The sequence below is a fragment of the Eleutherodactylus coqui genome, chromosome 6 (genome assembly GCF_035609145.1).
Source record: "Eleutherodactylus coqui strain aEleCoq1 chromosome 6, aEleCoq1.hap1, whole genome shotgun sequence".
Lineage (NCBI taxonomy): Eukaryota > Metazoa > Chordata > Amphibia > Anura > Eleutherodactylidae > Eleutherodactylus > Eleutherodactylus coqui.
In genome coordinates, this window is record NC_089842.1 from 144,687,192 (window position 1) to 144,759,280 (window position 72,089).

At 43.0% G+C, this 72,089-nt stretch overlaps 2 protein-coding genes across 6 annotated transcripts; one reads left to right on the forward strand and one right to left on the reverse strand.

Moving 5' to 3' along the window:
* Positions 1 to 4,462: 4,462 nt before the first annotated feature.
* Positions 4,463 to 16,492, reverse strand: PTH2 (parathyroid hormone 2). Of its 5 annotated transcripts, XM_066607815.1 has the most exons (4): positions 16,389 to 16,451; positions 15,594 to 15,698; positions 5,832 to 5,944; positions 4,463 to 4,987 (listed from the first exon to the last, which is right to left on the reverse strand). In XM_066607815.1, exons 2-4 carry the CDS (start codon positions 15,621 to 15,623, stop codon positions 4,540 to 4,542), a joined length of 591 nt encoding a protein of 196 aa, XP_066463912.1. In that variant the 5' UTR covers positions 15,624 to 15,698; positions 16,389 to 16,451; the 3' UTR covers positions 4,463 to 4,539. The 5 variants fall into 5 exon arrangements, with proteins under 5 accessions (XP_066463912.1, XP_066463910.1, XP_066463911.1 ...); XM_066607813.1 differs by lacking the exon at positions 15,594 to 15,698 and having other exon boundaries at positions 16,389 to 16,492; XM_066607814.1 differs by lacking the exons at positions 15,594 to 15,698; positions 16,389 to 16,451 and adding an exon at positions 15,454 to 15,584.
* Positions 16,493 to 26,700: 10,208 nt separating this feature from the next.
* Positions 26,701 to 43,431, forward strand: LOC136632728 (uroplakin-2-like). The gene is made up of 5 exons (XM_066607816.1): positions 26,701 to 26,805; positions 28,209 to 28,367; positions 30,832 to 31,000; positions 40,538 to 40,614; positions 43,191 to 43,431. Exons 1-5 carry the CDS (start codon positions 26,718 to 26,720, stop codon positions 43,328 to 43,330), a joined length of 633 nt encoding a protein of 210 aa, XP_066463913.1. The 5' UTR covers positions 26,701 to 26,717; the 3' UTR covers positions 43,331 to 43,431.
* The last annotated feature ends 28,658 nt before the right edge of the window (positions 43,432 to 72,089 follow it).

The window sequence follows — 72,089 nt, forward strand, 5'->3', positions numbered from 1 at the left end:
TTGAAAATAGCAAAACATGTTAAAAAGTCTATAAATTTGCTATCACCGTAACCGTACTGACCCATAATGCAAAATGCATATGTCACTTTTACTATATTGTGAACGAAACCACCTTAATGAAAACTAAAGAATATATACAAAAAAAATGTTTAAAAGTTTTTCCGTATATTATACGGTAATTAAATGGTACCATTAAAAATGCAACTCATTCCCCAAAAATCAAGCCGTGTTAATGGAAAAATCAAAAAGTTACGGCTCTTGGGAGACGGGAATGAAAAGAAATACAAAGGTAATAAATCACTGGTCCTAAAGAGGTTAAAGGGGTTGTCCCGCGAAAGCAAGTGGGGGTATACACTTCTGTATGGCCATATTAATGCACTTTGTAATGTACATCGTGCATTAATTATGAGCCATACAGAAGTTATTCACTTACCTGTTCCGTTGCTAGCGTCCTCGTCTCCATGGTGCCGTCTAATTTCAGCGTCTAATCGCCTGATTAGACGCGCTTGCGCAGTCCGGTCTTCTCCCTGGTGAATGGGGCCGCTCGTGCCGGAGAGCTGGTCCTCGTAGCTCCGCCCCGTCACGTGTGCCGATTCCAGCCAATCAGGAGGCTGGAATCGGCAATGGACCGCACAGAGCCCACAGTGCACCATGGGAGAAGACCCGCGGTGCATTGTGGGTGAAGATCCCGGCGGCCATCTTGCTAAGGTAAGGAAGCAGTCGCCGCAGCGCGGGGATTCGGGTAAGTACTAAACCTTTTTTTTTTTTAACACATGCATTGGGTTTGTCTCGCGGCTATTGAAAAAAAAAAAAAACCCGTTTCGGCGCGGGACAACCCCTTTAAGTAATGTGCATGCATTGTCGCTATGAGTTCAGCACTGTATACCACTCAATTATTTCCATTATACCTCCTTCTAAATGGATATTGTTTGTAGATTTGAATTGCATTAGTCTAGTATTCTATAAACCTCCATGCACTTTAAAATATCCATATATTTTTGTCAGCTTTATGTAAATTTTGTCACATGCAACTTTACCTCCAGCACTTTAGTACTTTATTATATAGCCTTTGTTTAGGTCTGAAGAAATATTTGGCTATTAAAAAACTTTTATAGAGTTATCCACCGATAATGCTGTCAGTATTTAACCTTTTTTTTTTACTGCACCTGTGCAATGCCTCATAAACATGGAGACAGAAAGAGATAAACAGTTAAAAATGATGTCAGTTATGTATACTACAGTACATTGTATACTAGTTAGAGCAGCCAACATGTGAAAGATATTTCAGCTTGGGAACTATTGTTTCTATCTATTGATAAATAGTGCCTTCTAGTGGCCTGATCAGCATTGCACATGCATTTAGGTACCAGTTGTCTGTCCTGCAGGTATATAAAAACGAACTGTGTGGAAATACGGCAATATAGTGCGCCTCTAGGACACAACACGACGCCTTTATTTGATAGAATAAAATATGTAAATACTCTTAGAACAAATTCAACAGCACACAAGTCCATTCTTATGATTTGTTCTGCAGCACAATTTATAGGAAACCGTATGTTTTACTAAACAAAATCATAAATTTATCTGGAGTAAAATATATGAATACAGTTGCCTTCCATTCAAAGACTTCAGGAAGCTCCTAGCTAAAGTAAATCAAAGAACAATAGAAACCTTACACCTAAAGATTTATGTCGGTCAAAGACTCGTTCAGTGGACAGCTATTCCTGCTTTTCCCCGCATGCACACTCTGTTTGGCTGAGTGGTCATGTGTTCTATATGTGGAGAGGGGAGTAAGCTGCTGCCAGGCTCCTCTGGTGACAACTTATCTTCCTTAAAAACAAAATAACACAATGATCAGGCAGGTTGAAATCCATCAGCCCAATTCCTCTTTCCCCTACATCAGCTATCTATGGATAGTTGGGAAGTGTATCATCTCTCCTTAAGGAGACCTCCTAGAAGGTGTGTGAGGAGACACCCAGCAGGTGAGTGTGGAGACTTATATGGCCATGCATGCTCCTCTGGGAAATATGCAAATAAGGAAGATGGGACAATACCTCTGCAGCTCCACCTATTGAAAGGCAGCATTCCTGCAAGCCAATGTCTGACTCTTTATACAAGTTTTTATAACAATGACTGGGAATTGAAAGCCATGGAAAGTTGAGACACCCTCATACATATTAGCTGGATGGCTGGTTTTGCATGTAGGTTTGACCTACGTTATGTATATAGCCACCTAAGACTCAACACAATATAAGGTAAATTCAAGAACTCAGGATCTAAAGGCCCTTTTACACATGATGATTATTGCTCAACCGTACGACTGAATGAACTGCTGACATTTTTGAATAATATTACATGTACAGATAGGCCCCCTGTCCACGGCCAAGGCAGAATATCGCTAGGGAGGAGAGCTGACAGGTCTCAGTGGTGAGCCTATCTACACAGAGGTGTAACTTGAAGCTCCTGGGCCCCAATGCAAATCCTGTAACAGGGCCCCCATCTATAATGCTTTATTCATAGTACTGGGCTCCCTATGTGGAGAAGAGAGGCCTTATGGGCCCCCTAAGGCTCCTTGGCCCGGGTGCAACCGCATCCCCTGCACCCACTATAGTTACGCCAGTGACACTAATACCTGAGAACAATACATTTCTTGTATCTGGAATTTGAGATCAATGGAGCGACATGACTGGCGTTAAGCTATTTTCTTGTTGTTTATAGTGGCACACATTAGAAGATATCTGGAACTAAAAATTGTACTGACTCTTGTAAATATTTGGTCATTTACTATCCAAAATACAACAGTTTTCTGGCATAAATGGAACTAGAAAACTAGCGTACATGCTTTGCGCCTCGTTTACTATGTGCTTTTATCGCTTTTCGACATTTTTTTTCCTGACCTGTCTGAAAAAGGACAATGGTCCCAAATATCCGGTGTAAACTAATCTATCTATTAGGTGGTCTAAACACAGACTTAAATTTTGACAAATTTACCATCCAGCTGTGATCAATCTGGCATATTTTAAGACGATGGGGAACATTTACAAATGGGTTTACGACAGGTTTCTGGCATAGAAGAGTCACAAATTTTGGTCAAAGTCTCAGTTTTGCCAAAATTTGTGACTTTTTGCCTTTCTGCTTTGCTCTGGCCACTTTTGCAAAAGTCGGTGGGGCTTATTGAGGAGAGATGTGGCCACCAAGACAACACACATTTATGTATAATTTGTGCCAGAACCTGGCGTAAATTAGAACAGAAATCTATGCTAGTTCCTAGGCTCTGTGTTGGCTTCATATATTAATCGCATGATGCGCCTGTGAAAATTAGGATGGGTTCACACAGGGCGGATTCCCGTCGGAAATCTCGTGGTTTGGCCGCAGCAAAAAACGCGAGATTTCCGCCGGGAGAACTGCCGCGGTTTAAGCCACGGCTTCGTCGCGGCCGCGCTCTCCTCTATGGGAGCGCCGGCCGCTTGCTTTTCTGTTGTGGCCGGCGCTCACATAGAGGAGAGCGCGGCCGCGATGAAAATAAACAAAAAAAAAAGTAAATAGACATGCTGCATCTTTTGAAATCCGGATTTACCGCAACGGATTAACCGTCCCGTGTGGACGAGATTTCTGAGAAATCTCATCCACATGGCTGGCTAATCCCGTGATTAGCGGTCGCGGGCGGATTTGCCGCGGGCGGATCTGCTGCGGCAAATCCGCCCTGTGTGAACCCAGCCTAATATTAACGCTGCCATTTAAAACACAAGACTTAGTAAATGTACCCCATTTTTATGTGTATTGCTGCAAGTGTATTTCTTATACTCTTATACTCTACGGATGTAAGATATAGGCCTCTGGCACACTAGCATATTTGATTCTGTGTTCTGCCCATGTAAATTCACAGACAGCACACAGACCCGTTATAGACTCATCGCATGTCTTATTCTTTTCCAACCTCTCAGATGCAACTTGCACACACAGTGAGTGTACCTCCAGCCTTACAGTAATGATTAGGAGTGGCCATATCTATCTATCTATCTCATATCTATCTATCTCATATCTATCTATCTCATATCTATCTATCTATCTCATATCTATCTATCTCATATCTATCTCATATCTATCTCATATCTATCTATCTATCTCATATCTATCTATCTCATATCTATCTATCTATCTATCTCATATCTATCTATCTATCTATCTATCTATCTATCTATCTATCTCTCTCATATCTATCTATCTATCTATCTATCTATCTATCTATGTATCTATCTATCTATCTATCTATCTATCCCTTCTTATCAGAAGGCCACCTCCACTTATGTTTAATTGTATCCATACTGCAGTGGCAAGAAACAGATTTTATAAACCGAAAACCTTCTAGAAGGGTCAGAGACATTCTTACAGTCTGAATTCAGAAGAAGAGTTTCTTTTTGACCAGAGAGACAGAGTAAGAGGAAAAGGCATATTGTGCACATTTGACCAAGAACTCATTTTAATTTTTATCGACTGAATTTAGAGGACACATAATACATAGCTTATCACTGATAACAGTTAAGTGGAATTAACCACTAAAAGTTTCTGCATGTAAGAATTTAGCCACTTCTGTCTTTCCATTGCAGTCAGCATTTTGCTCTTCTCACGGAAAGCGGCATCATCTGCAACCACAATGCTTCGTTTTTCCATCTCTTCATTAGTAGGCCACATAGACAGCCATCTTTGGTCGGTAATTCCTCTGTTAAGCCTGGCATCGTCTGGTATAAGCTTTTTCGGAACATCATTGGATCCAAACAGAAGCTGTCTGGTGAAGGGCTGCAGGAGCAGCTTCCTGGATCTCTCATCTGCAGACTCATTCGGGAGCACATCTGAAGATAGCATTTTAAGGCTCCAGTCATGAAAAGTTATAGAGGGGACTTGTTGGTTCCAGGAGTATGCTCTAGTTAGGAAGGGATTTAACTCTTTGTCACTAAGAGATTGCTCAGAGAGGTCTCTTTTCCACAATCTTAAACAGAAGGAAATTGAACAGTAAATATGTAGACTACCACACATTAAAGCACATTTAATGTTTAAAAAAAACAAAAAACTCCATAATAATCCCTTCTAAGGTATAAAGAGGGCTGTAGCTATGGGAGGGTCAGAGACAGTTTCATCCAGGACCCGATGCTTAAAGAGATTATCCAGGGACATCATTTTTTGTAAAACCTAGCTCAGCCTGCAGTATTAAAATAACAGAGTACATATTCACCCTTCCGTGCTCCCCCACCGCTGCTCGCTCGCCATCTCTCCGATCCCCACTGGTCTTCAATAAAAGGTGCAGGAAGCCGGTGATAACATCCGCAACAAAATGGCCATGTGACCACTGCAGCCAATCACCAGCTCCCTTTAGCCGATGAATAGCTGCAGCACTCACATGACGCAGTGTCGGGTCGCCATCACTCCCCTCCCGGAAGTGAAGTTCAACTGGGACTAGAGAGCCAACAAGACGGCAGCAGCGGGGGAGTACAGAAGGGGGAGTATGTACTGTATTTTAGTACTGCAGGTTGAGCAAAATTTAATTTTGCCACAAATTATAAAATTAAGAAATGTAATCTTTATATTCCTCCCTTCTAAGCTCTCAGGTTGCCAGGTCTTGTGATAAGTACCCTCAATGGGACTTGTTCTATTTCCTATGAAGATATAGACAATTGTGCTTCCAGGTGTTCAAATGCCTTAACTGACCTTGTAAAATACTACAATATAATAAAGTTCTTAAGAAGTAACTAATATTCTGTCCATTGCATTTGCTTGTCCAGTGCTATAATTTGGCAAGTAAATGTTTAAGAGCATATTACAGAAGAGAACATCACCTGCTTGGGTTCCGGATGGTGGGAATTATGGCTGGAGATGACAACACAATGCAGTATCCCAGAAGGACTGTGATCGGAAGAAAGCCTTGCCCAACAACAATTCTTTCCATGCCCTATTTAAATGTAGAAAAATGTTAATACTCGACTACGTATGTATACATATTGTATTAATATCTGTACATCTTGCATTATTTAAAGAGTTTCTTCGGTTTTGTACTATTCCAATACTACAGATCACACAGACATGTCAGAAAGTATCAGTTGGGACACAGGAAATGGAATCCTAAAAGGAACAAAGGGGTACATTGTCCACTGCCAGACCCTTCAGTCCTTGGGAGGCCAATTAGAGCTTAAAAGTATGATTATATTAACATTTGGGGTCCCAACCACTGGACACTTAGTAAATGACATGCCAGACAATGCAAACTGGAGAACTCATTTACGTATTTTATTTCACCAGTATTTCTATACATAGGGAAATATAAAACATTTCAAGCAAAGAGCTAATACAACAGTGCTAAGTTCTACAGTTGAAAAATATCTATAAATATACTGACTTCAAAGTGACATGTAATATACAGGCGAACAACAGTAACTATATGCCAACCCTACCCGAATTAGTGGTGGAGGCTGCTGAGTAAAATGTGGTAAGGGTCCCCTTCTCAGTAGCAGTGTCATATAATCCATGGCTAACTTTAAAAAGCCATTGAGCTATCCTTCTGAACATCCCCATACAGATGAACGTTCTGACCAGCCAAGCATGAATGTTTATTTAAATATGGAGAGGAGTATATAGACGACATGTCTGTGAGTGACCCATCTCCTGGAAACAAAGAACCAGGTATGTCAATATTCAACATGTCTGATCCTTCCATCCGGTGACAAAAGACTTTAGAGGACTATCGGAGCTCCCCACATACACATTCCAGTGTCTTATCCAGGACATGGCCATTAGATAGTTGGTGACAAAGAATCCCCTGATGTCAGCAGTATCTGATGACATTGTCATGAGGGTAGCCACACTGTCCCCCAGTGTCTACTCATTGGAAAACAAACTTTGCTATGTTGTAATTAATCATGGCCAAAAATTTGCTCTACCAGATTAGATGCATTTGGCAGCTGCTTATCCCACTTAAGCCCATATACACGCAATGATTATCGTTCAAAATTTATTCAAACAATGGCTTTTGAGTGATAATCGTTGCGTGTAAACGCTTCCATCTTTCACTCTTGGCTGAATGATAATTTTTAGGTGAGCATAAAATCCATCATTCAGATGGAGAGAAATAGCAGGGACTGCACGCTGTGTTCTCCACAGGAGCAGCTGATTACATTGTATTCAGCTGACAGCCCGCGGCACCCATGTGAGGACAAAGCAGCTAAGTGCAAAGTCCAGACCACATACTGGAATTTACAAACAGCTGCTAGAGACTCATTTACATGCCAATGAAGCTGATAAAATGCTAATGGGTATTAGTGCCTATTAGTACTTTATGTAAAATGATTCTAGAATTATTAATCTTTGAAAGATTGTCTTTGAGTGTAAATGAGCCTTTACTTGACGACTGTAGTTCAGTAGAATGAAGCTCTAACTCTTAGTATGTTCAGCTTGCAAATATACCAGAGCACACACAAATATATCAAGTAGAGAGTATAAAACCCCAATCCTATACAACCTGCAAATAAATGAACGCCAACACAAGAGTAAAAATATACATACTTCATTATGAAATACATAAAAGATAGCACAGAAACTTATATGAAGCCACATCACAGGTATAATTAATCATAAAACATGATTAAAAAGGTTACTATATCAGTAACTGAAAAGAGAAGTGCAAGAGCAAGAAAGATCCAGCAAGCTGATATAGGAACACATGTAATGACATAAAGGAGAATAGACTCAGATGACAGCTGCCTCCTTTTTGATCATGTTTTGTGATTATTCATACCTGTGATGTGGCTTCATGTGAGTTTCAGTGCCATCTTTCATGTATTTTAGGAGTTTCCATAATAAAGTATGTATATTTTTATTTTTGTGTTAGAATGTGTTTATTTTATTTTTAGGTGTACAATCCAACCCTTTATAGTAATATCAATAACATCTGCATAATCACCTCTTCTTCTACTGGCTTCTGCCACATGGAGTATTTTTTTGCCTTCTTCTGGATCAACATTACAGGATAATAGGCTAAACTGGATGGACATATACCTTTTTTCAGCCTTACCCATTATATTACTTCATATGAAAACTTTTATTTTGTTGTAGATACACTTTACATCTGCCTGGAAAGGACTGGACAGAGCTAAAGGATGGCTCCTGAGCAATTACCCCCTTTTCCTGTTCCAATAATCCAACCCAGGGGTGTAACAGAATTTCAGAGCAGAGTAGAAGTATAAGCCTACACATACAAAGTGATACCTACACATACAAAGTGATATAACTATCATTCTCTCAACCCACTTGAGTCAAGTGCCCCATTTTCCCCAATTATATAATAAGTATTTTTGGTACCAGCTATAGTTGATCTAAACATTTGCTAAGCACATTAGATGAATGAAACATTATTACTACTAAGCTGCTATCTATTGCATGTTTTCTAGCTATTCATCAGTGCTTTACTTATGGTTATAATAATTGGCTGATGATATTCATATTAGTATTACGATCATGAATTACCATGTTCAAGTATTAATTTTGAACTTCTCTGGGCTGAATCTAGTTAAAGCAACCTCCCTGCATATTGCAATTTGGTTGTTTTACATCTGAGAAGCCTCCAACTCCCAATCAGCAGTTTGTGGAAGGGCAGCCTGAATATTTGAGAAATCCATTTTGTCCAATGTTTTTGATGGGTGCTGCTTGGGTCACCCATGGCAAGAGCTGCATTATACTCTATTAGCTAGACATTTTCTCACAGGTTATATTAATTAATTTGTTTATCTAGTTTTCATCTAGAATTACAATTCTAAAAGCAGCAGCAAACTACAAAAATCTAACTCTAGAACTAAAGTAAAGTTGCTACCAAATAACTTGAAGTTAATAAACCTATAAAAACTATTAACATTATTTAAGAAACACAATAATGACTAATAACTTACAACAACATCTATATCCTAGTCCCTGCGTCTTCATTTTAAGCTATCGTAGCTTTTAACCTCAGTGTATGAGAACACTTTCATGACATAGGACAACAAAGAATGGTCATGTTGTCCTTAATGGTGGTAGCATGAAGATGAAGATTACCTGGATATCTCTTGCTCCTTGTTTCTCGTGACTAGTTGTCCTTTCTTGATAGCAAAGTGCAACGATGTTTTGTGTAGCCCCCAAGCTTTCCTTTCCTTTTATAGGTACATTAGGTACAGTTATGAGATGACGTATTTAGCCAATTTTTTGTTTCTATCTACACACAAAATTGACTGTCACCTCTGCTCATGGGTCTTTTCAATATCTCTTTAACATCTATCAAGATGTATTCTGGTCTTGAGACATGGGGGAGGAAGACGTAGGAAAACAATAGAAGTAGTGACTTATTCTTAGCATTTATTTCTCATGAGATTACGTTCATACTAGAAAGGGGTAAGTTGGACACTTTAATGAATTGAATAATGACATGCAAAAATTAGTTGAGTGTTCTTTGCAGAGGCAAAGGAGAGACACCGGTGTCATGACTGCAAGGAAAAAATCCAATATTGCTCATTTTAATTCAAAGTCAGCAGAAATATCAGACCTCTTGCTTAACCTGCTTCAATCTTCTTTCTTCCTGTTGCTTGTATTTAATTTTTCAATATCAAAATGTCCAGAAAGCCTCTGACCTCCAGCATTGGGGTTAAGGGTGACCTTGTTAAAAATGTAACGGTGAAGGGCTAATTGTTTACAGAATGAGAAACCTCGTTTGCTTGTTAAGTTTGAGCTCCTCGCAGACCAGGCGTGAGTCACCAGCCTCTTACAGTACAAGAGATGGATGATGGATGGTAACATAGTAAATAAAATATACCTCTTGTAGCACTTGAACGTTCTCATCATTAGTGAATCAAACCTTGGAGACTAATGACGTTTATTTTGCATTTTAATCATCTTATTTTATTAGTATTTGGCATTTATATCAAACCCTGAAAAATGTCTAGACTCCTATAGGCTCATGTACAACTAACGCCATCGGGAAGCCATGTAGCTTTGGAGGAGTAGCATTCAGAATAAGCTCATATGTATTAAAACCTGTAGTCCACAATAAAAATATTTTTTAATATTAAAAGGGATTTTTTTTTGCAAAACCATATTCAAGGAGACATAACTTTTTAATTTGACTGCCAATGGATGTTATCAAGGACTTAATTTTTGAGAGACAAGCTGTTGTTTCCATTGCTACCATCTAGCAGTGATCTAGATTTTTCTATCCTTTTTTATGTCATCTTTTTAGATTCATGGTGAGCAGAATACAGCCATTCCACTGATTTTTCTTTACTTTATACTTGATTCAAGCGTCACTGTCACTTAAGGTAAGTAATCAATAGTTTAGCGCCAGGAAACCACTTTAAATAGTTTATAAAACTTTTTAATGCTTTTTTTCCCATAAGGGAACTTCACCATGTACTTGCTTGCTCATTGTAAAGTACACTGCAATACTTCCATATTGTAGGTACAGTTATGGCCATTGTTAGGCCTTCAGCTTCCAAAGCACTCAACGGAGTAAAACAAGGTAGAAAGAGAACCTACGCTTCTTTGCAATTTGGATAATTCACCCAACAGTACCCTGGAGTTGCAATTGTAGAGTGCTGATGAGAGAGGGAGCTCCTGCACTCTGTCAACCACTTAAATGCTATGGCCAGCATTGACTTTGGCATCCAAGGGGTTTAACCGCTTTACATCAGTTGCAGCAGGAGCCTGGCTATGTGCAAAGGGTGGTTTCACACACAGTTTTGTTTGTGACTTGGTTTCTGATGCAGTGTTTCTGCAAAGCCAGAAGTAGATGCAGCAGGAAGAATGAAGGAAAAGTATAAGCTTCCTTTATATTGCCCATATATTTTTAATTCACTTCTGTCTCTATCTGAAAAAACGGCATAAAAAACTCAGGGATATCACTGTTACATCCATGCTGAGCATTCAAGCACTACGCCCAGCACGAACGCAAGTCAGTTTCTTCTTTTTTGGACAGTGTGCCCAATTGCATCGGTTTCTCTGAATCAGAAGTCACCATAGAAGTGACCTCTAAACGCTCACTAATTATCTCTCTCACATGACAACCAATATAAATGGCCAAAGTCATAGCTTGATCAAGAGTCTAAGAAATGGGATACTGAATCATTAAATCCTTAATTTTGTCAGATAACTCAAAACAAAAGTCACTTTTTAGCGCTGGCTCATTCTATTGGTTCTCTGTAGCCAACTGGCGGAGGGCTACACAAAAATCTTCTATAGTTGATCTCTCTTGCCTCAATTTTCTAATTTTACGTTCAGCAAGGGTGGCCCTATCAGGATCATCATAAAGTAAACATAATGCAGAAATAAAATTGTCCACAGATGGGAGCGCCTGAGAGGAGGGTGGTAAAGAAAAAGCTCAAGCCTGAGGCTCCCCCTGTAACCGAGATATTATGATCTCCACCCTCTGCAAGTCATCACCAGGGAATATTTACAACAGGTTGTAAAACTAATGAAGTAGGTGCAAAGGCAAAACCAACATTAAAATATAAATCAGTGCATAAACCCCTTAATTTGATGGCAACACCAAGAGAAGAATGACTAGACTAACTTCACCCATAAGAGATTAATAATAATCAGCAACTTCCGAGAGCAGGGGTAGAAATATATAAACCCCTCCCCAGCTAGATTGGCCAGCCAAGGAAAAAACAAGACACCTGGGGAATTTCAACATCCAACTCCAATGATCCCTTATCAAGGATTGGGGAACCCAAAGGGATAACTAACATACAACCAAAAAATTGTTATAACGTGGCTCAGACTGACTTTGTACCACTAGTCAGTTCCTGCCTTGAAACCGGTATACTACAGACCTGGCGCGGACATCAAGTACTGGACATATGGAGAGATAATTACAGAGCAAGTGTGGCCTCTATATTGGACTCCATCATAATACAAGATCATTAAACAGCAGGGAGATAGAGATATGATAGTATTAAAACATAAGCTTTAATAGATATGCATTAAAATAAAAGATTCATATGCTAAAGAAATTAGCAATAGAGATGAGCGAGCATACTCGGTAAGGACAGATACTCGAGCGAGTATCGTCCTTACCGAGTACCTGCCTGCTCGCCCGCAAAGATTTGGGTGCCGGCGGGGGTGAGCTCTGGGGGAGTGAGCAGGAGGGAGCGGGGAGGAGAGAGAGAAAGATATCTCCCCCCCTACCTCTTCCCCCTCGCTCTCCCCCGCCGCCCCCCACCGGCACCCGAATCTTTGCGGGCAAGCAGGCAAGTACTCGGTAAGGACGATACAACGATAGGACTATGGAAGCTGTCTAAAAGAAAGTTTGTCTTTGTTGCTCACAGCAACCCATCACAGCGCTGCTTTCATTTTACCTCAGCAGTATAAGAAATGAAAGCTGCGCTGTGATTGGTTGCTATGGGCAACAAAGACAGATTTTCTTTCAGACAGCTTTTGTAAGAGTGTGGTGCTGGGCTACTTCTCCATGGCCCATCCTGTACATATGTCAATACGTAAGTAGACCCCGGTAAAATGGATACTGCGTATGGCAGCGCCACTGGTGGCGTGGCGCTCATGCTGTCCCATACGGATGCACACTTCACCCCCATCAGACATCACATCTGGAATCCCAGCAAGATCACATGTACTTCCTCCTATGTGCTAATACCAGGAGACGGAGGGCAGAGATTTAACAGTTGCCAGGGCAACTAGTAAACATACCACTATTTCCCGTGAGCGCTGCAAAGCAATATACCAAACTGCAAAGACATATAGGGTATCTTTGCAGGCTTCTCATATTCGTGGTCAGAACACTAGAACAAGAGAAAGAATGCGCTATTACACAAGCAATAACAGCCACTACTAACTCTTGCAGCTCCAGCAATTAACGGTAAATCCCAAGCATTTGCGAAAGCCGTTAGTGCTTGTCTAATAGCATCCTTAATGATCCAAGTTGCCTTAATGTGGTATTTCAGGACTTTATCTACTGATGATCCATCCTCAGGATAGGTTATCAATAGTTGATAAGTTGAATAGTAATAAGAGACAGACCACAGTGAGGAGCCGGAAGTGTAATAGGAGACATCTGCACCCATTGATTTCGATGGGAGTGAAGCCGGCTATTATAATTCTGGAGCTGACCAGCGATGACAATGTCCGTCCGCTGATCAACTATTGATAGGTAGTCAATACCTAAAGTCCCAGAATACCCCTTTAATTAACCCTCAGTCTGGGTTGAGTTGAGTGGCTGCTCATTAGTCTGCACATGAACATTTAGCTCTCCCATATTGCAATTTGGCTTTCCGCATGCTACTAGGGTACAAGGTGATTGAGCCTGCCCTGCAGTTTATCAGGGGGTGGGTATTTGGCTTCTGTGAGTTATGTCTGATAGGAATCTACAAGCATATTTGACATTACACAAATGCTCTCTTTTTCTAGCAATGTTAATGAAAGTTGAAACTACACTTTGAAGTATTGTTTTTTTCTGGGCAAGATTCATAATAAAGCGCAATCCAAATCTGAGGCAATTATGCATCAGGGATTTTAGCAGGCCAGCTAATTGCAGAGAGGTAGTGCTTTTCTGTATATCCTGTATGTTATTGCTTGTTGGTTGCTATGCCCTATTGCTTTCTTTATTAGGAAATCTAGCATTTCACACTGTCCTCAGCTTATTTATGGCGCAGTATTTATAGCCGTGTAGATCAACTGAGCCTGAAATAGACATACGGGATATACTTTCACCATCTCTACTCTTGACTGTAATTGATCAGCTGAGAGTCTACTGCACAACATGCGTATAATACTGAGGTCATTAGTGTGACATTTCTGGCGCATGGAAGGTACAGCTCAAATAACCCTGTCTAGTAAAGCTTCACTAATCACTGTCCTTTTGCCCTGTAATGGGCATTCAGGTGTTCCCTATCAGCTTTATTGGGACTACATATGCCTACCGCTCTGATACTGGCATGTGTTATTGCCCAAGATATTGAGCTCTCAGACAGACAACTGTAGAGCTAACACTTGCTGTAATCTCAATGGGATGTGAATTCTCACATGAGCGATGATCCATGTGCCAAATTTATAGGCTTCTTTACCTATAGTTGGAGAGTTAGTCAACAGATAAGAAGTGACATTAAAGGGGTTGTCTGCTTTAGAAAATATATTGTCAACCATTCTATTAGTGGATTTAGAGTTAAAACTGTTAAACAACATTTAAAGCGACCTTCCAGGGCAGGAGAGACAAAGATGGCTGAACCACTACTCTGACTACTCGATGCATGTTGTGTATTAGTATGCATTAGTAGTCTAAGACACCACATGTTGATTTGACTCGCTGCACTGCTCATTTGGGCAACCCTGGTTAATTAAAGCTGCATGTAGTGCCTTAGACTGATTATGCATACTAATACACAGTGTGCACCAAGTAGTCAGAGAAGCTGGTGTTGCCATCTTTGTTTCTTCAGGCCCGGAGGATCACTTTAAAGTGCTTTACCACTCTCTGGAAAGTTTTGTCTACATCCCATTGTAGCCTGAGATGCTCTTCAGTAAAGACTCTTATTCAAGTTAGACTGTGTCTGTGACTGGTTATTCGGTGTGTGCCCTACCTTCCCATACCACACAAATCTATGGCCAGGTGAAGATAAAAATAATGAGTGGAGCAAACTCAAAAGGTGCCTGAAAGTATTTGTGGAGCTCGATATGGTCCCTTGTTGCACACATTAAGAGACTGGTGGTGCTCTCTTACCTGGATGGATGGGTCTTGGGATAAAAGTACCAGGAAACTGGGAGAAAAAGCCTGGTGCATGGTGCAACCTGCCGTTCATGATTGCATCTCAGAAACTCATGTGTGTAGAGTTGATGCTTTTATTCCTGGTTGTAAAAGGCATAAGGCCTCTTCCCCACTACTTCCTCTGCTTATAACACAGCTTTAACTGATGAAGGGGCCTTGTACTTTGTAACGCTTTTTATTGCTGGTATTTTACAACCAATAATAAAGGTATCATCTCCACACACGAGTTTGTTAGATACATTCATGTTCGGCAGGTTGTGTCATGTACCACGCCTTTTATCCCAGTTTCTTGTTAATCTTATCCCAACTCTCTGAGTTCCCATCCCTTCTGGTTGAGTTCCTTGCCCAGTTAAACACTCTTGTTTTCGCAAATGCCTGGGTTGGGTCCACTGTTGCCATCAACCTTGAAAAGACTGACATTGTGGCCCTATAACATAATTAAACCAGATGTTCTCTGCGTTGGGTTTTCCCTGTATAGTGTAGCAAGCGGGGTGCACTTGCCTGCGGATCGCCAACTCTCAGACCGGAATGGGCACCGACCACGTAGAAGTACTCTCTGGAGACACGGGTTTCCTTTAAACCTGGCTCCTGCCAGTCTTTATTCGCAGTACAATCAACATAAACAGAGTCCATATAACGTTCAACAAAACATAAAAGTCCACATGCACACCCACCTGGGTGTTAAGGTCAGGGTGGTCACCCATGTCAGGCTCTAGCCTTTTCTTGGCCACCGGCCTGCCACAGCTTAGCTCTGCTGCACAGGTCCTCCCTGGCTCTCTCAGCCAACATCTCCCTGGGTGTAGCAGGAATGTACCCTTATATCCAACTTCCTGACCACACCCATGGGCGTTTTCCCTTTTCTCAGGCACCAGAATGCTTATCTGTTGCCCCCTACAGGCCATTCTCTGTAGTGCACCTCCTACAATAGGAAGAAAAGAATATCACAGACCAAGTAAAAAGTTTAACTGACAAACTTTACTAACACAATTGCAAGGGCAAGGACATTCAACTGCATTGGTTACTATCTCTTTAAGGGCGCCCACCCACTGGCGTTTTTTTTTCCCTGCGAAATTCGCAGCATTTTTTTTCTCCTGGGGTCTATGGGACTTGTAATGTTAAAATCGCGATCGCGCAAAATCGCGATTTTAACATTACAAGTCCCATAGACCCCTGCAGAAAAAAAATGCTGCGAATTTCGCAGGGAAAAAAAACGCCAGTGGGTGGGCGCCCTAAGAGTGTAATAGTTCTTTGTGGTTGGAGCACACAAGGTGGTGCACTTTCTTAAACACTGCACAACAATAGCTAATTAACAGTGTAGAACTTTTTTCTCAAGTTTCCATTTGTGCCACAGAGAACATACCCAGACTATGGTACCTAACACAGTCATATTTACGAGCCCACTACACTCGCCATGTCTGTCATTTTATACTAATTCATGCTCATTTCCTGCATCTCAAAGATAGAATTCCCCAGATGTTCTCTTAGATTATTTCCAGCAGTCTAACTCCCCAGAGGAAACCCCTATGATGTCTTAGGTCTGCCCCCAACAGTCACCTTCTTTTCAGAGGCTACTATTTCAACACCATTTTCCATCAAACTTCGGACTTACATGCATACAGGCAGAAGTCACACCAGGTTCTCTGTTTCTCATAGGTAACCTTTTCTGTCAAGTCCAGACAGTCCAACCTAATCCAGAACTGCACCACAGGCTGCAAGGAAACCACTCTCCTCTGAAGCTGTCTGACCTATCTGCCACACTCAGCGCACTTAGAAGATGACTGGGGATGGCAATGGCAAACCACCCCGCAAAAACAGTCAGCCAAGAAAACGTCACAATGTGATGTCACCCTAGGAGTCAGTCATGACTCGGTGCTTGCACCAGGGGACTTTACCTGCCTACTTCCCATGCAGCACCTCTGTTTCATTTCCCAGAACACTAATGAATGCCTGCTAGCTCACCATCCACCCTGTGACATGTCATCAAGTCCTCCACATAGCAAGGCAGTCATATCGCCTTCTTAGAATTTGCACAGGCATTCTGTCACCCTCCTGACCTTCAATGTCACCTCCTCAGCCCAGCTTCCAGTCTTTCTCTCACCCTACTGCAAGGCGACAAGCTTGCCCTATGATGATCAGGTCTTGGCCAACAACACGCACAGGTCCTCAGTAAAAAGGTCAGCCACTTTATGCAGTTTGCAATATACTCAAATGGTGCCAATCTCCTTTATTTTATGGGATATCCTTTACCCCTTTCTACCAATGTGATGATGCATTGTATCAACGTTACCATGTTTTTTCCTGCGCTAGCACCAGGCTCTGCTTGGGCTTAGTGTACACCGGACCTTCCACTATAAGTGCCTTCTAGAAGGCTCTCACTGCTCTTGCTGCCATAGGCATCGAGTGTCCTAAGCAGCTTGTATACAACAACTCAGACAACCTGCAAAAAATTGTAAATGTACATACAATACAGCAAAACATATATGCGCAATTAAAGGATATATTGCAATCCAATAGTTCCTTTCATCTCCCCGACAGTTTCCACAGTACCTGAACATTATCTTCATTGGCCGGTTTCTTCTTAAAGTCCAGCCGGATCCTTCACTCTCTCTTGTATGCCAACCATATACTGTCTGCCAGGGAACTTTTGATGGAATCATCTAAAACAGGAACATAATCTGAAAAATATGGTTAGAGCATCTTTCACTAAGCCAGCCCAGCATGCATTCAGAGCCTCTTGCTCCTTGACAGGGCATCCACTATGTCACTGTTCACAAATGGCACATGCTTGGCTACAAACTGAGTGTTAAATTACATACAGCACAAAATGTTATAGCAGCCTTAACACGGGGATCTGATTTAGCAGACAAATTGTTGAAGGCTTTCACTATGCCTATATTATCTGACCGAAATATAATCCACTTGTCCTTCATATTCCAACCCACAATTCCTCCACCACCAAGACTGGAAACATTTCTAACAAACAGCAGGTCAAGTTCCCTCTCAGCATCTCACGTCCCAATAAACTCTAAAACCATAAGTTATTAAAGCGCCAGTAAGTAATTTGCTGCTGGCTCAGCCACTCTTTTAAATTCCAACAAACTTCCCACCATGCTTTAAGTCCTCCTTCAAGCTTCTGGTAATCCTGATCAAGTGAAAACTTTTCTTTACACCTATAAGATGTGTATGGGACGAGGAACAGGCCGTGAAGCAGAGATGATGAACACATCCAGCATTGCAGTACTCAATTTCTTTTACTGTAATGGTAATATCTGCTCGAAATGGTTCACACAGCAAAGCATAGCACTTCAAAACATTGTAAGAACATACATGAGACCTCCAGAGTAAACTGAGGATTTTGATAACCTGCTAAATGATGAAATTACTCAAATGGCAATAAGGTAAAATATTATAATAATAATAATTGACTTCAACATGCCTAATGTACACTTACAAACAGGGGTAGGAATTTGATAGAGGCACTTAAAGAAGTAGCTCTAAAACATCTTGTTAGGTGATCAACCAGAGGAAATACCATTCTAGATTTAGTATTTATGAATAGGAATCTGGTGTCTGAGGTTAAGGCGGAATAATAGAATCATAGAGTTGGAAGGGACCTCCAGGGTCATCTGGTCCAACAAGCTTCTCAATGCAGGATTCACTAAATCATCCCAGATAGATGAACACTTCCATTGAAGGAGAACTCACTACCTCCTGTGGTAACCTGTTCCACTCATTGATCACCCTCACTGTCAGAAAGTTTTTTTCTAATATCTACTCTGTGTCTCCAACCTTTCAATTTCATCTATTGCTTCTAGTCTTTCATTGTGCAAATGAGAATAGGGCTGATCCCTCTGCACTGTGACAGCCCTTCAGATATTTGTAGACTGCTATTAAGTTTCCTCACAGCCTTCTTTTTTGCAAACTAGTCATTCCTAGGTCTTTTAACAGTTCCTCATAGGACATGGTTTTCATGTTCAGTCTGTGATCTATTAGTATATCTAAGTGTTGTCCTGATGCTTAGCCCAATTGCTCCCATTCTGTATGTACTTTTTTTATTTTTCTTCCCCCTGTTGAAGAACTTTGCATTTCTCCCTGTTAAATACCATTCTGTTAATTGCCGCCCACTGTTCAAGCTTGTCTAGATCTGTTTGAATTCTCTCTCTTCTCTAGTGTTAGCCATCCCTCCTAGCTTTGCGTCATTTATAAAAATATTGAACAACACTAGGCCCAGGACAGAGCCTTGTGGTAGCCATTAATGACCACTCTTTGAGTACGATTATTCAGCCAGTTATGAATCTACCTAACAGTGGCCTCACCAATTCATTATTTTTCAATAAGGATGGTATGAGATACTTTGTAAAATGCTTTACTAAAGTCAAGATATACTATATCTACCGCATTTCCCTGACCAACCCAGTCCATGATTCTGTCATAGAAGGAAATTAGATTCGTCTGGCATGACTTGTTTGTTACACACCCATGCTGGCTCTTGTTATTTACTCCATTTTCGTTCAAGTACTTGCATAAATGCTATTTAATAATTTGTTCGAAGATCTTTCCCGGTATAGAAGTCAGGCTCACAGGCCTGTAGTTTCCTGGATCCACCTTATTCCATTTTTTTGTACATAGTGACATTATTTGCCCTTCCCCAATCTTTTGAGACTTCTCCTGTTCTCCAGGAATTTTCAGCGATTATAGTGAATAGTTCAGCAATTACTTCTGCTGTTTCCTTCAGTACCTTAGAATGTAATTTATCTGAACCTGAAAACTTGAATTCATTTAAGTTAACTAAGTGTTCCCTCACCATTTCTCTGTTTATAAATAGCTTTGATTCTTTTATTTCTTCAATAGCACAGGGAAGATCAGTTGATGGTACATTTACTTTCTGAGAGAAAACGGATACAAAATACAACTCCCAACCTCTAATGCAGGCTTCCAGGGTTTCTCTTGTTGCTCAGAACTCAGCAACCTCCAATCTTTCACGACTAGAGATGAGCGAACGTGTTCGGCCCCGCCCCTTTTCGCCCGAACACCGAACTTTGCGAGGACTTCCGTGCTCGGGCGAAAAAAGTTCGGGGGTCGCCGTGGCAGCGCGGGGGGGTGCGGCGGGGAGTGGGGGGGAGAGGGAGAGAGAGAGGGCTCCCCCCTGTTCCCCGCTGCTGCCGCCCGCGCCGCCGCGCCTCTCCCCGCCCCCCGGCGCCCCCCGAATCTTTACGCGCGAACACTGAAGTCCTCGGAAAAGCCGGTGTTCGGGTGCGTAAGTACTCGTTAAGAACACGTTCGCTCATCTCTATTCACGACCTGTTCATGTTTATGTGCAGCCTTTACCACAACTTGTGTGGCACACCCCAGCTTTTATACTTCACTCCTCAACACCCTGAGGGGAACAGTGTGTCATCCTATTTATCCACTGACTCACAAGCCCCATCCAGCATGGGGATACTGGGTACCCCATTATTGTACACCCATACGAGCCATGACAGAGACTTTTACAAATATCCAACTACATGAAGCATAAACAACATAGGCTATACTTTAACCATTAGTTGTACAATACACTGTTACATTATTCCATACCCTCCACAGCTACACCTCAACTATCTTTACTGCATTTATGAACTACTCGCATTGTGGCAGATTTACTAATACTTAGACAGTGCAAACATAGACCAGACAGTGTTCAAATGCACTAGATTTATCACAGTGGCTCTAATGACCGATACATTTTTAGAATCTTTAGACTATCTATCTCACCTATGAGTTGGCTTAGTTTATGCTAAAGTTTGTGCTAACATTTGCTGCAATTTTTTATCTATACTCACTGTTGCATATAAAAGTCAATGAGAATGCGTAAATAAATACACATGATATATTACCCAGACTAAATCTGGATTTGTTGCTGAAGACAACTTATTTCTATTCTGTAGCAGTCCAGTTTACGACACGACTGCAAACAGAGGCAACGGTAGGCGGATGTCAAAGGCAGGCACGTAATGGGTGTCGTGAGACCAAATGTACTTCAGCTAAGTGCAGAGAAATGGTTCCAACAGACACAGAGGCTGGTAATGATTGTGCCACCTATCTTTGGATGGTGGACAATGAAACAGTTGGAGCTGCTCATGCTTCTTCATACATAGACGATTTTGGTGCAGATCCAACCTCTATGTATTTTTTGCAACTTGTGACTCACATTTTGACTCCATTGAGTTCAATGGCAATGTGAAGTTGCAGGGCTATACAGTAATCTTTGGTCACATGACTCTCAGACATATGGTGAAAACTGCTGGCTTCATGCAGAATTGCCAATCTAAATTTTTATTTTTTCCGGACAACTTATCCAAAGATTATTAACAGCCAACATTTTTATGGGCACATTTGCAAACCATAATGACTGGTAAAGATTATAAGTGATATATATTTAAAGGGCCACATACTGTGACTAGAGATGAGCGAGCGTACTCGTCCGAGCTTGATGCTCGTTCGAGTATTAGGGTACTCGAGATGCTCATTACTCGAGACGAGCACCACGCGGTGTTTGAGTCACTTCCAATTTCTTCCCAGAAAATTTTGTGCCATTTTCTGGCCAATAGAAACACAGGGAAGGCATTACAACTTCCTCCTGTGAAGTTTCAGCCCTATCCCACCCCCCTGCAGTGAGTGGCTGGGGTTGGGATGATCAGGTGACACCCGAGTATCTAAACTGGGGCCGGCCGCGGCTCGCCACAGATGCACGCTGAGAGACATTAGGGATAGTGCCGTCCTGCTGTAGCTGCTATAGGGAGAGTGTTAGGCTGTTATCTTCATCTTCAAGAACCCCAACGGTCCTTCTTAGGGCCACATCTGACCATGTGCAGTACTGTTGAGGCTGCTTTTAGCAGTCTAGCACATTTTTTTTTTAGTATATCGGGCGTGCAGACCATAGCGTCCTCAGTCTGCAGTCATTTTACTGAGTATAGGGGCAGCACTGGTGAGGCAGGGACAGTGGTACAGGGAAAGAGGTATACTGGCTATATAGGCAGTGGGCTTTTTCAAAAAAATTGGTAAAAAAGATCTTTGGGCTGCCTGTGACCGTGTTCAGTTTACTGCGTGTCTGCTGGGGGTAGTAGTCGCTCATTAATACCCAGCTAGGTGTTACTGCAACTTTGCGCATAATTTTTTCTGGCTGCACTGTGCTTTCAATAACCACAGTCATCCTCCAACAGGGAAATCCATATACAGGCTATATAGGCAGTGGGCTTTTTCCCAAAAATTGGAAAAAAAATACTATATTTGGGCTGCCTGTGACCGTCTACAGTTTACTGCGTGTCTGCTGGGGGTAGTAGTCGCTCATTAATACCCAGATAAGCGTTACAGCAGGCCTGCGCATAATTGTTTCCTGGCTCTGCTGTGTCCGTTACATGATCGCCGTCATCCCGCCAGAGGGAAAGAGTATACATATATACGCTGCATATGATATGTTACTGGGGCCTGTCCAGACTGCTACTACTACTCAAATGGAACTAATACTGTGCTCCCCCTATACTGCTGCTAGTGATATGTTACTGGGGCCTGTCTAGACTGCAACTACTACTGAAATGGAACTAATACTGTGCTCCCCCTATACTGCTGCTTTGGAATTGTTACTGGGGCCTGTCTTGACTGCTACTATTACTGAAATGGGTGGTTGGGCAGCATGTTACCCAGGAGAAGTGGCAGCGCAGTGTCATGCAGGCAGTGATTGTGCTTTGTTGGAGGTAGTGTGGTGCTTAGCTAAGGTATGCCTTGCTAATGAGGGTTTTTCAGAAGTAAAAATTGTTGGGGGGGGGGGGCACTCTTGCCGCTATTGTGGCTTAATAGTGGGACCTGGGAACTTGAGCTGCAGCCCAACATGTAGCCCCTTGCCTGCCCTATCCCTTTCTGTGTCGTTCCCAGCATTTTCTTGAATTTCCCAGGTTTTCACAAATGAAAACCTTAGCGAGCATCGGCGAAATACAAAAATGCTCGGGTCGCCCATTGACTTCAATGGGGTTCGTTACTCGAAACCAACCCTCGAGCATCGCGGAAAGATCGACTTGAGTAACGAGCACCCGAGCATTTTGGTGCTCGCTCATCTCTAACTGTGACCCGTAAAATGATGATAATTACAGTCATTAAAGCCTGCTCAATTATCAACAATCTTTAAAAAAATCATGGACACAGCTATTTTTTTCATGTACACCAGAAAAAAGTACCCTGTTTTTTTTGGTCTTTCCAGGAATTTCTGGATGGTTGGCAACCTTGGCTGCATGAAGTCTAACCGCACCCACCCGTGCTGATCAATGACCACATGAAGAACTGGCAATTTGTGCAGCTATGTGCCACTGCTTGCATGCCTTGGCTGTTTGTGGGTAGTTGTACCAATGTTTTATACGCCAGTCCAAGTGAAGACAGCCCCGGAGTAAGGTGTGCTAAGTTTATTAGGGGCCACATACCGCTTAATAAACTTGCCGCATGTCTGACTAGTCCACGTGCCAGACTAAAGTCAATGCCAACTATATGTTGGTATACATTTCTGGCAGTTTCTGGTATAAATTATAGTAAGCCCACATTCCCACAACCATGACCTGAACTCACAGCCTCAGGGCTTATTCACACTTGTATATCAGATGGAGTTTTCACGGCTGGCCGATATACGCTACCGTCTGATGCATTGGGTTCCAATGCATCAGATCACACAGACGTATTTCCGCGGTGTAAAGGTGCCCAGCCAGGCGCTTTTTCGCCGGGCAGGAAAGATAGTCCTGGGACTATCTTCCTGGCCGTACTACAGCTGCTGCCATAGACTTCTATGGGAGCCAATGACAGCGGCCGGAGAAGGGAGGTTGGTGGGAGTTTAGCAGTTTGACTGCTAAACTCCCTTAACCTTTTCTTCTCCTCTCCTCTTAAGGAAAGTTAAAGGGGTTGTCCCGCGAAACAAAGTGGGTCTATACACTTCTGTATGGCCATATTAATGCACTTTGTAATGTACATTGTGCATTAATTATGAGCCATACAGAAGTTATAAGAAATTTTTCACTTACCTGTTCCGTTGCTAGCGTCCTCGTTTCCATGGAGCCGTCTAATTTTCAGTGTCTAATCGCCAAATTAGACGCGCTTGCGCAGTCCGGGTCTTCTTCTTTTCTCAATGGGGCTCCGTGTAGCTTCGTGTAGCTCCGCCCCGTCACGTGCCGATTCCAGCCAATCAGGAGGCTGGAATCGGCAATGGACCGCACAGAAGCCCTGCGGTCCACCGAGGGAGAAGATCCCGGCGGCCATCTTCAGCAGGTAAGTAAGAAGTCACCGGAGCGCGGGGATTCAGGTAAGCGCTGTCCGGTGTTCTTGTTTAACCCCTGCATCGGGGTTGTCTCGCGCCGAACGGGGGGGCTGTTGAAAAAAAAAAAACCCGTTTCGGCGCGGGACAACCCCTTTAAGCTCCCCCCCTTTCATTGCTGGCTGCAGACAAGGGTCGGACAGGGGGCGGGAGCTTAGCTCCATCCCATCCCACCCCCCTCATTGCAAACAGCTGAAGGGGAGGAGAGAGGAGGTGAGCCAGCAAGGTGGAGGGGAGATCGCATATAAGCCGAGCCCGTGCATCAGATGGTAGTGTATATCGACCGGCAGTGAAAACGCAGGCCGATATATGCTCGTGTGAATAATCCTTCATAGTGATGCTGTGAATTCAGGTCAATGGACCTGCAGTTGGGCTGGAAAACCTCATCCATAATATAAGTGCTAAAATACACTCTTAGGGCTCACACACACTTGTGTTTGCGTTTTTTGGTAACACGGTTGTCAATGGGACTTTCTAATGTTAAAAACCCAACGCAATGCACCAAAAACACAAGTTGCATTGCGTTTTTAACATTAGATAGTCCCATTGACAATCGCGATACCAAAAAACGCAAACGCAAGTGTGTGGGAGCCCTTAGCGCTTATTCAGACAGGCGTATATCGGCTGGGTTTTCACGCCCAAGGGATATACGCTGTCCCTCTCTGCAAGGGGAGGAGGCAGGCCAGTAGCTATTGCACTGAGCCCCTGCCCCTTCTCCGCGCCCCTCGCCACTGCTTGCAATGGGAGGGGGTGGGGCAAGGTAAGTTCCGCCCATCCTGCCCCCTCCCATTGCAAACAGTGGCGAGGGGCGCAGAGAAGGGGCAGGGGCTCAGTGCAATAGCTCCTGGCCTGCCTCTTCCCCTTGCAGAAAAGGACAGCGTATATCAGCTGGGCATGAAAACCCAGCCGATATACGCCTGTCTGAATAAGCGCTAAGGGTGTATTTCAGCACTTATATTATGGATGAAGTTTTCCAGCCCAACTGCAGGGCCATTGACCTGAATTCACATCATCACTATTAGGGCTTATTCACAAAAGCATATATCGGCCTGCGTTTTCACTGCTGGCCGATATACACTACCATCTGATGCACGGGCTCGGAAAGGGTGGATAGGGGGCAGGAGCTCAGTGCACTAGCTCCTGGCCCACCTCCTCCCCTTGCAGAGAGGGACAGTGTACATTGGCGGGGCGTGAAAACCCGACTGATATACGGACATCTGAATAAGCCTTTAGACTGCTTTCATATAGCTGAGAAAATGGTTGTGAGATGCACAAATCGCGCACGAATAAGAACCCCATTCTTTTGAATGGGTCATACACATGAACAATTTTTTCATGCATCACATCACGGCGTGGGAAAAAAATCTCAGCATGTCCTATCCTTGGGTGTTCCAATGGGAAACACTCCACGATCCTGTGCCGCAGCTAACACAAAAACGCCTAACATCTGCGGGGTAATCGCATGTTGGTGATTTCGATATTAGTCCAAGTTTCACTGTTCAATATTGCAGTCGCCCATGTTAAATTAGCCTTAGGCTGCATTCCCACGAATGTATATCGGCTCGGTTTTCACGCCGAGCCGATATACGTCGTCCTCAACTGCAGGGGGGGAGGATGGAAGAGCCAGGAGCAGGAACTGAGCTCCCGCCCCCTCTCTGCCTCCTCTCCACCCCTCTGCACTATTTGCTATGAGGAGAGGTGGGACGGGGGCGGGGCTAAGTGGTGAGAATTAGCCCCGCCCCTGCCCCGCCTCTCCCCATTGCAAATAGTGCAGAGGGGTGGAGAGGGGGCGGGAGCTCAGTTCCTGCTCCTGGCTCTTCCATCCTCCCCCCCCCCCTGCAGATGAGGACGATGTATATCAGCTCGGCGTGAAAACCGAGCCGATATACGTTCGTGGGAATGCAGCCTTAAGGCTCCTTAACATAAATATATGCGCATTTGTGCATGCAATAGTGCAGCGTTTTTGCGGAACAAACAATGCTTTTTTTGTATGCATATCGTCATATTTTACTATTCTTTTTCCGCCCGCACGGCAAATAGCACGTACCACTTGAAATGGTTAATTAGTTCTAGATGTGTTCTTTTTGCAGTGGAATTACGCAGCGTAGTATGCATTTCCTTGTGTATTGCATGTACATTTGTGCACTCCCCCATTGACTTCTATGGGGACCTTTTGGTGCATAGAAAAGTAGAGCATACTGCGTTTTCTTTTGCGTGGCCGAAATGCCTGCAAAGTACGCCCATGTGCAGGAACCCTAAATACCGTTCTGTTAATATGGCCTAGATCTGACAGACCTACAAGGCCATGCCCGTACTGCTGAGCTCTGCATACTTTTAGAAAAGTGGTAAGCAAGTTGCAAAAACGCCAAAAAGTCACAAATTTGTGCACTTGAGGAACTTGCTCAAAAAACTTTTGTACCACCAGAAATCATATGGGCGAGGGGGGATTGTTACATATTCCCCTGTGTATTTACACCCCTATGATTGTGGGTGGAGACCACACCACCTGTCAGTGAGCCATCCACATGACTAGGGTAATTAATTAGCAATTGTAACAAGTTAGAAAACCCCTAGCCAGATGGTGCCAGGTAACACTGCAGCGCTGGGGAGATGAGGCACATACTGGGCATAGGGTTACTGGCCGCCTTATTTGTTACACGGTGTGTTCTCTCTCAGCGGAAGCCGCTGCTCCTGGATGGTAAGCTTCTGCTCAGGCTTTAATCTCGAGTTTACTATTGGTTTCGGCAAAGTGTCAGTGAGGGCTCATGTGTTATATAAAGCTTGTTAATCTATATTGCCATGATGAGTGTCAGGAATGCTTTAAAGAAGGAAGAAGCCAACTTAAGTGCTCACTCACAAGGGTGTATGTGGCCCACGTAATATGTAGTCTGTAAATATGTAACGTGCATATCTGCTGCATATGTTAAAAAAAACAAAAACCACAGCCTATATTTGTGTGCAATGCGGCCCAAAATAGTTTTTTTTTTTTTTTCCTTCTTTGTAATACAAAGGTGTTAGTGGCCCAATAGAAATCCATTGACTTTTAGTACTGCATATTCCATGCATGGAAAAAATGTGGGTATCATTCACGTGTGAGTGAACCCTTAGGTATAATCATATGTGTTGATATACATTGTAGTGCATGTTCTAGTGAGTGAAATGTGGCTATGATATAGAATTATATGCATGATATATAAAAATATATAACTTTTTTATTTTATTTTTTATTAATTTTTTTCCTGGCCACAATTTTTGAATTATCTGCATGCTAGCAAGCTTAGTGTTGGCCTACTCTTACTATAAGGGCTTGCTCACATGAGTGTCTTCTGAGCGCATTAGCGGTGAGTGAAAAGACCACGTGAACGAGCTACTTGAAGTAGCCTGTTCACATGCTCTGAGGTGTGTGCTCTAAAAGCTACCATAGGACATGTCCTATCTTTACACGCTCCTTGGAGCCGACATGTGAGTTTACACTCGCATGTTCTATCTTTTGCAGGTGCGAGCGTTTTGTGTCCTAAAATTCCTTTATCTGAGCACTTCTATAGGAAACCATTGGTTTAACATTGCATTTAAAACCATATACGGTTTTTAACAAGCTAAGTTTCTTTGCGTGGCTTACAAACAGCACGTTATCACAGAACTTGGTTGAAGACAATATTGTAATGCAAAGACATGTCCCATTCTATACTTTTTGACGAGTTGTGTAAACTTTTTTTCTTTTATTGAATTACAAGCATGTTGTGCGTGAAGAACTGCAGTTACTATTGGAAGCCTCATCAGCGTAGTTGTTCTCAACCCTCAAGGATCAATATATATCAGGGAAGGTGAAGACAGAAAACCTCTGCTGGTGAAATGCTGCCGCACACAAGTTTATTATACTTAATTGGCTGCTGACGTATCTAATGCAAACTAGCAGGCCATTAATATGGTTGTTAATGGCCATAAAGTTTTACTTTCAAAGCTGCGGTACTAATGGCAAGATTGTGTAACCCATTAACAGCCTACTGGTCCTGCTCTACAAAAGCAGTTCTAGTTAAACCCCTTTACTCTCTTGTTAAACTCTTATTTGTTTTACTTCAATGTTCATTTTTGTCTTTTCAGAATACAAAATTTCACTCTTTTCCAAGGATAGAATTTTATCAACTGTCATCTGGCTGAAGCCACCTTACTGCTTGTATGAGGAATGGATGCTCCAGGCGTTGGATACATCAGTGGCCCCAAGGATTACTTCCCAGATAGAAGTGCAGGTCCAGATCACTGGTAAGGAAACATTACTTTATAGTACTGGTATATAGTTATCAAAGGGGTTTTCCAGGGAGAATACTATTCATGACCTACCCTCAGGATAGGTCATCAATAGTTGATCGACTGGGGTCCATCGCTCGGGACCCCGAATCAATCAGCTGAGAGAGTGCATGCTGTCAGTGCCGCAAATAGAGGTCTGGGTAGAAGCAGCAGATGTCTCTCCGCCGACCTCTGTGTAGTGGCCAGTGCTTGTAACTGCAGGCATGCCTCTCATTGACAGCACCGCGAGCTGTGCTTGTAGTTACAAGCGCCGGCCGTTACAGTGGTTGGCACGGAGACTTCTGCTCCAGCTCCGACCTCTGAGTAATTGCGTCTGACAGCATGTGGCCGCTCTGCTGATAGGTCAGGGTGGGGTCCCGAGTGACTGACCCCAGCCGATCATTTATCGATCATCTATTTAAGGATAGGTCACCAATAGTATTCTCCCTGGAAAACTCCTTAAAGCTGGTGTGTGTCATGACTATGTTTAGATAACAATTGTGTTTTTGTTTTTTGTTTTTTTTTCCCCCCACCGCCAAAAGACTCAAAATTCATGCCAACACAATCATGTACAATACCATAGGGTAGCTTTTCACAACCTTCAAGTTGTACTGAGCTGTACTATAGCACTAGTAGAAGTCTGTTGGGCCCTACTGGAGAGCTTGTCAAATTTTAAGTTTGTTTCCATTTTAAACAGACCAAAAAGTAAAAAAACAATCGCATTGTAGACACCCATTTGCAGTCTTCGTTTTATCCTCTAGCAATAAATTATAATGTCTTAAGACAACTTATCACTTCTGTGCGCTTGTAATCATGAAAGCCATATGGAAAGCTCTCCAAGAAACTGGAATGCTGCCTGTATTGGCAACACATGGATCCTACGCAGGGGCGTAATCGTAGGGGATGCAGAGAATGCAGTTGCTTCCTGGGCCCAGGAGCCTAAAGGGGCCCATAAGGCCTCTCCTCCACATAGGGAGCTCAGTACTATGAATAGAGCATTATAGTTGGAGGCCCTGTTGCAGGTTTTGCATTGGGGCCCAGGAGCTTCAAGTTGCGCCCCTGATCCTACAAGTTTGATCTTCTATTCTTGTCGATGAAACAGATGAGACTATGACAAGCAGAGTTGGCCTGTGAAGACCCTAACTGGCTATAATGTGTCTATGGGATACATGGAGAGCACATGGCCCAAATATATGGCTATCTGAATGGGCCATAAGGCCATATCATCACAATACCCAGACCTCTTGCAGTTCTACTAAACTAATGTTGTATCATCAAAGTACCTTGTGGTAATCGAAGTTTGGTTCAGCAGAGGTGTGAGGGGTCTAAGAGTTGGGGGCTTATTGTGTGTGTGTGTGTCCACCAGATCAAAACAAAATCTGATTGCTCCTTTTATTTGCATTAGTTCTGCTATATCTCCTAAGTGTGATGGTGTCTGTCCCAACCCTTCCCCCTCCCATAATTTTTTAAAGTGTGTTTTGAATGATTTTTCTCAAATGTATCATATAACAGAGATCGAGCATTAAATATCTGACACCTCTTCACTGAAGAGGTGAAGATGTTGAATCACTTGTGTTCTGGTGTGATGCATTTCATGTACTAAATTATTTCAGCCCTGCGTGTTTTCACATAGGATACTGATGACTTGTGGGTGTACTGTCTGAGGTATACCTGATAACATTTTGCAGGGTAACACTCCATCAAAGTACTAACGACTACTTGTCTGTGTGTTAAATGATCTGCTCCTAATCACATGACAGGAACGTCATCACAGGTCCTTCCAGTGAGAAGCATGCGCTGCCCCTGATCACATGACAGTGACATCACAGGTCCTTCAATAGTTTGACCAACTCCAACCATCATCACAGGTCCTTCAGTGAGTTACATGTGATGTCCTTCACTCTCTATTATAAGTGGTGCACCAACAGAAACACTGGTACTATATAATACTAATGAAGAGTGTGTTTTAATGGAGCACGCATACTACATCAACTCCAATTTGTTCATTTCTACACCACTTTTTCATACTTTGATGATAAACTTCTTGTGGGTTCAACTGGAAGCCATAACTTCATCGACAAATGCAAATAGTAACTTCTGATTGTGATGGCTTCAGTGGTCAGAAGTATGAAGTTTAGTATATATGCAGATGTGTTCAATTTTCCAAATGTTTTACTTGGATTCCCTGTGGTTCTACCAAACCACACATTATACAATGGGTTCCTATGGTGCTGTAAGTTCAGTAGAACCATAGGGTAGCTAATGGTTAAAAGACAGGAATTTATATTACATCAATCTGTATGAGACCTTACCTTCTCAAATCTTAACTGTGTAGATCAACATTGTATCTGACTAATGGTGGCATGACATTGAGTTCGGTAAGCTAAACCCATGCTGATTCCTTCCTTTTTTTTTTTCTTCTTTCTTTTCTTTCACCCAGATAACAGCAATGAAACCTATGTTGTTCCACACAAATTTCAAGTACCACAGTGTTCATCCTTGTTTGGAGAACGTTCACCAACAGATCTGTATGTATTTCAAGTGGGACCAGACATCAGTAATCAGAATGCCAACCAGGTTATAAAAATTTTGCCTGGAACTGCTTATACGTAAGTGAGATGTAATGACATTGTTTGCCCTCTTACCAATGTGACTTCAGTTTCTTGCTGGATCGGTCCTTTAAACCAACTAAAGTGATACCCATACCATTGTTGACACACCAGGCTTAATCTATATGGGCCTCATGTGGTGCAGAGTGTTAAGCTCTCGCTCATGACCTGAAGGTTGAGAGTTCAGATATTGCAGTAGCAGTAGGCTTTGAACTGTGGTGTGAATAAGCAGTCCTTAACACCTTGAGGTGTGGCCATAAATTTATTTATAAAATTTTCCTCCCCATTTTCAAAACTTGTTTTTTTTTTCCCTTCCTTTGTCATGAGGGCTTGTTTTTTGCAAGAAAAGCTGTATTCATTTTTTTTCCATGCTACCATATAATGCATTGAAAAACTTTAAAAGATTTCTAAGGCTAATTTCACATAGGCGAGTGTTGCCAATGTGCAATGACCCAGTGGATGCGAGATGTTTTTGTGTTTTTGTTTAAAAAGAAACTTGCATCACTTCAGGGAAGTAGCGATTCTCCACTTTTAGCCATGTCCTAGGATCATGGTATGTTCCCATTGTTTTCAATGAGAAACCTGGCATTGCACCTCTCATGCCGTACAATGCTTTGTCGGCCCCATGGAAAACAATAGGACGATGCAGGGGAATGCCTATAGATGGGATGTGCTGTGTTTTTTTTTGTTTTTTTTTTTATTTAATTTTTTGAATACAACGTGCATCTTGCATAATAATCTGCACACCATAGTGGTATGGCGCCAAGCTCTACTCACTCGAACTAAGAGTGTGCAAGTCCTACTGTAGCATCTGAGGAGCGGGCCCACAATCAAAGATGTCGGTGTAGAGTTGGGCCTTGTCATGGGCTCTACCATCTACTCTCTTGAGGGTAGCACAGGAGCCATCCAAGTTACTGCTGGGGAACCTTTCACATGGGCAAACACTTAGTGGTGGTTTACCTTAAAGTCCTCTCACTCGTGACGCCACCATTGCTTCCTCCGGTGAATCCAGATGACGAAATAAGTGGTTCACACACAGCGAAACGTTCAGAGCTCGTTTACTTGTAAAATAACTGTACAATCCAACGGTGGTACAAACTCACGCCAGCAGGAAAATGGTGCAAAACACATAGTAGTGTATCAGAAGAATCCACAGTCCATGTTATCTGTGGGGTTGTGTTCCAGGTACAAACTCCTTCACGCTAGCCAGCTCTCTACCGGTCAGCACTCACATTTAGCAGGCAGGCACTCCACTCTGCATGGCGGTTCCACTCTTTCTCTCAGTGGTTAAGGAGAACACTGTTATCTCCTGGGTAAAGCAGGCCCAGGGAAGGCTGATGGATACCCCTCAGCTTCTTCTATTCCAGCCTCATGGTGTCTGTGTGGCTCACTTGCAGAACTCCAGATGGTCATCTCCCTTGCGAGACCAGAACAGAAGACCTTCCACAACACCTTGCAATCACACATACATAGCATGATCATGTGACAAACAAGATACATTTTCCAGACATCTCACATAACAGTTAACCCATTAAGTGCTGCAGCTATGCAATACACATCATATTTGTGCAACATAAAAAAACACACACTGACAACACATAGGCACGAGACAAATGCATTCATACATTATGGAGGGGCCCTGTTAATTTCGGGCCACTACACTACTGAAGGAGGTGGTGCCTATTAAAGGAATACATGTATGTTGGCAATGAGAGAAAAATTCTTGAACGTTGGATGCTATATGCCTACAGAACAGGAGAAGTTACACTCTTGGCTCCTACCACCCCTGTGTAAATCCAACTGCATGTGGACTTGTGTTTAATGTGCTGTTCGAGGCGAGTTTCACCCAAGGCTCTTGGTCGCTACTTGCACCTAGCTAACAACTGTTTCCCCCCCCCCCTTTTTTTTTTTTTGGCTCCCTTAGTTTACTTTCTCTTTTTGGGTATGACCCTGCAGTGGGCTTCAGAACATTTGGCCACTTTATACTCTGGCCTGTTCTTCTCTAACAGGTGCACTCCCAACCCACTCTACTTCAGTAATGGCTGAGTCTTTCAGTGCTCTACCTTTCAGCCTACAGACTTGTCTCACGATAACTATACTCCAAGCCTGCTGCTCTGCAACATTCACAGCAGGTCGCTCTGATACTCGCATGGAAGCGTCAGCCGGGCCTCTCTAAAGCCCCATTTATGATTATTACTCAAAATTCACTCAAATGTTGGCTTTTGAGCGATTTATCGTTGCATGTAAACTCTTCCATCTTTCGCTCTTCGGCTAAACAATGATTTTTAGTTCAGCATAAAATTCATCATTCAGCCGGAGAAAGGTGGAAGGGACCGCATGCTGTGTTCTCTGCAGGAGCAGCTGATTACATTGTATTCAGCTGACAATCTGCAGCAGCTAAGTGCAAAGTCCAGACGACATGCTGGGATTTGTAAACAGCTGTTGGAGGCTCATTTACATGCAAATAAAGCTGATAAAGTGCTAATGGTCATTAGTGCCCATTATTACGTTTTCAAAAGATTGAAAGGCAATTCCCGTGATCATTTTGCATAGATTATTTGCATGTAAATGAGCATTTAAATTAAGTCACTGGAGAATTCCCTGGTGGGCCCACACCTCATGATGAAATAAAACTTCCTGTGCTCTGGTCTCAGCTAGCAAAGGAAGCCCAGCCCACCAGTCATAGGTCTTGTGTTCTGTAATGGGACTCTCCTATAGATCCTTCTTTCCCCTCCCTCTCCAGCGGCCTGTTACAGCAGCTGTTGTAAGAACACTGGCACTGCTTATATTTTTGACATGTAGCAGGTGATGACAGATGGAGGTAGAACATTTTATCAACAAATTTCTGCTGACTGAAAACCTTTACGTTATTTCACACTATAGGAGGATTCGTATACTTAAGTCACAATATAACATTACACGTCACTATAGAAATACTGATTGCATCATCTTAAGGTGACAGCTACTTAACCTTCGCTGAAATCCAGACTACTCAGCATATTTTCATCTGCAAGCTTTAATGGAATCGTGATCAAAAGGTCAGAAATAAACAGGGCAGGCTCAAACGAGTGGAATTTCATTGTGTAATCGTATGCATAATACACAGTGAATGGAGTCTTATGAAAGTACATTGATTTTCATCAATCCATTCACACTTGCATGTAATCATTTTGCATAAGTACAGCATGTTCTATTTCACTGCGTATTACACATGAAGCTCTATTCTCCATGGGCGCGTATGAGAATGTTGTACAGACGCAATCACATTGTGTATATACAGCGTTTTATACTCTTGTTGTAAAACAAGGAAAGTTAAAAAAAAACAGGAAGCCAGTGTATGATCACATTCGTGTTGATTGCAGCTCCACACACCTGTGTGAGCCTGCCCATAATTGGAACTTTCAAAGAAAAGAATTTACCAAAAGATAAAACGTCACCTGTAATTTCCAAAACAATCATAATGCCTCAATGTTATCAGCCTAAATCTGTCAAAACATCAGATAGGTACGTGCCATTTATATCATTGGTGAACGTTAGAGATGAGCGAACACCAAAATGTTCGGGTGTTCGTTATTCGGAACGAACTTCCCGCGATGCTCGAGGGTTCGTTTCGAACAACGAACCCCATTGAAGTCAATGGGCGACCAGAGCATTTTTGTATTTCGCCGATGCTCGCTAAGGTTTTCATGTGTGAAAATCTGGGCAATTCAAGAAAGTGATGGGAATGACACAGTGACGGATAGGGCAGGCGAGGGGCTACATGGTGGGCTGCATCTCAAGTTCACAGGTCCCACTATTAAGCCACAATAGCGGCAAGAGTGCCCCCCCCCCCCCACTGTCAGCATAAAGATCGTCCTCCTCTGGCACAGCTGTAACAGCTGTAGCAGAGAAGAACGATGTTTGCCCATTGAATTCAATGGAGCGGCAATACAGCATGTTCCACTGAATGCAATGGGCTGCCCGCGATCGCAGGATGAATGGTCGGAAAGGGGTTAAATATATAACCCCTTTCCTGCAATTCATCCAGAAATGTGTTACACTAAAAATATATACCGGCGTATAAGGCGACCGGGCGTATAAGACGACCCCCCAACTGTCACCTTATACGCCGGCAATACAGTGGAGCAAAGAATAAAAAGCATTACTTACGTTTTTAGATGATCTGCGGCGCTCCTGCAGGCTGTCACTCCCTCCTGGTCCACGGCAGAGTATTGCTTTCTCTATGAAAGGCTTTAAATCCCTGCCTCCAGAAAGACACGTGCCTTCAGCCAATCACAGCCAATGACAATGATGTCATTGAATGGCTGTGATTGGCTGTGTTTCTGGAGGCGGGGATTTCAAGCCTTGAAATCCCTGCCTCCAGAAACACAGCCAATCACAGCCATTCAATGACATCATTGTCATTGGCTGTGATTGGCTGAAGGCACGTGTCTTTCTGGAGGCAGGGATTTAAAGTCTTTCGTGGAGAAAGCAATACTCTGCCGTGGACCAGGAGGGAGTGACAGCCTGCAGGAGCGCCGCAGATCATCTAAAAACGTAAGTAATGCTTTTTATTCTTTGCTCCACTGTATTACCGGCGTATAAGGTGACAGTTGGGGGGTCGTCTTATACGCCCCGTCGCCTTATACGCCGGTATATATTTTTAGTGTAACACATTTCTGGATGAATTGCAGGAAAGGGGTTATATATTTAACCCCTTTCCGACCATTCATCCTGCGATCGCCGGCAGCCCATTGCATTCAGTGGAACATGCTGTATTGCCGCTCCATTGAATTCAATGGGCAAACATCGTTCTTCTCTGCTACAGCTGTTACAGCTGTGCCAGAGAAGAAGGATTTGTCTTCTATATGTTCTCAATGGGGTCAGCGCTGCTGCCGCTGGCCCCATTGAGCGCATATAGAATGCATCCATAGCGAACCGCGGGAGGGGCAGACTTTCATATCAGGCGGACACCTGATCTCCCCAGCCACTCACAGCAGGGGGGTGGTATAGGGCTTAAACGTTGCAGGGGGAAGTTGTAATGCCTTCCCTGTCTTTATATTGGCCAAAAAAAAGCGCTAACGTCTCAGGGAAGAAAGTTTAAGTAACCCGGACACCGCATGGTGTTCGTTACGGATAACGAACATACCGAACACCCTAATATTCGCACGAATATCAAGCTCGGAAGAACACGTTCGCTCATCTCTAGTGAATGTGCTTATCAAAAATTGTTAAACAATTCTACGCATTTCTGAGAAAAGAAGTTAAAAAAAAAAAAAGTTTATATGTCTAAGACTTCTGCCTATTGTCTTTTTATAATTTTAAAAAATGGATCACGTGAGTCCAGCAAAATGTCCAAGCAGGTGCTCAATAGTAATTCCTGGGGAAACTCCAGAAGTCAGAGCTCCCTAAGGCCACTCATGACAATTCTACACCAGTAGTTTAAGGTACAATGGGAGAAATTTAAGCCCCATTTACACGGGACGAATGTAGGGCAAACTGTGCCCTTACATACTCTCTACCGTGGGAGTATTGTTGGCTCACAGCGGGGCGACTGGAGGAGATTTCTCTCCCTGCTCTCCCCCGCCCCTCTCCCTTCACTTAACACAGTGGCTGTTCAGCACCGACTGGCTATGTGCACTGAACGGTCATCGTTCAGCTCATCGTCTATTGTTTAGGCTGCATAAAATCCTGAATGATGAGTGTAAACAGCCGTTCAGTACTGAACATCCGCTGTGTTAAAGGGGTTGTCCCGAGGCAGCAAGTGGGTCTATACACTTCTGTATGGCCATAATAATGCACTTTGTAATGTACATTGTGCATTAATTATGAGCCATACAGAAGTTATAAAAAGTTTTATACTTACCTGCTCCGTTGCTGGCGTCCTCGTCTCCATGGTGCCGACTAATTTTCGCCCTCCGATGGCCAAATTAGCCGCGCTTGCGCAGTCCGGGTCTTCTGCTTTCTTCTATGGAGCCGCTCGTGCCAGAGAGCGGCTCCGTGTAGCTCCGCCCCGTCACGTGCCGATTCCAGCCAATCAGGAGGCTGGAATCGGCAGTGGACCGCACAGAAGAGCTGCGGTCCACGAAGGTAGAAGATCCCGGCGGCCATCTTCAGCGGTAAGTATTGAAGTCACCGGACCGCCGGGATTCAGGTAAGCGCTGTGCGGGTGGTTTTTTTAACCCCTGCATCGGGGTTGTCTCGCGCCGAACGGGGGGGGGGTTTAAAAAAAAAAAAACCCGTTTCGGCGCGGGACATCTCCTTTAAGTGAAAAGAGAGGGACGGGGGAGAGCAAGGAGTGAAATCTCCTGCAGCTGCCCTGGCCCCCTGCTGGCTGCTCTGTCAAACAAGGAAGCGAGTACACACAGGGAGAAGTTTCAGGCATCGTTTGCCCGACATTCGTCAAGTGTAAATGGGGCTTTACTAAGCCTGGCATTTGCAACAGTGGGCTTAGTGTGATTCCTGGTGCATGATGTGTTTAATGTGCTTTTTCATGTATTCAGTGCATCACAGCATCTGTGTGCCTTCTCTGCTTTCTAGCAGGCCTCTTGATTACTTGGCCTTGCATGGTAGCAAGCTTTCTTCTTGCTTCTGTGCGTCACAACTACAACTCTGCCACTCCTCTTCACCTGCATAGCACCCACTGTGCAGACCTTTACACAGCCCCTAGGCCCCTGGTTGAGTCTGTGGCCACTACCCAGCAGGCACCACTCCCAGGGAAAGCTTTCACCTCACAGCGCTTTTATGTCCCTCACTCCTATCAGGTCTTTGTCACTGGTGACATGCTGGCTGCATTGAAAGGAGCCTCGGGATGGAGGTCAGGCCCTGTGGCAGACTTGGAGCTTCGGGGCTGGTGACCATAGACTCCAAATCCAAAATCTCCTGCTACTAGTGGCAGAGTAGGCATTACCACTTGTAGACCAGATTCTGGGCCATTGCAGGCGTGCAGCAACTAACATCCTGGAGACCTGACCTCTTGCTTAACCTTAACAAACAGTAAAGCAAATAACCAACAGTTTCTGGATCTGCTTTATGCATCTGATAATTCGGAAGGTGCATTTCTGCAATTAATGTTGTGTATTGGGGGTGGGGGGAGGAGGGGAAGGTATGTTTTTAAGATACATCATGTTCAAGCGAATTTTGAGCAATAATTGTATGTAAATGGGCCTTTAGTCCTTGTGAGACTATTCAGTTAACCCGTCTAGTATCAGAGTGCTATGCAATGCACTGAACTTGACAGAATATCTCCATGATTATCACCCCTTACACTGTCTGTGTCACTGCCTGCTTAATACGCCTCTTGGTCTCTCCCCATCCATATCAGCAACAATGGTCGAGGAGGGGGGGTATGTAGAGCTTGGGTCCGGCGTTCATTAGAGCAGCTATTCTTTTTCCATCTTCGGTGGATATGCTCCATCACCTTGCATATAATCTCTGAAATAAGCTAAATACTGTAATTGTACGAAGGATCTAAGGTTATACTCACAACTACAGTATCCTGTCATGGTTAGCACCAGCAGTTTTTCTTCGGTCCGGTTTTAGACTATGTTCTGGAAAAACCTTCCGATAAAAGGAGGGGTTTTCCAATTGGAAAACAAAAAAAAACCTTTTTTTTTCAGCAAGAAGGGTATAGGGGCAAAGGGAAGTTGGAAAGGTTGAGTTATCCCAAAGGAGGCAGGGGAAGAGTGTTCTTTAATCCCCAACTAAGGACCATCCTATAGGCAGAAACAGTGACACCATCAGGGTGCAGGTAAGGTTGCAGTCCTTTGCATAACAGTAGAATCTTCTTGGATATCAAATATACAAAATAGTTTTTCTCCCCCACCTCAAAGATTTGTAATTACATCAGGGCCCAGGTTTCAGGAGAATCTACTGGCACAGGGCGTCTGAGAGTTACTGAAGCTAGGTGCTGTAGTCCCAGTACCCCCATTAGAAACTCAAAAGGACACTATTCCAGACTCTTCCTGGTCAGGAAACCTTCAGCGAAACACAGGGTTACTATAAACTTAAAACCACTAAACAATTTCATAGTCTACAGAAAGTTCAAAATGAAAGGTATGAAGTAGGCTGTGAAATTGATTAAAAAAAGGGGGCCTTTATGGCCGCAATAGATTTCAACAATGCATGTTTTCATGTGCCAATACATCAAGATCACCAAAAATACCTGAGCTTTGCTTGAACGGTCAGATGAGATACTTCCAGTTCAGGTGTAAAGGCTATGCATGAGCACTAACTAGCAGTGACGTTATCCACTCGTGCAGTTGTCCCGTGTAAACCCAGCATGTCGTATATTGCAACCATTGTACGGTTAGGTTAAATGCATCAGCTGCACATCAGACCCACTTGGTGAAGATAGCAGAAAGTTTATCCTATGTTTCTAAACAATCGCCTCAATCATCTGTAGCCGCACATTGTTTCATAGATATACATGCACAAGATGTCAGTGTTTTCTTTCTATGTTGTGGATTGGGTTAAAAAACTAATGGCGGGAGGGAGGGGGGGGGGGGTGATGGGTATGTAATAGATATTACCAAAGAAATGCTGTGGATCTTAAAATGCAATACTTGATTACTGCATGGTATGAATTGGAGACAAGATATACTATATTGGATTAATGTATCTCCACTAACATGGGCTTCTAGTCCCTCTTACAGTACTGGCATCTAAATCAGCCCTATATACATGACTAACATCTAAATCCATCTTGTTCATCCAGTTTATGTATAATGATGATAGATATCCAATTTCTCACCCTATGATTTATGGTCTTTATCTCAATGGTTCAGAGATGCATTCTCTTCCACATAGCAATTGCTGCATAATAGAACATTGCAAGGTTCTAATAAACGGGGCACATTGCTATTTTTTTTTTTTTTTTTATACACCACAGGCATCTACTTCGCTCACATGCTATTTTATATATGCAGTTTGCTGTATCTCCACATAATTCTGAATACAAAGGGTTACGAATTTCAGCCAATAATGGTGTCTAATGCATGGTATGAATTTAACGAATGCCTCTTCACGCCTCCTATTATGTGACCTGCCCAAGTCTTGACAAAGACAACAGAATGTAGTCAAAACGTCGCATTACATGTCTGAAGAAATAGACGCATTCCAAGTGGATGCATGTGTTTTTGCACCAGTGATTTCATCTTCTTGGAGTAACCTGCCCAAGTCTGTCAGTAGGCTGAGTAGGACAATCCCTTCCTGCGACGCGGATAAAACTACCAATAAGTTTGTGTTAGACCAATTTTTGGCATTTAGTTATGTTCCTTCCCTTTGATCTGTTCAACTTTTGATCAATTTCTTAACTAATGTCTTAAAAAAATCTTCAGAATTGATTTTCCTAGTTCTAATTTGGATTTTGATTACCCAGCATGCACATTGATTTTTGTCAATCTGATACTTTAAACCCTATTCCTCGCTTATTATAGATCACACTAATTGGCATGCGTGATGCATTGTAAGTAAGAAGGATAAACTTTCTCCTAAGAGTCACTTTGTTTTGCTCTCTGGACTTGAAGATATTGGCATTGTTCATCTTTTTCATTGCAGGATACGCTTTATTTTGTATAATAATGATGATAAAGAGATTGCGTACACAAACTGGTCGCAGCCCTTCAAGACCCGAGGTGAGTGTACAATTACCATGCTCTATTCCTCAAGCTGGAATGGGAAATGGGACTAGGGTAGGACTAGATAAAGCTGAGTATTTGTAACTGGGGTAAATGTTGTGCTTAAAGGGGTTATCTGGGGACATGCTTGTCTTGCAGAGCCTTCTATAGTAAAAATACATAACCACCTTTTCCATGCTGCTACACCAGCATCTGGTCCCTTCTAGTCTTCACTTCTGGGTGCTGACAATGATGTCGCCAACAAAAGGGCCATGTGACTGCTGTAGCCAATCACTAGCTCACTTAAGCCAGTGACTGGCTGCAGGACTCAGATGACCTAGTGTTGTGCCACCCCTCTTCTACAGGGAGGGAAGATCAGCAGGTACAAAGTAGCAGTGAACCTGTAGGAGTGGAGAAAGTAAGTTTTTGAGAAGCACATCCTCTAATAACCCCTTCATGGTAAGAACTATTTCAGTTTAAGAGATGCATTGTTACCTGATGTGCCATGTACAGACTGCACCTCAGTTCTGGGTTCTCCCAGGTGGAGGAGGCAGCATCAGGTGGGCCCTGTTATGCTCAAATCTGATGAAATCTTAGTTGTGCATATTACAGGCTTCCAAAGAGAACATTGTATTCAATATGCCAGTAAGGGAGGTTATACGGGTTTAGACAAACAGAATATGTATTCCAAAAACGGTGCCAAAAATGTTCACAGAAGTCAGTGAAAGTCGTCTGTTCCCTGGCCCCTTGCCCTTCTACAATGTAATTGTAGAAAGGTCACGGATTCCATGGAGAAAGCAAGAGTTTAAAAAAATGAATTAATTAAAAATCTGTACTGCGCATGTCCGACATGTGGGCCATCCGCATGTGAGTGACGACTGAGGCCTCATGTCCAAGGGCGGGTTGGATTTCGTGGGGAATCCTGCCCTGCCCACAGGCAGTGATTCATGCTTACCTTATTTCCCTGGCAGTGGCATCTGCGTGGATCTCTCCACTTCCGGTTTCGCTGTACTGTGCATGGTCCTCATGGTTCGCTGTCAGACTTGCGCAGTACAGTGTGGGTTTTCGTTTTTTTTTTTAAATCTCCTGCTTTCCCACAGGATTTGTGGACATGCCACGGATTGGACAGCTTCCATTCACTTCAATGGAAGCTGTCCGTGCGGGATCTGCACAAAAATGGAGCATGCTGCGATTTTTGTTTTCCAGACCAAAAGGTCCGCAGAACAAATCTGCATGCTTAAATTAATTTGCGGACATCCATGCTTCCCATGCAGGTTCCGCAAATTAAACCCGTCCGTGGACATGAGGCTTGAAACAGGTGCGCATGGAAGTCATTGCTGGCAGGGCTGATTTTGCATGCGGAATCTGGCCCTGCGGGTGCAGCCAGCCTAATGTATTCTCAAGACTGTGTACATATACTGTTTGTTACACCTAATTGCAGCATATAGCTAATATGATAGAGCCAACCAAAAATCTCAAACATGTATCACTGCATTAGCAAACTTTTAAAAACAATACTGTATTAAATATAGCTAATATACATGTGCATCACTAGAACAATGATGGCAGCCTAGATAGACCTCTCCGGGGAAGGGCCGTACACAATCAATTTCTTCACTTGATATTGCCAAATGCATAAAAAAACAAAAACTCTCAAACTTACATGAACCTCACGCTTCAAACTTTCCAACATCTTTTGCCTATGCCAATCCCTGCTGGAAACATCTGGGACAGTAAATGTAAAGTAATGGGTAAGACTGATGAGCCTCACTCTTTATATTTGGGTATGACCCTTTTATGGTTTTTTTTTTTTTTTTACCAATTTAAAGTATTTAAGGGGTAGCTAATAATGCAAATTATATAGTGTTACAACCTCAAAAAGCACAGCATTAGTACAGCTTCAGCAACCATGATTCAAGATATCGTGTACACCTCTTGTGGTTGATGTACAATAAGTTTGAGAATTTAGGCTTTGGTTCAGTGATCTCCCCCCAGGAGTTGCAAATCTACAACTGCTAACATAACTTGATGGTCAGTGGATGACAAGGTATGCTGGGAGTTGTAGTTTTGCAAAAAAAAAAACACCCGTTGAAGACCACTCTTCCTAGATAACTGGTGCTATTTATTACTTTGTGTATGCCCACTCTCCGTATCACAATTTTTGGACTTGTTAGTAATGACACTGAACTTGTTAGTAACGACACTGAACTTGTTAGTAACGACACTGAACTTGTTAGTAATGACACTGAACTTGTTAGTAATGACACTGAACTTGTTAGTAATGACACTGAACTTGTTAGTAGTGACACTGAACTTGTTAGTAGTGACACTGAACTTGTTAGTAGTGACACTGAACTTGTTAGTAGTGACACTGAACTTGTTAGTAGTGGCACTGAACTTGTTAGTAGTGGCACTGAACTTGTTAGTAGTGACACTGAACTTGTTAGTAATGACACTGAACTTGTTAGTAATGACACTGAACTTCTTTGTAATGACACTGAACTTCTTTGTAATGACACTGAACTTCTTTGTAGTAAGAATTCTTAGCATTTTTACGTGTCGGCAAATGATTGGTGTTTCTTCTTGGACTACAGATCTGCCTCCAAACCCAAGAGAAATGAAGGCTTCCCTTGAAGGACGTTCTGGAGGAATGGTGGTCATCACAGTCCTGCTCAGTATTGCCATGTTCCTGCTACTTGTTGGCCTTGCTGTTACTTTTGGAAAACCCAAGTAGCTCACATCTTCACTGAAATAAACTAGCCTACACTGAAAATGGAGAAAACCTGCCACTAATTTTTTATTGCTTTTGTTTAAAAATAAAACTTTCAAAATCTCTTGTTTTTAAATCACTTTTTTTCCCACCTCCAAGTCTGCCAGAAGGGAATAGAGCAGAAGCCGTTGTCTGCAATTGTTTTCAGTTTAATCTATTGTATTGAAGGGGTTGTCACACTTCTAGCTGTGTTGCTGCGGGATGCTGACAGCTCTGTAAATTGTGCAGTGGCCAAGGTTCCTACTGCAGATTGAGTCCCATTTGCTACACTAGGAATTTGCCTGCAGTACCAAACCGGGCCACTGCACAATGTACAGAGCTGTCTGTTTCCTGTAGCAAAATGACTCAGCCCACTATGAAGGGGTGGTTTGGTAAGCTTCCTATTATAACCTGATCTGCTCCATTGTCCTACTGTGAATTGGGTTCCCACTTTTTTGAAACTCCATGAAGAGTGGGTAATTGCCCAGTCTATTTCACTTCTTCAAAATGGAACTGGGCTACCTTGGAGTCAGCAGTAGACCCTTTTCTTATATAGTATACTATTTCGGCAATATGGAATAGGATACGGTGACAAATCCTGTTTGTTAAAACAACTAAAATTTTAGTGCTTTGTTCTGCCCTGAATAGCAGTGTCTGGGTCCCTCTCTATTCCTCCAACATGGCCAGAGCACTCCAATCGCTAGTCTGAAGCACTTCACACTGCTTTTGAATTGGCCGATGCTGATCAAGTGATGCACTACTAATATAAGGCAGTGTTCTCTTCTCAAAGCAAGCTGATTCATGATGCGGTTTTGCTTTCCGTGTTGAATCTGTAGTCTCCATGTGTAATAAGATGATGGACACTAATAGAAAACAAGACCTTTTATCTACTGCTACTTATCTTAAGAATCCATGAAAGTCAATGATGGAAACTTGAAGGCAAATTGGTTGTACAGTGTATAAAATGCAACACGTTTCAGAACCGTAGTGGTGCCTTCATCAGGAAGCACATTCAATTTGTATTTGAGAAACGTCATTGCATGTTGGCTGGAAAAGGAAATGGTATGGTTCTGAGAAGTTTTGCTTTTTAGCTGACAAGCAGTGAAAGATAAATTACAGGGTCATTACCACCAGAGTGTCTCAATGTCTAAGAATGTGTTCACACGAGCGTATTTGAATTGCACAGAGGAATTGTTTTGCTTGTCACAAGAATAAAGGATCGGAGGAGATTTGCTGCCCGGTCTCCTATATTGACTCCATGTCAATTGTTGGTTCGTAATCCTGTGTCTTAGCAGACTGCCTCACTGATTTCAGTAGCAAAAGGTTTCTGCTGCTGGTTAACCATTTTTATATATATATATATATATATATATATATATATATATATATATATATATATATATATATATATATATATATATATATATATATATATATATCTTTCCACCTGAAACCCTATAAGTGGTTCCACCCTTGGACTATAAAAGGCTCTCAGATGCTACTTTTGTGTAGTGACCTTTTCTTTTTTTTACCGTGTGTAGAGCTTGTTGACTACTAGTCATGCCTCTGATGCAATCAAAGAGATTTTGCCCAGTTAACAGAATTTCAGAGAAGCATTTTTGGAATGTGAGAAAGTGGATGGTCGTATTGATGAATTGCCTGCTACCTGAGCCATTCTGACCAGACAGTTAGGCCTGGCTTCAGGATGCAATTGACAGACTACCAGTAGAGAGGATTATCCAAGAAGCTCCAACTGTTTTGTTGTCGGCCAGCCAGAGAAGGGTGGCACAATCGTTACAGGCCCCTGTCACGATTTCCAGGCGCTTGGGTGAAGCACACTTTGGTCTCACAGTACCCATTATGTGCACTGCCTTTGACACTTGCCCACCGTCTCCTCCATTTTTGGTGTCATAAACAAAGAAAGCTACGGAATGGAACCAGGTTGTCTTCAGCGGCAAATCCAGGCTAAATTTGAGTGCTTATAACAGCCATGTTCATGTCTGGAGACCTAGGCGTGAGCGCCTCAAGTCTACCGTTATTGTTGAGCAACACACTGCCCCCACTGGTGTAATGATCTGGGGAGCAATCACATATGCAAATAGGTCACCCTTAGTAGTCACAGCTCAGCAATACCCTCAGGACATCCTGCAGCCACATGTGTTCCTCTCATGGCAGCTTCCAAGAGGCATTTTCCAGCAGGATAATGCTCGGCCGCACAGCAAGGTTGTCACAAGAATGTCTCCACAACAGTGCCACACTTCCGTGGCCTGCCTGGTTGACAGATTGATCGCCAATAGAACATGTATGGGACCATCTGGGATGCCAACTTCGGAAGCCCTTGAGCTTGCATGAGCTAGAGGTTCAGCTACAGCAAATGTGGACCAATATGCCTCAGGATACCATAAGTAACCTGTATGCCTTTTATGCCTGCCCATATAACATTTTGTATCTAAGCTCGAGGCGGTACAACAGGGTATTAGAGCCTCCATTCGAGCTCGTATCACATCTTGTATCTAAGCTAGAGGTGATCCAACAGGGTACTAGTGCCTCCATGCTTGCCTGTATCACATCTTACTTCCAAGCTAGAGGTGATACAACAAGATCCTAGAGTCTCCATGCCCACCTGTATCTTATCTTGTATCCAAGCTAGAGGCAGTACAACAGGGTACTAGAGCGTCCATGCCTGCCCGTATCACATCTTGTATCCAAGCTAAAGGTGGTACAACAGGGTACTAGAGCCTCTAATCATGCTCGTATTACATCTTGTATCTAAGCTAGAGGTGGCCCAACAGGGTACTAGAGTCTCCATGCCTGGCCGTATCACATCTTGTATCCAAGGTAGAGGCGGTACAACAGGGTACTAGAGCCTTACTTCACGTGGTCCTTTTACCGCAATTGAATTCTCCTTTTTCACTGATACTGTGACCACTTCCTTACACCAACGTTACAGTCCCACAGAGAAAGTTTCATTTCATTCTGACAACTCTTTCTAGGTGCTAGATTTTTTTTTTGACAGTGTATTTGAAGTGTAGAGGACGCTTTTAGTCATAGCACAATGAGAGATGTATACAGGAGCATATTTAACATAGTGAAGACAATGATAATATCCACAACATCTAAAGGCCATGATTAATGGGAGTTTTATTTCATCATGCCATGCACACTAGAGATGAGCGAACGTACTCGGTAAGGCCGATTTCGCAATCGAGCACCGCGATTTTCGAGTACTTTCACTACTCGGGTGAAAAGATTTGGGGGACGCCGGGGGTGAGCGGGGGGTTGCAGAGGGGAGTGGGGGGGAGAGAAAGAGAGCTCCCCCCTGTTCTGCGCTGCTACCCTCTGCTCCGCCACGCCCCGCCCCCCCAGTGACCCCCGAATCTTTTCACTCGAGTAGTGAAGTACTCGAAAATCGCGGTGCTCGATTGCGAAATCGGCCTTACCGAGTACGTTCGCTCATCTCTAATGCACACCAATTTAAAAGAAAATTGGTGTGACCTGCATTTTTTTTTTTAAATGGCACCTACTGCTTAGTCTCCTTCCTATAAGTATACTAAAGTACTCTTGTGTGCAGGTGGTATTAGAAGATAAGAGGATTCCTATTGGAAGACAAATTGTAGGATATGTGGTTATGATTATGCAGATGAAGGGTCCTATGTGTAAAATAACTGAATTAGTAGCCTTGAGGTTTGGGGTAAGCCATAAGATAAGACCGTAGGATGCGGAAGTGATACGAGGCTGTGATATTCTGCACAGCAGGTACCGGCTCCCTCTCTGCTCTGTGCTCTTGGGACAATGAATCCAGGATGCTCGTATCCATAACAGGTTCCTGCGGGCTGGGAGTGTCTGAGTCACAATCTTCTCTGTAGAAAAGACTAAGAGGTAAAACACCGCTGTATCAGCTCACATCTATACACTTCAGGTCTGATAGCAAGAGGAACAAGCCTGTGGCATAAACTGTGGGTAAGTTTGAGGGTTTTCTAAAATAGCTTACCGAGGATGCACCTACCAAAATCTGTAACAGAGCTCCCACTTACCATGTGTCAGATAATACTGGGGCAAAAGTGGCCCTATCAGGGCTTGGGTTCTACTGCTACCTCAATGGGGTGCATTGGGCGTGGGGTATATGTCGTATGATGAATTCTGCAGAGTGTTGTGGATTCTGATATGAACAGGACCACGATGCGCAGTGTGAACAGGTTTAATGTATTGCTATCCGGTATGGTTCAGAATATGGTCCTAGATGCACTTGTCAATGTTGATATCCAGGGGTATGTTCACATGTAGCGGAGTTTTTTATGTGTTACATGCAGATTGTGCATGTGAAATCCTCACTGAAAATCTGGAGTACAAACTGGCATACTGTAGATTTGGTTTCTTGTTCACACGGTGTGGATGAGATTACTTGAGATTAATCCACATGGCTCATGCTGTAAGCCGCTCTCACACAGGCAGTTTTTACAGCGGTTTAGCGGGCGTTTGAAATGCCGGCAAAAAATACTGTACTGAGCCTCCTTTGATTTTAATGGGGCTTCTCAGACAAGCGTCTTAGCGTGACGTTTCTAATCTCGCACTAATCGAATGCTGCCTGTTCTATTTTAGTACGCTTTTTAATGCACCGCATTATCCACTGCAATGATGGTGTGCATTAAAAACACTGTAAAACGCAGTGCTTAACAAACGCCTGTGAGAGACTGGCCTAAAAGCTGCTTAAAATCTGCAAAAAAAATGCGCAGGAAAATACTCTTATGTGTACAAACTCATTGAAATCAATGGGTTCTATTCTCTTTGCATTGCGCACACAAATACACCCGTGTGAAGCTGGCCTTACTCTATATATTAGCATACTATTAGAGTGGGAAAAAATCAGGTGATGCATATTTGGCTTCTTTTTCTGTAAGTTATTACTATCGGGCGAATGATTTTATTTATTTTTTTTAGCGCATGAATAGCCGCGCTTAAAATCACACATTGTGTGTAGAAAAATCGTGTGAACAGGTGGATTTGCACTCGCATGAGCTATCTTTTGCAGGTACAATTTTTTTTTTTAGGGCTTTTAAAGAACTTACATGTGAACAGTTTCATTGGAAAGCATTGGTTCTAATAGAGCCGCTTTTTAAGCGCGGCTATTCATGCGCTAAAAAATCGCACATCTGACCGAGCCCTTAGAGTGGAGAATCACTGTATCCCGTGGCTAATTTATCTATAATACTATAAATCTAGGCGGTATTAGTCAACTCCTATTAAAGGGTGGTCTCATCCTTGGCAATGCTATGCTGTTTTCAGAATTCTCACTGACTTCTATGGGAGTTATAGAAATGGTGTAATAAAACCCACTTGGCTGTTTTCATATGTCCCAGCCACCGCCTTCAGCTGGGCAATGGGAACCCCTACATGGGTTTACTTGCAGAAATATAGAAAATTGACAACCAAAAAAGACCACATGGTCTATCTAGTCTGCCCTTCTGTTATTTCCTTTTGTATGTCTCTCTTAAGATATATGCTATTGCAGGCATGCTTGAATTTATGTATTCATTCAATTCTCCAGACACATCTGCTGATTTCCCCAGACTAATCCCAAATTGTGCCGCCTTGTTCTAGTGTTTAGCTTCCTAATAAAAGCACTTTCCTCTTTAACCTTATTTATACCTTTAACCCCCTCCACCTTCTTTCCTCCAGGATATACAAATTAAGTTCTTTAAGTCTTTCCCAAATTCTTGAGACTTTCTGCCATTTTGTAGCCCATCTTTGGACTTGTTCTATTTTATCAATGTCTTTCTGTAGGTGATGTCTCCGGAACTGAGCACAGTATTCTAGATGTGTTCCTGTGGATGTGCCATAAAAGTTGAGATGAAAATAACCCTTTAATCACTGATTGGATGAGTTATGGCAATCTTGGATAATTAATTAGTGATAGAAAACAAATGTCCAATAATCTGTTGATTGTAGTTAAACATACACTAAAATCAGGTAGCCCACACTAACATCTTTGGAGTTCATCATGTCAATGTACTGACAAGGAAATTGCATGGGACAACTGTGAGAATATATATTTACAAGTGAATTCTATTAAAACCAAAGCTTCCATTTTAATGACAATACAGCTTATTAAAGCAGTTTTCCCACGACTTAAATTACTCCACATCTACTTTATCCTTCCTGGTTGCTGCTGACCAGGACATGTGACCGCTGCAGCCAATTAAAGGTCACTGCTGAGGCTAGCAATTGGCTGCAGCAGTCACATGTCCAGGTCAGCAGCAACCAGGAAGGGCAGAGTGGTTGTGGAACAAAAAGTCATTGGAGAATCCCTTTAATTTCAATCTACCACAAATAATAATCATGCTTTGTAGTCTAAGGGCGCCTTCGCAGTGAATGTGTTGCAATATTTAATCCTTGTATTTGAAGGGTTGAATTCCGCAGCATAAATAGACATGCTCTGAATTTAGAATCCAAAATGTTCTTCAAAAAACTCTGCTGATTTGTTGCAGAAAATTTCCACACCCTATAAGGGAGATTTCTAAAATCTCCTCATCGTGGCTTGAAGTGTAAGACCACCTGCACATGTACGGGTGGGATCCCGCAGCGGAATCTGACCCTGTGCCCGGCCGGTGACCGCTGCGTACCTGTCCAGAGTCTTTTAATTGCGCCGGTGCACATGCGCAGTACAGATTATGCCAGGCAGTCGCTAGGCCATGACACGGATAATGCGACCCTTCCGCAATAATGATTGCAAAAGGGCTGCGGGTTGGATGGCTCCTACTGACTTCAATGGAAGCCGTCCATGTGGAATGCGCACAGAAACACAGCATGCTGCGATTACTCCTCCGTGAGCAGAAAATCGCAATCAATTTCCGCTCATGTAGAGGAAATCGTGTTTTGCCATAGCATGCTATGGGCGGTATCTGCTGCAGAATCCGGAGGCGGACGCCCACTCTGGATTACGCAATGCAAATCCGCCCATGTGCAGCCGGCCTAAATGCTGCAGACATTCCACAGCATGTACACTATAAGTAAAAAAAAGTGGCGTTACACATTGTTTACAAATAAATTGAGCCTTCATTTTCTTACGTTTTTCTCTCATCAACTATCCACCTTTTTCAGCAATCTCAATATTTATTTATCTAAATAAATCCATATTCTTTGCCAAATAGTTTTTTGTTAATTTCCCCCCAAAAAATAGATTATTTGGCTAGTGCACTGGACTTAATGTGCGGTAGTGTATATGTAAAAAGAATAATTTGTGTTACCCATGATATCTATCTGGTACAGCCTTTATTTGTTTGGTTTATTATTTACTGCAGTACCCGGCAACCACACTGTGTAGCGTCCGAGAAGCCGGCCCCAGCCTAGGAGACAGCGGGGTAGAGTTTGGGCCTTGTCACGGTGGCTGTACCGTCTCCCACCCGGAGGGTAATTAGTGACACGTCCAAGGGGCCATGGGCAGGTTATTAAACCCATTGATGGATTACCTTAGTCCTTTGTGTCATGTGTGACGCCACCGTTCCATCCTCTGTGGTAAATCCAGTTGATAGTCATAAAAAGTCCACACACAAGAAGTTAACTTGCTGAGCCAAACTGGGAACGGTCGGTGAGACTCGTTTAGTTGGAACAACTTGCAAGTACACGCCAGCAGGAAAACATAGTGCAAACTTCAAAGTGGTGTGACAGGGAGAATTCATGGGTCCTGTTATTTGTGGGTCCTGGTCCCAGCAACATTTCTTTCTTTCTTCCACTCTCTACCAGTCAACACTCACATTTAGGCTGGATTCACATGAACGTATATCGGCTCGGTTTTCACGCCGAGCCGATATACGTCGTCCTCATCTGCAGGGGGGCAGGAGGCCTGAAGAGCCAGGAGCAGGAACTGAGCTCCCGCCCCCTCTCTGCCTCCACTCCGCCCCTCTGCACTATTTGCAATGAAAAGAGGCGGAATGGGGCAGGGCTAAGTCACGCAAATTAGCCCCGTCCCGCCTCCATCCATTGGAAATAGTGCAGAGGGGTGGAGAGGAGGCAGAGAGGGGGCGGGAGCTCAGTTCCTGCTCCTGGCTCTTCCAGCCTGCTCCCCCTGCAGAGAGAGACGACGTATATTGACTCGGCGTGAAAACCCAGCCAATACACGTTCGTCTGAATACAGCCTTAAGGATGAAGTCACACGAACGTATATCGGCTCGGTTTTCACGCCGAGCCGATATACGTTGTCCTCGTGTGCAGGGGCGGGGGAGGATGGAAGAGCCAGGAGCAGGAACTGAGCTCCCGCCCCCTCTCTGCCTCCTCTCCGCCCCTCTGCACTGTTTGCAATGGGGAGAGGTGGGACGGGGGCGGGGCTAATTCTAGTAACTTAGCCCCGCCCCTGGCCCGCCTCTTCCTATTGCAAATAGTGCAGAGGGGCAGAGAGAAGGCGGAGAGGAGGCCGGGAGCTCAGTTCCTGCACTTGGCTCTTCCAACCCCCCCCCCCTGCACACGAGGACAACGTATATCGGCTCAGCGTAAAAACCGAGCCGATATACGTGCGACTTCACCCTAAGGGAAAGGGTGTGTTGCTTGGCAGTTCCTCACTCTTTTTCTCTCGTAACATTCAACGGGTACTCCCACATCTCCTGGGTACAGTAAGCCCAGGGCAGGCTATAGATTCCTTTTAGCCTCTTTCATTCTGGGGCACACAGGCTGAAGGTGCCTGCATGTTCCTCTTGCAGAACAGAACACACAACATTACTTCTTAGGCTCCTGTCCACGGGCATTTTTGAATTGCCTTCCCCGCAGCGATAATCCGGCCGCAGGGAACGCAATGCACACTTTTCAAAGTGTTGCTATGAAGAGCGCAGCCCCCCTGTCCATGAGTGGAGAAAAATTGTGATTCTCCGCTCGCGGACGGCAAATTGCAGCATGCTGCGAATTGCCTCGATTCTTCGCGATGAGCCTATCTGTTATATAGGCTCACCGTGGAGATCCGTCTGCCGGCTCCTGCTCCCAGGTGGCGGCTCCCGCCGCAGAGATTCGCCGCGTGATTTCGCAACGCCTGTGCACAGGAGCCCTTAATTAACTATAAAGCAAAACTAATATACAGTGATTTTATCTGTTTACCTAACCGAGATAATCCAAAAGAGAAAATTTAGAAGCCTACTTTGTACATAACATTAGCTCTGTCCGCAGTAATGGATGTTCGTGAATGTATATGTTGACAGCACAAATGGTGCAAAACAAGAGGTTTTATAAAGTCATTGAAAAAGCCTCGGAGACAACAAGCCATGAACAACAAGCAACCCGTCAGGGGAAATGAAACAGCTGTTGCTCTAATTCCTGGTAGATTGAATCAGCTTTAAGATATATTAACTCTCATTTGTAGCGAAGCATTAAACAAGCAGTTTTTGCTACTTGAAGCACTTCTACACCGGACGATTATCGTGCAAATTGTTTGTGATATCCAGCAGTTTGCACAATAATCCGTGTAAAAGCTCAGGAGCGATCATTGTTGGGATGGCCGTTGGACATTTCAGCACCCGATAGAATTTTTGTAGGGCTTGCGCAAACTGTCATATTGTGGCTCTGTACTAACTACAAGTTGTATGGAGCTGTGATATGGCAACTATACTATTGCATCCATTCCTTATGCCTCAGTTTTAAAGGGATTGTTCAGGACTTTACTGTTGATGACCTATCCCCCTATGTTGATAGGGGCAGGAATCAGCTGCTTGAGATCCCCACCAATCAGCCAGAAGTAGACAGCTCTATCTATAAAGCAGTGGCCTGCGCTGGTATTGCAGGAGCTGCTCCTATTGAATTCAATGGGAACTGTGCCTGCATTACTAAACCGAGCAACTGGACATAAAGATAGACTGGAGATGGCGCTGTCTCCTCCTGTCTCTGTCCGCAATGGCAGCTGACCTAATATCAACCGATTGGCAGAGATCCCAACCAGCGGACCCCAGCCAATCAACTATTGATGACTGATCCTGAGGATAGGCCACCAATAGCAAAGTCCCAGGCAACTCCTTTAGTGTGGCATAGTACAACAGGTTTATTGTTTCAGACTCCATATAATCTGTCATGAAAAACATTTGGGGCATGCTCCATTGGACACAGTATTACAGAGGTATTCTGCCTAATGCTACTATGATAGTCACCATGAGGTGGCACATGGAATGCAGAGGCATAACTTGAATCACCCAATAGAAGATCTCTGTGAGGATCCCCTACTCAGTTCCATTGATTATACTGGTGTCTTAAGGCAGAGCACCCCTTGGGCCACATCAGGGGGTAGGGCCAGGATGTGACCACTACCTTTGCACCCCCTAATCAGATATATCCTCCCTTATCTTAGCCCTAAACACAACATATCTGGAGATGTGGGATGTAAGATGAAAAGGTAAAACGTATACGTTCAATACCAAGCTGCAGTAAAGCCATGTGATACAGCTGTGCCATCTGCATTAGAAACTTCATTTGATTTAGGGCTACATTATGCTGGAAGGTTATGGTATCAAATGCATATTTCTGATGTCAGTCTCTGCTTAGCCTTATTAACTCCTAACTCTTTAACTGCTAACTAGAGATGAGCGAGCATACTCGCTAAGGACCATTGTTCGAGCGAGCATTGTCCTTAGCGAGTACCTGCCCGCTCGGAAGAAAACATTCGGGTGCTGGCGGAGGGCGGGGAGCAGCGGGGGAGAGCAGGGGGGAATAAAGGGGAGATCTCTCTCTCCCTCTCTCCCCTCCACTCTCCCCTGCTCACTCCCGCAACTCACCGCTCACCCGCGCTGGCACCCGAACCTTTTCTTCCGAGTGGGCAGGTACTTGCTAAGGACAATGCTCGCTTGAGCAATTGTCCTTAGTGAGTATGCTCGCTCATCTCCACTGCAAACTAATTAGCACTAGAAAAGCAAATATTGGATGATATCTTCTTAACCCGTGCATGCTGAGTAATAACCACTCAAGCCATGCCACAATCTGTCTTATCATGGTACCAGTGTTGAACTACTATAGTGTTGCTGGCATGAAAATATGATGGCCCTAACTCATACATTGCCCCAATTAGCAGTTTTTTGAAGGTGAAATCAACCCATAGACCTCAATTTTACAAAAATGTTGCAAATGTTTGTATGACCCGTGTTGCTGTTTTTGATTACGTTTTTTAAGATGTCTTTTTGATGACACAAAACTATGTACGAAAGAAGATTTAAAGGGCTTGCCTAGTTTGGAAAAACAATTTTCATATACCCTATTGGGGACTTCTAAATTAATAGCAGGGTATACTTTGATCAGGACCTTCCTCTCTTGGTCAAAAGGGATAGTGGCTACAAATAGTCTTTCACTTTGGGGGTCCTGTGTACAGTACACAAACAGTCAATTGATTTGAATGGACCGTGTAATACTTAGTTTCTCCTATGGTGGCCCTGCAATGAAATTGGACATTTACTGACCTGTTTCCCCACAGATTACACCTGATCACTGGGGGTGCCAGTAACCAGACACTTTTTTTTAACCAATGGACCCTTTTAAAAATGTAAGGATTGTCTAGAGTGAATAATCCCTTTAAGGAGTTTTCATTGCAGCAAGCAATCCTTTGGCTCTAATTATCAACATATTTTTATTCCCAAATAGATTATATACACAGGGAAACATCTACAAAAACAGCTATTTGATGTATACTGGATTTTTCTGTAGTCGTTTATATCCTACTAGCTGATATACCCGGCTTCACCTGAGTTAACGTGGTACAGGTGTTTACTTGTTCACATGGAAAATTTTATAGAGTCATGGTTACTTCAGAGAAACCGAGAAATAAAATATGTATACACATAAAGGAGTGTTAGATTCTCCTCAGACTGCATGTACCGATGTCCCTCTGCAGAATGTGCCACCACTCCCATTCTCCTCACTTTTTACCTTTAAAGGTAACACCCCTTTTTATTCAAATTTACCCTCAGATTGGTTGTTGCAGCCCCAACGTAGCCTTAAAGGCATGCTCCATCCCTGCAGTCAATGGCTGCTTCCTTTTGGTATATAAAAACAGAGGACAGTTAGATTTTCCTCAGTATATACACACAGAGGACAGTTACATTCTACATCGGTATATACACACAAAGGTCAGTTATATTCTCCTCAGTATATACACATAGAGGTGAGATAGATTCTCTTCAGTATACAAATCCTTTCCCTAGGCTTTATGGTTTTTGAGAAAAGAACTACCTCATGTATCGCAGATTTTCGCAGTTTTTCACGCTTAGAGTTGAGAGAGAGAGAGAGATCTTTTTACTGCAGTTCTGCTAATTGACTTGTTTTTCTACTTGCCATACGCTTTATGCATATTGTTCTGTTTAGTGTGTAACCTGCATTTATTTGTTTTCTTGTAGAACAATGAAAATCAAAAGCATAATGGGATACAAATGGACATATTGCCTCTTATGTCTGTACTTAATATCCTGCTACACAAAGCTATGCTTCACATTTAGCATTCTACCCCCTGCAGGACTATCCACCAATTCTACAGCCAATGACATCAGTGATGATGATAGATCTAATTCTTCACTTTTTCTTGACCATACTAATCAAAAACAGAATGGTACGACCCAAATCAGTCATCTCTCATCCAATGAGTCTATCACTGCAGATGCTATCCTGCATCATCCAAACGTCAATGACTTGGGCATGAAAAATAATGAAGCAAACACATCTCCAGATTCCAATGGGAATGATATATCTAGCCTAGATGAAGATGACGACCTATCAACCTTAACTAATGGGACCTCTACTGGAAACCTGACAACATTAAGCCTATATAACTCAACGCATTCTAAAATTTGTCAACATGTCATCAACTTCCCAAGCTATGTAATCTGTCAGTTCTGTCAAGGAAATAACTATATAATAAAAGGTAAGAAGACATGATTTGTGGAGCTATTGTAATGAATAGTATGTTATGGTAGGTTATGGTTGTGGTTCTACCACCTAGGCCCATAGAAAAAAAGTTGAATAGAAATTAAGGTAATAATTGTTGAACAAAACAATTTAAGGGGGTTGTATCACAATTAACATTTATCATTTATGATGTCAGACTTAGGCCTTATTCAAACTAAGGTTTTATCGCGGCTATTTTGCTCTGATAAAAAACATCGGCTGAAAATCGTGTCCATCTGACGCATTGGTTTCCCATGCTTTTGTTTAGATGGGCAATTTTCCAAAATCATCCAGCCAGAAAAGATAGTGCATAAGCTACTAGGTCTTGCCCTATCTTTTGGCCGCGATCAGCCGGCAGCTTCCATAGAAGCCTAAGGTAGCTGCCAGCTAGGCAGTGGAGGGGCTTTAGCAGTGGCTTTTGCTGCTAAACTACCACCCCCTCCCTCCCCCTTTCTTTGCTGGCAGTGTAGTAGCCTGGCATTGGGGTGTCTTTAGGGTAGGTGTATGTCTGTCTCGCATAAACTGTTTTGTGAATATATGTCTTATGTATGTGCTAATAACCTGTCTTGTCGCTCCCCCTCCCCCCACCCATAACCTCTGAGTTGTGGTTAGTCTCGTGAGAAGAGAGTAGGTGGGAGGAGTCAGATAGAGAGAGATGCCGAGATGTAGTCAGTGGAGGAGGACGTGTCAGCGTGAGGCTGAAGCTACCTTATGCTTCTGCCCCAACAGAGCCATGTGTTTGTCTCATACTACGTGAGACATACTAGCAACAGGACTAGAACTGAGAGCCATGGTTTGCAATCGTGCCAGCTGGGAAAAATAGCTGAAGACCTAAGAAAAGTAACAGGAGTGTTAAGGAGATCACCGCATCAGGAGAGTACCCCCAGGGTTCGTCAAGTCAGATAACTTGGACAGAAGACACCTAGTAATAGGAAGGAAAAGTGCCTCCTAGAAGGACATGTGAGCGTGTGTAAAGGAAACGATTCAGAAAGAAGCCTGCTAGAATGTCTGTGTTTGAACTGTCATCCTGCTGTATTCTTGGAAAATCAAGGTTGGATTCCGTAAGTAAAGGAAACCGCGTGCCTCCAATTTTGAAAGTTAACTATGTGTATGGACTCTATTATTTGCCGACAAGTAACTATCTGTAGGAAAAGAGGTACTGGCGTCACCGCACAACACGGTGGAGATTTATTGCCACCATCTACCTTTTACCTGTTCTATTTGTGCCTTTGTGCGTGCCCGAGCCATGCAATGATGACAAGGGCCGAGCTAGGCCTTTGCCGTCATTGCCAGGGAAGATCATAGAGCCACCCATGACAATCATCTAAAGAAAATCCCCGTGGTCTCCTCCGCAATGGTGTGCCTCAATGGGAGCTTGTATTACTGAGATCAGCCAGCAAAGGGCCGTGTGAATGGGTGAGAAAACACAAGATTTAGCCGCAATTTGGTTGTGTCTTTTGTCAAATGTGAGATAGCCCCTTTAAAGTGACGATTATCCAATAGGCATCACCAATGCTCACACTATTTCATGCGCTCCATTGGTTCACATTCCCCTTAGCCTTGGCTGACATGATATATAAGGCTTGATGCCTCATTGCCATTTTTAATGTGTTTTGGGAGGTTAAAGTGATATTCCCATCTCAGGAACCGCATTCCAATCTGCTACAAATACGAAAAAAAATATTTACCAATTACATGTGTGTTTCAAAAATGCCCCATTTTCTTTAAAAGCCAGTCTTCATTGCAGTTGTTTACTGCTCATTGCTAAGGGAACTGACCACCTCCGATGGCTGGTGCTTGTGCACTTCTAACTCAGTGCAATATGATGTTTCCCATTGAAGAGGACAAATCTGAGTTGCAAATCCGTAACATAAATTGACATGCCGCACATTTAACTCTGCATCCCATCAGTTACTCTCTGGATTCCACGCTGATTTTTTCCGTACTGTGAGGATAAGATTTGTTAAATCCCATCCAAATGGTTTGTACTGTAAATGCTGTGGACTTTCTGTACATGAATTCTGCAGCATTGCTGCTGTGTGTGGACATGCCCGAACACCAGAAATTGGTCAATAAATAGACACTATCTAGATTAAAAATCTATAGGGGCCGTGAAGTATAGAACGGATATACATATGCTAAGTATTATTGGTAATCTTAGAAACTCAATGGATCTTGGTGTTTTTGAAAGTATTTTTGTAATGTGCATATTGATTACTATTTCTCAACCTGTATGGATCTTGGTGCTGCTTTCTCTTGCTTAGGGGGGGTTTCACACGGGCAATAGAATCGCGTGATTTTTTTGGCAATGTGAGAGCGCGTGAAACTACTATTATATGAAACCCATGTATTTCAATGTCTTCCCTCACATGTGCGATGTTTTCACTCATGCGATGTGGTGTGAAAAAAAATTGTGGCATGTGCTATCTTGTTGTGATAAGCCCTTTTTTCTCGCCTATGTTTCCTCATGGAGCCTCCAAAATAATGCATCGCAACGCACAAACTTGCAATATTCGTGCAATCCGGTGTGTTTAAAACATTAGCAAGTCCTATTGTCTTTCACCTGAAAAATCGCATGCAGCAGCGATACAAGTTTATTTGCAGGAAAAACCATCGCTGACGCTCAAGCATTTCAAGTATGTGATTTTCAAAATGTGATTTTCTCGTTTTGATATCACACTCACCCATGCACACGGGAAGGTCGGATTCCCTGTGCCCAGCCAGTATCTGCGCGTACCTGTATTTCTTCTTCTTTTCTGTACTGTGGATGGTCCACATGGCTCGCTGTCGGACATGCGTAATACAGATTTTTTTCTTAAACTCCTTCTTTTCCCACGGAATCCGCGGTCCGTGATATTGCAGACGGGCCACGGGTTGGGTGGCTTCCATTGACTTTAAAGGAAGCTGTCTGTGTGGAGTCTGCAGGAAAATGGAGCATGCTGCGATTTTTGCTATTGGTTTCCGTTCGTGCATATGAAAAATCATAGCATGCTATGGGTGGTATTTGCTGCGGAATCGCCCATTCCACAATTCCACAATCCAAATCCGCCCGTGTGCATTCACTCTTTGGCTGCTGTCACACCTGCATTAGGTCTCAGTTTAGGGTTTCCTTCTCTCTGCTCCATTTCCGGAGGAGAGGAACTGATATAAAACGGAAAGCAAATGGAATGGCTTTTGTTTGCTTTGATTCCGTCAGGTTTTGGGGGTTTTTGGATGGAAAAATAACACTGCAGACTGCACTATTTTTCCATCCAAAAAAACTGAAACCTGATGAAATGTTTTGTAGAAAACTGAGAAGTGTAATAATTGAGTCCAACTCACTTGGATCTAAGAGAGATCTCCAAGGGAATTTCTACTTCTTGATCTTCTAGAAACATAATTCTGGTTCCTTTTCCTTTCCTCGTTTTCATTTTGTATTCTTATGTGTTTTAGTATACTATAATTAACAGCTTTTGGATGTCGATCTACTATAAAGTAAAGAAACCTACATATTTCTCATTGTGAAAGTTTTGCTACATATATAAAACAGCACTAAGGCCGCTCTCGCACTCACCGTTTAGCGTGGCATTTCAAACGCCGCGCTAAACGCTGTAAAACGCCTCCTTTGATTTCAATGGGGCTTCTCAGATGAGCGTTTGAGCTTAGTGTTTCTAACACCACGATTTTCGAATGCTGTCTGCTCTATTTTTATGCTTTTCAGCGCTTTTTAACGTTCCTCATCACCTATTGTAATGATGGGGTGCATTAAAAAACGCTGTTAAATGCTTTTGAAAACACAGTTCGAAAACGCAGTTTGAAAATGCTTTAAAATTGCCGCATTTGAAACACGGCATTTTAACAAATGGTGTGTGAGAGTGGCCTAAGGGTGGGCATCTATAGCAAGGAGTAAGGGGAGTATAAACAATACAGTGCCTTGTGAAAATATGCACTTCCTTTGTGTTTTTCCTGCTTTGTTGCATTACAACCTGTAATTAAAATGGATTTTTGATTTACACAACATGCCAACCACCTTGAAGGTGCAAAATATCTTTTACTGTGACCTAAACAATAATTTAAAATATTAATAAAACAACAAAGAACTGCAATGTCCATAAGTATTCACGCCCTGAAGATCAATACTTTGTGGAGCCAACCTTCTGTTGCAATTATAAATGAAAGTCTCTTGGGGTATGGCTCTATTAGTTTTTTGTCCCTTCTTCCAGGTTTTAAAACTGCTCTAATCTCCTTCGAGTTAGTTGGGTCGTGCTGGTGCACAGCAGTCGTCAGGTCCTGCCATTGGCTTGAGGTTTCAGCTATTATTAGACTGTTCTAAGACATTTCCATGTTTCTCCATAGAGTCCTCCCGTTGAGACTTAGCAGTATGTTTAGGGTCATTGTCCTGCTAGAAGGTGAACCTCCATCCCAGTATCAAATCTATAGCAGACGGAAACAGGTTTTTCGCTAGAATTGCCCTGTATATTTTAATAATGACCAGTTTCTCAGTTCCTGCTCAGTTTTAGGCTCATCTGAGCATAGAATCTTCTTCCACGTATTTGGGGATTCTGTCACATATTTTCTAAGTTTTTCTTTAAGTAATGACATTTTTCTGACCGCTCCACTCTGTGGAGTACACAGCTTAAAGTGGTCCTGTGGACAGATACTTCTATCTCTGCTGTGGATCTTTGGTGCTCCTTCAGAGTTATCGTTGGTGTGTCAGTGAGTTTTAGTGGGTGGCCTTCTCTTGTCAGGTTTGTAGTTGCCCCATAGTCTTTGCATTGCGTATAATGGATTTAATGATGCTCTGTAGGATGTTAAAAGTTTGGGATATTTTTAAATAACTCAACCTTGATCGATACTTCTCCACAACTTTGTCTCTGACTTCTTTGAAGAGTTCCTTGGTCTTCGTGTTGCTTTCTTAGGGCTCAGTCAGACGAGCGGTGATCCGCGTGGAAAAACGTCTGCACCTCGTGTGGACGAAAATCCACATGACCGCATCCATTGCCACCATATGTTCTTTCTCTGGCAGGTGCGGATTTTCATCCGTGGACGGTATTACGCGCAGATCTCTGCTCCTGTGACCAAGCCCTTAGTGGTGTTTCTGACCTAGGAGCCTTGCAGTTCACGTATATTAAAACTGACACAATATTACAGATCATGTGACACTTTAATGGCACACAGTGGGCTGTATGCAACAAATTACATGATTTCTGAAGCTAATTTATTGGATCAGTACATATTTAGAGGCTTCATAGCAAAGGGAGTGAATACATATGCACTCGCAACTTTCCTATTTTTATTTAAAGGGGTTGTCCCGCGCCGAAACGGGTTTTTTTTTTTTTCAACAGCCCCCCGTTCGGCGCGAGACAAACCCGATGCACTGGTTAAAAAAGAAAACCGGACAGTGCTTACCTGAATCCCCGCGCTCCGGTGACTTCTTACTTACCTGGTGAAGATGGCCGCCGGGATCTTCTCCCTCGGTGGACCGCAGGGCTTCTGTGCGGTCCATTGCCGATTCCAGCCTCCTGATTGGCTGGAATCGGCACGTGATGGGGCGGAGCTACACGGAGCCGCTCTCTGGCACGAGCGGCCCCATTCAGAAAAGAAGAAGACCGGACTGCGCAAGCGCGTCTAATCCGGCGATTAGACGCTGAAAATTAGACGGCACCATGGAGACGAGGACGCTAGCAACGGAACAGGTAAGGGAATAATTTCTGATAACTTCTGTATGGCTCATAATTAATGCACAATGTACATTACAAAGTGCATTAATATGGTCATACAGAAGTGTATACCCCCACTTGCTTTCGCGGGACAACCCCTTTAAACTATTTTTTTTTATTTTGTAACACTTTGGACTATTATGTTACTTCCATTGCATGATCTAAATTCAAATTCATTTTAATTCCAGGTTTTAATGCAACAAAACAGAAAAAAACCAAGGGGGGGATACTTTTACAAGGCACTGTATAATGTACAGATACAACTCAATGTATCAAATGTGGATGAATGAAGATGAATGTGCTTAGTTTGTCTATGTGTTTTACCTCTTCATTTGCTATTTGGATAATGTTTTCTTCTATATCCAGAAGTGAAGACATATTTTGGAGCCCATAAACTGCTTGCAGTGTTCCTAGGCATGGCTGGGGTACTTGCCTGCCTGCTTATTCTGATCTATTGTATCTACATTCGACAGCATAAAGAGGACATGTTTTCCCACCACAGACTCTATGGAGAAGGCTTTGAGGACCCAGGTATGTGAATAGATTATATTTGTTAATAGGTCATGAGTGGTTAGCCTGGTGCCTTACAGAGTTAGGAGTCCTGGATTCACATCTGACCGAGAATAATATCTGCATGGAGTTTGTATGTTCTCCCCCATGTTGGTTAAAGTTTCCTCCAGGTTCTGTACTTTCCTCCCACACTCCAAAACCATAGTGATAGGTTAATTGACTCCTTTGAAATTACTCCTAGTATATACGTGTGAGAAGTGCTCATTTGAAATTAAATTGTGTGCCCCATAGGGGACGGTGAGTGATACTAATCTATGTACATTGTTGCAGAATATGTTGACATTATATAACCAATAGGCAATAATGATAAATTTATTGTTGGCTAACCCTGCCATCTACATAAGCTTCAGGGACAACAGCTTCTTGAAAATTCCTTAGATATTTAAAGATCAGTTAGTTTGCACCTTCCTAATATTTGAGGAGTGTACCTCTGCCTTCAGAAGAAAATAAAAAAGGGGAAGATCTCAGGATTTGAGCTCCTTTCCTGGTATCCATTGATCCTCCACGGTGACCTGGCGGAAATACCACGGATGGAAATTAGTTAACATCCTGAGATCTTCTCCTTTGACCATGATAACTTCTTTATTGAGCCCAGCACTATTTTATTGTCAGTGCCTGAAGGATCATTCTGGCAAATACCTTTTTATGAGGTTGGAACGCCCACTCACCCAGCCTCAGTGATCTCCCACTGAGTGTGCAGACACAGGAAGCCACTGTTTGAGCGTCATGAACAAAGAGGACGTTCCAGCATCTCAGAAGGGTGAAAATAACTTTATTCCATGTACATCATAGAGTAAAACTGCAAAGCTCCTAATCATGGCATATACAAGAAGTTAAAATCCAACAAACGTGAATAACTCCTTTCCACCCCATACAGCCAATTACAACAATCAATTGCAACCTGGCCTAATGAAGACGGAGAGGAAATAGAAAAAGGGAGGGGGGGGGGGGGGACAAAAAGAGGCAACTAAAAACCAGGGGAATAACCATGAAAGATTAATGCCTTCAGTTAAAAAGACTTTGTATTTAAATAAAAGGAAAAAGGAGGTAAAAACCTGCATGCTTTTTAATGTGTTTTTGTGGGGAGGAGGATGGTTCGCGTTTTTTTATGCATTCTGATATGTTTAAAATAAATAAATTAACTTAAATTTACAGAACTGGAAAAGAGAAAGAGTCCACTAGGCTTCTTGGTTAAAATCCCAGGAGGGCTTTGTTAAACAGAGAATCGTATTGGACTTTTACAATGAAGACAACGAGTCTTCATGGTTTAAATAGTAGATTTGGTCTTGTTTATCATTATTACAGCCCCTCCTTTCTCTCTTTCTTTTTTCTTAAAAAACATCAGGATGCATAAAAACATATAACCGCAAAATGCATCAAAAACAAACTGAAAATGTATTAAAAACACATTTTGCTTCTGCCTCTTTCCTCCAGGTATTGACATACATAGTCTTTTTTTAACTGTAGGGGTTAATCTTTCATGGTTAATCCCTTTATTCGCCTGGTTTTTAGATTTCTCTTTTTTTCCACCCTCCTTTTTTCTGTTTCTCCTCCCCATTTGTTAGACCAGGTGCCACTGCTGTAATTGGCTGGTTGGGGTTGGAGATGGGTTATTTTAGTCTGTTGGGTTGTAACGTTTGTATATGCCATGATTAATAGCTCTACTCGAGGTGCGTAGGACCATTATATCCTATGAACCATTTTACTCTATGATTGTGCACATGAAATAAAGTTATTTTCACACTTCTGAGGTGCTGGAACTTCTCCCTTGTTCATTCCAGCCATGGAAGTACCATGATGGCTAGCAGAAGTCTGGTATACTATTGTATTTTGCTTACTCAGTGTTGAGGTTGTAAAACCTTCACAGGTGAGCATATGTCAGAGATCTACATATCAAGTGTTTTCTATTTTCTCCTTTTTTTATGACCACCTAGAGAAAACCACCCTCTAGAGCAGTGCTCCCCAAATCCAGTCCTCAGGGACCCCCAACAGGTCATGTTTTTAGGATTTCTCAGTATTGCACAGGTGATGTAATTATTGTCAATGCCTCACACATTGCCACAGGTGTTCTTACTAGGGGATATCCTGAAAATATGACCTGTTGGGGTTCCCTGAGTACTGGAGTTGGGAAACGCTGCTCTAGAACATCATTTTTTGCAGGGATTTTGGTTGGTCACTGTTTTCTATTGAATTCACATGCCTTAAAGAACCCAGGCCACTAATGCATCTTGGTTTTGAATATTTGGTATTAGATTTCTATGTTGCTTAGGATCCAAACATTTTTACCAATTAGCTAATTGTGGATGACACGCTTTATGCTTAGAATGGAAACACAGATAATTCAATGACCAAAAGACCAAAATAATGAGATTTTACAGTAACAACTTACTCCCCATTGCTGTTATCACTAAGTGTCTCTGTAAAGCCGGCATCAAATACATGCATACACGGGATAACTCCTGGCCTCTAACCCTCTCAGATAAACCCGAGTGAGCTCTAACCATCTAAGGATTTAATGAGCTCTAGCTATTAATGGTGTTGCACAAACATAACAAAACAGAGGTTAAAAAATATTCCTATTGCATGGCATAAAATAATGAAAGATAGTCGGCTACAATGATATGCATACGCCGTGTCCTGAGCTTATTACTAATATTATAATTCGGTTTTACATAGTCCAGTTGTGTCATTTGAGTTCATAAAAAAGATCTCATTTTTATAGCTCCCCTGAAAAGACAACTCTTGTGGCCCCATAGAGAATTAAAGTCACGGCAACCTAGAAATAATGTTTCAAGCGCATGGAATAATATGTATTTTCAGGGGCATATATAAAAGCAAATGGGCCCGATAGCACAGATTAAATAGTGCCCTCTTCTGGTGCTCGTTAAGACCAGTACAACCACTAAAAACATAGGACACAAGGAATTGATGTTTGTTTGCCCCTATATTCTTTCTAAGATCTTCATACGCTAATGTTGTTAAGCCTGTTGTCATCATCCATTAAAGAGGTTGTCTAGTTGTAAACTATTGATAGCCTGTACTTAGGTTAGGCCATCAATAGTACATCGGCACAGGTCAGTCACCCAAGACCACCACTGATCAGCTGTTCTCTTGGCCAGCGCACTGAATTGATTTCTGCAGGAAGCAGAGATCTCCATATCCACTCCAGTGGCCGGGCTTGGTGTTACACCCATTCACTTCAATTGGAACTTCACCTGTAATGTCAAGCCTGGCCACTGCAGTGGGAATTGAGCTATTTGCTTTCTGCAGGAATCATTTCAGTGCACAGGCTATCAGCTAAATGATGGGTTTCCTGTATGACAAACCTGAACTGATCTACTATTAATGTCCTAACCTAGTGATAGGCTATCAATAATTTTACAACTGGACAACTTCTTTAATGCTGCCAATCAGGGCTGAGCCTCCCTTCTCCAGGGACTCCCTAGCAGCCACATGGGTTGCCTCTCTATTACTTTCTTGTTTATTACCTGTCCAATGACAATGCATTTGGAGTAATCTTTTCTGAGCTTAGGCCTTATTTTAGTAATTGGCATTGTATGTGATTGTGCATACAGTTTTGTGCAAAGGTTTTGGGCAGGTATGGAAAATATGCTGCAAAATAAGAATGCTTTCAAAAATAGAAGTGTTAATAGTTTTTGTCAATTAACAAAATGCAAAGTAAATGGGCAAAAGAGAAATCAAATAAATATTTTGTGTGACCACCCTTCTTCCTCCAAAGCAACATCAATTCTTTTATGTGCGCAAATATTTTGAAGGCACTCAGCAGGGAGGTTGTTCCAAACATCTTGGAGAAGTAACCACTAGAGTTGAGCGAACGTACTCTTCCAAGTTTGATGCTCGTTCGAGTATTAGCATACTCGATGGTGCTCGTTACTCGAACAAGCATCACGCCGTGTTCGACCCTGCCCCAGTTTTTGGCTCTTCCCCGCTGTGACGTGCCTGTTTTGGCCCCTCCCCTTTTTGGCTGGCAGGCAGGGGGAGAGAGAGAGAGAGGGAGAGAGGGGGGGAGAGAGAGAGAGAGAACCAAAAAAAAAACTCGGCACCCGGAGGCCCCCATACAAAAATGCTCGAGTCTCCCAAATCTCTGGTATCACTTCTTGACAACTACCTGTAAGTCAATGTCCAACCCTTTAACAAGTCTTTAACAAATGAGACACCCATCTAAAGACAGCTGTTTCATGCTTCTGCAACGAGCTGAAGTTAGCAGAAGTAACTCGAGTGGGTATTCTAACTCAGGCATAGTGGCGGCTATTCTGCATAGAACGATGACTCGCACAGTAGGCAGATTTCACAAGGGTGATTGGTGACAGCAAATGGTACAAGTTCCACGTGACGCCAGTGCCTCTGAGTATGGTGCAACAGTAAAATAAAGTCCAGACCAAAGAGCTTTAGTAAAACTGGAGGCACACAGTTTTTACAGACTTTTGCAAAATGGCAAGTTAGAATAAACTTGACAGTTTTAGCAGGCAGTAGAAACTTCAACAGTTCAACTCTCACACATGAAACGACAGATTATGTATCCTGAACTCTCTCTTGGAGGATAAGACTGCCAGACTAGGTTAGATGGTTGCTGTGCTAGGCTGGAGGAATGAGTACAGGCTCTCTTGTGAACACCCTGACTTTTGACTCAACAGGAATGTGGTAAACTCACAATTAGGTGAGGGTTAATCATGCAGGGTAACACAGAGGCAACACCAGACATTAACACCTAAGTGACCAGTTAAAGCCAATACACATAAACAGACATTAAGACACAGACAATCATCCATACACGTATACACATAGACATTCCACACAAGGTTGCTATGACAGTACTGTGGGACCCCAACTCACACTTCTTACCCCTCATTAGTACAAATACAAGTTAAATACCTTAGACTTATGCAGTGTCCGAGAAGCTGGCCCCAGCCCAGGAGACAGCGGGGTTTAGATGTAGGCCTTGTCATGGTGGCTCCTCTTTCTCCCACCTGGAGGGTAACCAGGGACACGCCCAAGTGGCTAAGTGCAGGCTATTAAAATTAGGTTTACCTACTGAGAAGTTACCTTAGTCCACTTTTGTCATGGGTGACGCCACCGTTCTTTCCTCCACGGTGATCTCTTGAAGTTGGAGTAAAGAGTTCACACGCAGGGTTGAAGTTTTTAAAGGCAGAACCGGGAACGGTCGGTAAAGCCGTTTACTTAAACACCACTTGTAGTAAAGTTTAATACAGTACACACTTGACATCCACTGGCAGACTAGGTAGTGCAGAAGAACACGTGGTGTGACAGGGGGAAACACGGGAGAACAGAGTGACTTACACAGGCAAAGTTATCTGTGAATCTCTGGTCCCGGACACTTTCTCATGAACACTTCACCGACTCTCTACCGGTACACACTCACGGAGTAGTAGATCTACACTCAACACTGCACAGTGGGAACTTGCACTTCTTGCAGCCTTTCACTCTCCTACTTCTCCATCAAGAGAAGAAGAAGGGGGTCCATTGCACACATCTTCTATCCTCTCGGCCTCTTCCATATCCACCACACACAGACTAAAGGTGTCTGTGTGCAGGCGATATTCTCTCAGGACGGACAGGTGAATCGGACCTGCCAAGACAATCTTCAACAACCACTCTCTTCACTCATGCACCTTGCAACCACATATATAAAACAAGGTCACATGACAAACAAGTAGATACTTTTCCAGACATAACCCAGACATAACCCATTCAGTGCTGCAGCTATGCAATACACGTCATATACACTCACATGGAACACATTGACAATAGACATAAGCACAAGACTACATAGACCATCCAGAGACTTCCATACACTAAGTTCTGTACACTACGCTTAGCTCTTGGAGGTACTAGTTCTCCTTGCAGACATCCAACTGGCATAGGAAGCCTTACAGGCAATACTACATTAAAATATGAAGTCCCTAGTCATGTTTCAAGACTCATTGAGGGGTTGAGCAATGACTTTCAGGATATCTACCTAAGGATGCACATAGAAAAGAGAGCACCACAGAGCAAAAATCAAAATGGTGCCCCTGCCCTTACCCTTATTTGTGATCTCTTCAACCCCAAGGACCTAATGCTAGTTGGTGACTACAACTGTTCTTCTCTTGTGAAAGAGAACACACTGACAGTGACACCTGAAGTAGCTCTCCTATCCTTGCTACTGGGGTCATCTTGATCTACCTATATGATATATATGCACATGCTTTGCCAAGTGACAAGGTGCAGCTTCATAGCATTGTAAAAATACATCATGTTTATAGATGTTTATAACTATGTCTTTGTAAAGGTCTATTCATATCTATTGTCATCTTATGAAGAGAATTGGACATGACCCAGGTTGTTTATAGCATGCCAAGTGGCCTAGAAGGAAAGTGTCCCTATTTAGCAACAATGAGCTCCCACTTACTCATCTGGTCCTGGCCTATCCCTATAAAGTAAGCAAGGGTAGTTTCCATTAAGGAAACAAGTCATCTGTATGAGCATGTTCATACATGTAAATCACCAAAGTATGCTGTTGAAAAAACTAGATGGTATGTGATGGCGCGGTGATGGTAGACATAATCAGAGGCATGTTTCATGCAGCAATAATAAAGTTTACTGAAACCTAAATAGTATTTATATTATTCCACTTCATTGGAGGGTTTGTATTCTGAAACATTGCATCAAAGCATCACATGTCAGTAGCATCTTATTAAGGTGACGGTAAATACATATCGGTCTCTCTAGCAAGACACATGTAATCTTTTCTGTTCTTAGGCCTTACTTTAGTAGCAAGGCACATGTGAATTCAAGCCTTCTCCAAGTATGCTCATCCTGACTGGAATTTGACAAATCATATACTTACAGGGCTTTAACTATAAGTTCAAACATGGGCAGCTGCTGGGATTCCACATCCAGCTTCCCTCCAAAACAGTCATATGGAAGCTAATCAGCTACACATACTTAGCATGGGCTTTACATATTCCTGACAACATTTTGGCACATAGTACATGCACAGAAGCCTACACCAAACTATTTGCTTCTTGCAACTTACTCTGATACAATAACAACCCCCATTTTTTGGAACAACCCATAGGAACCCCTCAATAGTATACGGAAGCCTCCTCTAGTATATTGCTTCCCTCGACTTACAATCTTACATAACTCAGAATGCACAATCTGACTATCAGGTGCCTTGCTGCACCATTGCGACCCTAACAAACAAATAGAATTACATCATCCTGTCCAATAACTATTAAATAACTACACAAGGCCTTGCACTAACTGTGGCGCCATAACTAACATTAACCATTACAGAGTTCAAGACTTCCACCCTGGCCAGAGATTTTGCCTATTACTAAACCCAGGCAACAGAGTGCACTAATATTTCCTTGGGACCACTTTCAGCGGTTCACTTTTGCCTGCATCATCAGCCCCAGCAGTCCCTCTGTTATATCTTCAACTGTGCAGCTTTCGCTGGACAGAACTTTGCAGGACCTGCTCTGCATCTGCCTCCAGGTAATGGCGGGGAGGGAGACTCCCTTTCCTTTCAAGCACTGCGGGCCCCAATGGCCGCTCCTCTATTTTCATTTGGACCTTTAATGCTGGACTCCATCAGCTTAAGGCTCTCTGCCCTCTATTTCAGCATGGGGATACGGTCGCTGTGATGTTTCATGGTTGCTGGCCTCTGCCACTTTAAATGCTGCTCTCTACTCAGATTAGGTTTCTGGGCTTCTGCTGCATTATTTAGCTCTGTGACACAATACTTAACCTTTTATGCCAGATGCCTGCAGCGCCTGCAAAGTTTGGGCACTTTTGAGAGGGGGCAGGCTTAGCCCTCCTATTCCGTACACTGGCGCTTGGTCTTCACAGCAGTGATGTGCTAGCCGTATCATTGCTTCATCATTGAGGGGCGGAGCCTTCTCCGGGTGCCTGGAGCACTTTGTCAGTTCTCTTCTCCTGTGTGCCACTGACAGGGGGCGAGGCTTTGTCCCGGTAGCTAACACGTCAGAACACCCACTCAGTCAGGGTATGGAGTGGAATGTGAAGCGCTCCCTCCACCCTATTACACTCGGTGGCTCTGTCCCTAAACCTGTATTCCATCTACAACACTTCAACTGTTCAGTCATTTTTATTGAGCTGTTTACCTAGAATTTCTGAGCCTTTAACCCTTTCCAATCCACTGTCTGACCTCCTGAAGACATTATCATTTAAGGCTGTACAGCTCTGATGTTGGAAGACGTCCGTCGGAGTTCTCTTACTGTATATTGCCAGCCTCTCTGCTGTCGGAGCCTATCCAACGTGTCACCTTATGCAGTACTGGCTTTAGCCAGCATATAGTGCCGTTGTATAACGGCAGAAAAAAAGTAAGCCCCCTAGGAAAACCAGGATACAAATTGGATTGGAAAGGGTAAGAGCCTTGTCTCATTACAGATAACCCCTTTAATATGAGAACTGCCATAGTAATTAATTGATCACCGTGGTTCTGACTTTGAAGACTCCTAGAAAGAGCTGATTTTGCTGGGGATTAATGAGACCAGCCAAACATTTCCCCTTTGGCGCCTTCTATAGGGATAATGTAATCATTATATGCAACCATTCAAATGATATGTAGACTGAGTCCATCAGACTGACAGATGCTTCTCCTCTCTGGCTCACACAGGGGTCTCCAACATGCATCCAAGAAGACACAACCTTTATAATGCTTATTTATATAGTTTACTAATGATCCAGTATTTCCACATTACAGTAACGTCTGGGCTCCACAGACGCCAAGTGAAATTAATTTTACTGCTTAGTTACTTCTGTTTTTATTGACTTGTCTTCTATATTCATCCTGTACAGTACTGCATCTGGACACCCCCGTAGACCATCTTGACTTCTTCTCCTTCAGAGATACCGAGATAACAGCAGATCCCACACCACAACACAAATGTCACCAAACAGAGTCTTATGACACCAAAGAGGACTACAGAGCAGAAACCCTGAAGGACACCAATGAATACCTACATCAGATCATCCAGATGGGATCCATTAAGCACTCTTAAGCAGTCTACTGAGCTAAAGCTAGTTTTGCTTTAACATTTTATAACATAAATCGACTATGCTGGACCACCAAACCCATGTATCCTACCCCCATCAATGTGAACGTTGATGTTACTCATGCTTCCTACAAATCCTGTATTTTTATGTGTTTATACTTCTGTCTTAATTATACCTGGAAATATATGTGAATAGCTATAAAATTACTTGAACATAGCAAAGCCCTGATCATAATGTATATTCATGCACTTACAAAGAGTATACGGATGAGGAGCTAGAAATGCTATACTGATAGATTGGTTGCTGTACAAATTGATCTAGTAGAATGCATGTTATGGCGGCTGGTCGTGACCGACCATGTCCCCTACCTCCTTCTGCCATTGGTTATGGCCAACACCATACTCCCTGTATTCTTTGTAGCAGATGCAGCATCAGCTGTCTGTTTCTTAGTGCTCATAGTGTGCAAGCAGCCGTCTAGCCTCTTAAAGGGCCAGAAAGTCCCCCGGCTTTTTTATCCCTGGCTAATCTGGACAAGCCTC

Bases quoted from the DNA above. Each gene is read 5' to 3' on its own strand.
- PTH2 (XM_066607811.1), bottom strand. From the start codon at position 15,412: ATGGACTCTGTTTATGTTGATTGTACTGCGAATAAAGACTGGCAGGAG. The intron at 5,945-15,280 runs GCAAGTGCACCC...ACATTTAAATAG, and splicing joins TGAGAGTTGGCGATCCGCAG to GGCATGGAAAGAATTGTTGT. The intron at 4,988-5,831 runs GTGATGTTCTCT...CTTCTGTTTAAG, and splicing joins ACCATCCGGAACCCAAGCAG to ATTGTGGAAAAGAGACCTCT.
- LOC136632728 (XM_066607816.1), top strand. From the start codon at position 26,718: ATGAGGCACATACTGGGCATAGGGTTACTGGCCGCCTTATTTGTTACA. The intron at 28,368-30,831 runs GTAAGGAAACAT...TCTTTCACCCAG, and splicing joins AGTGCAGGTCCAGATCACTG to ATAACAGCAATGAAACCTAT. The intron at 31,001-40,537 runs GTAAGTGAGATG...TTTTCATTGCAG, and splicing joins TTGCCTGGAACTGCTTATAC to GATACGCTTTATTTTGTATA.